Below are 72,089 nucleotides of genomic sequence, written 5' to 3' on the forward strand. Positions count from 1 at the left end.
TTCTTTGTGTGAACATTTAAGTGGCATTATGCAAATCTTCCCACATCGTGATGCAGATATCCGTTTTAGGAGGGTGTTGAAGAGTTTTAACTTTTATAAAGAATAACTCTTTAGGTTTGAGACTTTAGTCATTGCAACTTAAGGGGTCTTATCTGTTCACAAATAGGTTGTAGCACTGCACAGAGAAAGGAAATTGTATCATATTACCCCTTTAAAATACAAAATATGAGTTCCTGTATTTTATTTACAGTTACATTTCAAATGGGTGGTAATCAAATTACAGTATCAGAAAAGTAATTCAATTACTTAGAATTTTAATGTCATTTACTTTGTACTGTAAACTGTAAAAGGCAAATGATTGTAATTAATTGTAAGCAGCAGCTGGTTATTCTCCATATCCTAAGCTGCAGTTCTTCGTACCCCTTGCAGAATATGAATAATTGTAATAATATAAAAAAAAAATTATAGGGATAATAAAAATTGCATTTTTTTTTCAGTTAGTGCTGAATAAGCTATTTCAGATTACAGCTTTACAGTTTACATATACTCCACGTGACAAAATATCAGAATTCATAAAAACTGCCCCATTGAAAAATTTCCATACCCTTGAATCTTAACTCTGTTGTTACCTGAATGATCCACAATTGTTTTCATTTTTTGTGATAGTTGTTTTTGAGTATTTTATTTGTCCTGAAAAGTTAAACTGCCTGCTGTTCTTCAGGATAGAATCCTCAAGGTTCTACACATTCACAGGTTTTCCAGCACCATATGCATAATTAACATCTTTAAAAAAAAATGACTGTATGATTTTGATATCCATCTTTTCACATAAAGGACAAGTGAGGGACTCGTACACATTTCACAGAAAAGGTGAAAATATTTACTGATGCTCAAGTAACATCCTGGCTCTTAATGTATTGTGTTGCCAACATAAGTTACATTTATTTTACTATTATTTTTATTTATTATTTATTTTATTTTTCATGTTGTTGTTTTTTGTTTTGTTTTTGTTTTCCTTTCAGAAGTTTTGTGGAAAATGGATGTTATTAAAAATAATATGCAGATGAAAACCAAATCCTGTGTTTGGTGGATATCATGTTTCTCTATAAGACCCTTTGTGTTACATAACTTATTAGTATTCCACAATCCAAAGTATTCTAAAATATTTATATTAGGTTACAAAAGTTATGTAATTAACAAACTACATCACAAATTACTTTTTCAACCATGAATGTTGTAATCTGTAGTGAAATAAATTTTTTAAGTAACCTTTCTAAACACGGAAGCCAGTGCAGTGCAGTGATTAACAGAGGTGTACCTTCACAAGTGCACACCTTAGATTAGTTAAAGTGGGGAAGTCATGGCCTAATGGTTAGAAAGTTTAACTCCTAACCCTAAGGTTGTGGGTTTGAGTCTTGGGCTGGCAATACCACAAGTGTGTGTGTGTGCGCACGCGCGCGCATGCACTTTGGATGGGTTAAATGCAGAGCACAAATTCTGAGTATGGGTCACCATACTTGGCTGTATGTCACGTCACTTATACAGCAATACAGTTTTCCATTATAATTCCTGTGAGCTTTCATATGCATTAGTGTCTATTTAGATTGTATTGCTCTCTGACGAATGTTTGTATGTGATCAAACATGTTTGTCTTAGTTTTGAGCTTGAATATTTTACACTATTAAATCAAATTAAATCAGTTTAAATTATAAATAAATTTTTAAATGCTTTAAATTATTATAGTGTCTTATTGGAGAAGTGATGCTATTGGGGGTCTTATTTTAAATGCATTGTTAGTCTGTTGGGAGTGGTCAGTCCAGCAAAAAGATAAATGGAAACCAGGTGGGGCTTCAGTCTCAAAAACACAACTGGTCTCTTTGACAATCAAAACCACATCAGAATTACAAACTACTACAGTGATCAAGTCATGTACAAACTAGAGCAGAGGTCTTAGCAGGTTCAGAGACCCACTGTACTGCTTCAACATGCCTGCCTGTGATTTATAAGCAATGCTGAAGATCTTTGTTAGCTGCTTCAGGTGTTCGATTAGGGTTAGAGTTAAACTCTGCAGAACAATGGGTCTCCAAGTGCAGGGCTGAATACATCTGAATATATCATATTAACATATCATCAATGAAATATAATGTCCGATCTACTAAATTGACATTATGCAGTGTTAACCATTTCAAAGAAACAAAGTAAAGTAAACATTGTAGTACATTTAGGAAATTCAATAGGCCATCTCTAATCAGGTAAGCTCTAATATTTGGCACAGAGAGCATGTCAAAGCAGACCGTAAAAAGGAATGAAAAACTCCACAAGGTGTCAAAAAAAAAAAAAAAAAAAAAAAAAAAAAAACTTGGGAAGAACCATGAAGGGTTATGGTTCCTTAACAGCATGAAATGTTGGTTAGCTTAGTTTAGTACAAGTTCAGATTTATTTGATATATATGTGATTTCAGGTTTTTAAGATCTTTGCGAATGTATTAAAAAAATAAAATGATTTCTATGCAAAATAAATTTAGCTCAAGAGCATTCATTTTGCTTATATATGTTAGAGCTCCTGTAGAGCTCACTGAAGGGTCAAGTGAAAGTTTGAAACAAGCAGGACTCTTCCTAGCATTTTCAAGCATTTTGCAAACTTTGTGTCATCCACACTGAAACCTCAGAAAATGTTAAACTCGTGCATGAGTAAAGCCTCAAAAAATGCCACTACAAATGATACACACAGAACAGATATGATACATTTTTATGCAGTTCTTCTTACAGGATTATTTTATTTGTTAAAAGAACCCATCTTTCACTGATGCATCCATGTTTCACACACTCACGATTGTATATCTGTTACATATACATATTGTTACATGTAAGCCATTTCTTTTTTTCCCCTTGTCTCAAGAAATATCTGGGTCCACACAAAACTACTAAACTGACACAAAACAATGTAGTATACATCCCAGACCAGAATGTGGCACTGAAAATTCTGCCACAGAGATACACAAAAAATGGAGAAGATGACTTGGACTATGCAAATAAACCTTGCGCGCGGTATACATACAAACATGGAAGAATACATTTATTAATCTGTGTTATGTTAGTTAATAAAAAGACAATCGTTCAGTGTTTGTTCATGTTTTTGTTGCTTTATCCAACTGATGTCACTCTCCCAAAATGCTGAATCTGTGTGGACAAAATGCCATGATACAAATTTAATGCATATACAGCTTAACGCATCTCTGTGTTGGCAGATCCGAAATATCAACTTTTTCTGATGATTAGCATTCTGGAAAGATCATTCACCTCTTTATTAAGAGTTTAAAAGAGCAAAAGCACTGTTGACATGCCCATACGCGGCACTTTGCACTTCCACATACAGTAAATGACACAGTGTCAGGAACATAGCAACAAAAGTAAGAGTAAATAAGTTTGTATTCAAAGTTAAAAAGCAAGCACACTAAAAAAAACATTTTTTTTTTCAAATAAAAGGATCTCATGGATGTGTCGTAATAATTCTGCTGATGATTTGATCACTGCTAAAACATAAAACTTACAATTTCAGCTAACTAGAAAATATTTTTTTTACTGCTAAATAGTGATTGTGACTTTCTCTTCCAATTGACTTGTGTATATAAAGTATATTTAAGGTAGCAATGCAATACATAGCTATCATATTATTGATATTAATAAAATGACGATATCTGTAGTCAATATTGATTAAATGGGAGGGGGAAATCCGGCCCATACCCAGCTTGGAAAATAATGATAAAAGCACTGATGTTCATCTAATAAAGTGATATTCTGGAACTGTGAATGAATTGAAAAAAAAAAACAGCAAAATAATAATAAAAACAACAACATCTTCATCAAACAGAAAAGAGATTGCCTTAGATAAAGTTTGATTAACATGTAAATACAGTATTGCTCAAAACTTTGGACCTATTACTATTTTTTATGTCTTTTAAGAAGTTTTTGATTTGATCCAAAAAAAAACAAAACAAAACAAATATATATATATATATATATATATATATATATATATATATATATATATTTTTTTTTTTTTTTTTTTTTTTTTTTTATAATATAATTTATAATATTGGGGTCCATGTATCTTTTGGTCATTCGATTTTCAACTTAAAAATAAATAAAGAGAAATGAGAAACAGTTTGATTTTAATTTTTTCGTTATGTTTAAGAAACGAAAAATGAAAATTTAGCTGGATTTTTCGTACTTTTGTTCATGGGTACAAAAATGAGATTATGCTGAAATGCGCCTTTCATCCCTTCTGTACTGCACCGATAAGCGGCAACCGCAAGTTAATTTTCAACAGGAGAGAAGCAGCAGAATCCATGTATCATTCAATCATTCATTTTTTTATTTAATATTGAAAGTAGATTTTTATTTTTCAGGGATTTTTTTTTTTTTTTTTTTTTTCAAAAAACAAAAAACGAGAATTCAAGAAATTTTTGTTTTTCGTTCAGGGGTAGTAAAATGAATAAACAGCTTGAATATTTGCACGTGGGCAAGAATTAAACACCCCTTTCTGCTGATTGGTCATTTTAAGATCAAACCGTACAGTCAGTTCACAATCAGTTCTTCCTCAGTAAAACTCAGCAGGATAAAAGTCCCCCACTACTTAATGCATTTATTGCAACTACATTTTTTTTTTTTTCATCAAACAAACAGGCTAATGGCTCAACACAGCTGTCATCTAGACAGGGCTTTCTTCTGTGTAGATATAAATTCTATTCTTTTCATTAGATGTGTATTGCAGAGTATGATATGACAGCTGTTATAGCTTACCCGGCTCACCCAGTAAGTCTGTTCGTTTAATTAAGAAATGAATTAATTAATTAGTTTCAAAATAAATATTTTAAACACCAAGACAAAAGGAAAGAATAATAAATTGGCCTGGGTTTATATAGGCCTATAATGTTCATGAAAGAACTGTCATTCTGACTGACAACTGGAGAACAGCAGATATTAAATAGCCTACATTTAGAATTTTATAATGTGGTCTTGTGTTTTATAAAAAGTTATTATAATTGATATCTCAAAAGATATCACTCGCACACAGGACTCCCAGCCAGCATTTCAATATTGAATCAACGTCAGTACCATTGTTGAGTCAACATGGGATTGTTTTGATGTTGAAAATTGGATCAACGTTGATATATCAGCATGGGTGAATGTGAATAAAGGTTTTTCCGTAGATGCTGGATTAACATTGAATTTGGTTTTGATTTAGCAGATTGGATCAACTTTTATATTGTGACTTTGTTTCACCGTTGAAATCACGACTCTTTTTCACCATCATACCTTCATCTTGGGTGAATTATAGTCGTTCTATAGATGTTAGATTAACGTTGAATTAGGTTTTTTATTTTGCAAAGTGAATCAACTTTAAAAACGCGGATGGGGTATGAGGTTAAGAAGATTCCAAGGGCCCAGCATTAGTCCTTTCTGATGCCATCCCCTCCACTCTCTCCCACTTCTGCACTTTTCTGTACTGTCCTGTATAACAAATGCAAAATCACATACAATATTTTCGCTCTACAGTTAAATAACAGTGTGGTTGGAAACAAAGTGCACAATACCATTAATTTAACACTTATTTAATGTATTCAGCTGAAAGATTACAATATTAACAAATTATTCACAAGCAGTTTTTTCAGACCCCCAGTTACACTGTTTTAATCAGAATCCTAACTGTAAGCACATTAATTGTTTGTTATTTCTTATTGGTTTTTCACAGTCAATTGGGCACAGGTGCACAGCAAAATCCCCAGTGTTAATTTAACACTCTTGAGTGTGGACTCATATAAACACTAAAGCAGTGTTAAAAATAACACTGAAGCAGAGTTGAAGTTAATGAGATAATTAAGAAGTTAATTGAGTTATGATTGACCATTATTGAAGACACCTGATGTAAACAAGCAGAATCACCAAACGAGAACATCACAATTTGTGTATCACCATTATAGTGGTCAATGTTTGCTTTAGTTGGGATCTTGACCCTTCAGTTATTATCTTTAGATTTTATGTGGCTGTGGTGACTGAATTATATCATAGAGACAGACCACAGCAAAGGCAATCGTGTGTGTCATTGATTGTGATTTGAGCTATTTGTTATAGAGTGACCTGAATGCCTGAGTTTAAGTTTCTTTACTGCATACATAAATTAAGTGAAAAAGAAAAGTAAGCAACCCAGAATTTCTGACATAGTATGACGTTTTTAATAGTTAGTTCTACGTAAAAAAGTAATCTTTTGTTTTGACACACAGACATCAGGAATCAGCGTGAGCATCACAACAACGGTGACCATCAAAAAAGCATGTTGTAGCCAATAAAAACTCATCCCAGCATGCATTGCGGCATGAATAAATTATGAGCTGAACTGTCTTTTTAACATTTTGTATCTAGTTTTGTGATGTTCAGAGTTGGTCTGTTTATCTGAATATGTTGTTTGTCACCATTGTTGAGATTCATACGTTGATTCTTGTTATCTGTGTGTGCCTAAAATTAGAATTCTTTAATAAAAAAAAATCAGAATCATTTGCAAGAGATACCTACAAAATGTATAGAAAATACAGATTTTTTCATTGTGGAATCAAAGCTGTGACAATCAATAATGGAAGTTTTACTTTGAGAAAAGACTGTAAATGAGTTCAGTGATTCATGTCAAACAACGATTACATTAAAACATAATCATCAACACGCAATGATTTTTGCTCTTGGTTTGACAAACAAACTTTAAAAGTAAAAAGTTACAAGCCAAGATCCCAGCTAAAGCAAACACTGAACACTATAATGGTGATACACAAATTGTGATTTTTCTCGTTTGTGATTCTGCTTGTTAACATCAATAATGCTTAATCATAACTCAATTAACTTCTTAATTATCTCATTAACTTCAACTCTGCTTCAGTGTTACTTTTAACACTGCTTCAGTGTTTATATGAGTCCACACTCAGAGTGTTAAATTAACACTGGGGAGTGTTAAATTAACACTGGGGATTTTGCTGTGTGATCACTTCGATTTTCTTTATTTTTTCCTTTGCCAGATTGTTTGTTTTGTTCGGAAAAGGGCTGAGGAGGGTGAGCCAACTTTCAGTTGACCGTATTGCATAGGTCTAATGTTTCATGTGGTTAAATAAAAATAGAAAGCAAGTTAAGGTTAAGTGTTCCTCTGACTCAGTGGTAGAGCATTGTATTTACAGTTAAAAAGGTTGATTTGATTACCAGAAAACACACATACTGGTAAAAAAAAAAATGCACTGTATGAATGCACAGCTTGAATGCATGTAAATTGCTTTGGATTAAAGTGTCTGATAAATGTAAAATTATCTCTCTTTGATGAGATAATGACTGTACTTGTAATGAACTTGTAACGAGCCCACTACCTAACCTCTGTGTGGCGATTTGATGCCGCTAATACTAACTATACAGTGTATTTAGTAATACAAGTGTTCAAAGTGTACCAAATAAAATCAAAAGGTCAATTGCCGCTTTTTCACTGTTGGGCCAGTGCTTTAAACTAATAAAAAAATAAGTCACTGGAACTAGCATGATCACAAAATGAACATGATAAAGCGGCCATTTGTTTGCATTCTTTGTTAAAGATTTAAATCCAAAAGCATCAATGTTTTACAATAAGTGATACACTGATCATAATGAATTAATTGATCAGGTTTAAAAATGTGTCACACAGAAGTAAGATGGTATGAACATGGCCTACCTAGCCTACTTTTTAAGTTTGTAACTTTACAGATCTTCTTTATGCACCAAGAGCTTGTTACACTCTAAAGAGAAAGGAAAATGACCATATGATCATATGACCACTTTAAGTATATTCCACTTAATTATTTTAAGATAATATGTATATAGCTTGTATTTCTTTAATGACAATTAGACACCATGTTCTTTTATTTGTTAAGATGATAAAAAAAATCTTCCTTTCCCCATTTGTATAACAGGGATCCCAATAATAATAATATCATATCTATTTTGTAACTATGGTCATGTAAGTTCTGTAATACATCTGAACTGTTTTTGAAGTCAACAATATTTTGTTTTCATTGCTGTCATGGAAGCTGGTATTTTCTCAGTCATCCTTCAAAAATATTTGTCCTGGTGAACAAAGACAATTCCTGAACCTCTGAACACTCTCACTCGTTAAATCAGTTGGAACTGAAATAGATTAATAATGTTTCGAAAAGCCTTTGCATTATTCATCTATTAGACAGATCACATATGTCTGACAGACAGACTCTGAACTCACACATGGCACATAATATTTGTTTGCAGCTTGATTTTATGTTTGCATAGAATACAGGTCACTGTGATTTTGCAAAGACATTTTCCTGGATCAACATCTTTTGATGATCCTGGATCAACATTATTATCCAAAAGTATAGAATTAACCCAATCCCTACCCCTACCAGTATTTTATTCCTAAAATTAGTGTGAAATGATTAACAAGGGTGTATGATTAACAAGGGTGCAGAAGCACCTAACCCTGATTGTAAGCCTAAAACAGATATTTCCTGAAAAGTTATACATCAATTATATGTAGTGTTCCTGTAGCTCAAGTGGTAGAGCATTGCGTTATGAAGCCTGAATACACTCTTTGTTTAAAAGCATCTGCTAAATGAATACATTTTAATTTAATATATATAAGTTATATATAACAGAAGTACCACTTCTGTTCTGTGAGGCCAGGGATGAAACCTATGACCTCCTGTACTAACACTGCGATGCTGCTCAACAAGGCACCAGTGGCTCTGAAGTTTATGTTCACATGTGGAACCACAGACTTCAGCGCTGGGAGCAAAAATTAATCTGGAACTTCTCTGGACACCAGTGTGTGGACCTTAGCGGAACGCCTCAAGAGTTCAACGTGGCGGTGTGCATCACTCCACTTAAATCTGCTACTGGATCAAGGGAACTACGTAGACTGCAGAGAAGGTTGAGCAGCAGTTTTGCATTCACTTCATTAGCACGTAGATATACTATTATTTCACACAGGAAAGCTGAACAGTGCAACAATACACAAGAACGTTGAAGAATCAATAACTAATATAACTACTTGGCTTAGGAATACTTTTAACATTTTTTAAGCCATACAATACATATTGTACAAAAAAAAACGTGTTTTGCCAAATCATCTTAAGCAAGGTCAGGGTTAAATAATTTTTCTCCATTTACAGCCAAACATAAATTACATTTCAGTGTCCGTTTTTTTATTTTATCTCAAAGGCTTTTAAGAAATATTTTCCATCTGCTGCCTTTGATATCACAGTTCGGGACAGTCACTAGTGAAGAGCTTGAGACTGACGAACAGAAGACAGATTTTTCTGTACACAGCCCTGATGCAACTGGCACAATATCTGTAAAGTGTTTGCTTTCTCTAGTGTGGACTGCAACCTGTTGAATAAAGGTGCTTGGTTATGTGGAAATGTCATGTATTGCTGTGTGAGAGAACAATACCGCTTTTACAGGCATTTGTTTCCCTCTAGTGGTCATAGACAGTTCTACAGATATCCATACACACACACATACTGTAAGTCAAAGACATTTTGCACTTTTGCCATTTATTCATTCATTGACAGGAATCATTTTGAAAATGTTAATGCCCACTGTTATGAACAACATATTAAAAGCTTTATCAAAAAATAAAAGCACCAGTCATGAATAAGAAATTGCCGTAGCAACTGCTCAGATTAGACAATGCACATAACATACAATTACTTATTTATAAAAGGCATGTGGCTTGTCGAGAACATTTAGCTCATATTTCACCCGAACATCATAAGAAAATAGAGCTTATTTTAAGGCTTTTGGAACTTTCACATGTAGCACACCTCAAAATGACTAAATATGAAAAACAAAAATACTGTCATAATGTAAATAAAATCTTAATGGTTTAAATTTTCTTGAAAATGTCTTATTTTTATCTTGGTGTGAGATATGACCCAGATATTTCTTGACAGTTTTCGTGAAAACGATGATCCACCAACAGATCTGGGAAAAATTGGCACTGTTTTTGTCTTTTATTCCAGTTTATGACATCTGTACTTGAAATAAAGCAGTTTTGTAAAATACTGCAAACCTGACAGACAAACAACTAGCCACGCCCACTCCAATGGCTCACAGCCCTTTGGGATTTGGCACAGAGTTGACAAAGTATATAAGGATGCTAATCGGTGAAGCTTTCAAAATAGATCCTGTCAGTGTGGTTTTTCTACAAATTTTGATTGAAACAAAGTGGACACAAAGAAACTATAAACAGATAATACTCATAAAACACAGTAACAGTGGAAGTGATCAAACAGCACTCAGTGAACTGGACTTTCCGGTCCTTCATCATGATCAGTTCTCTTTCCAGTTCTTTTTCTTTGGCTGAATTTAGATTTAATGTGAGATACGGGCTACAAAAGGATGTGACAGTGTGGAGCAAGGTAAAGCCCGTCTTCTTGTGGTGTGTAACAGTATACAAAATAAAATATTTTATTAAATAGATACAAACGTTGCACAGAAATAGACTATCAAAAGCAACAGAATTTCCCAGTCTCTTCCTGAAATATTGTTTCAGGGATCTGGTTTTATCTCCTTGCTCGGTTTCACTATGACTTAATGCCCAGACCGCTGCTGCCGAGTGGGAATGAATACGCCTTACCCAGCACTATACGGTCCCGTAGCAGCTTGAACAGCACGTAATAGTTGCAGAAGAGAATAAGGCCCAGAGACAGGGTGTGGTTCCAGCGCTCAGAGCGCAGCAGGGAGTAAAGCTGATACAGTATCACGCTTGACTCAATTCCGATGAGAAGGTTCAAGATCCGCAGTGGCTTATGGAACAGAAACTAAACAGAAGAAAACAACATCAGCACCAGTCACATGGGAAGCGAATATCACAGTATGATCAGCAGAGCTCTGCTTGGGGAACTTAAGATCAGTAAATATTGACAGTGCCGATGGCTAACACAACACATGATCAAAACACATGAACAATTAATATCAGTTCAACATCTAAAACCAGTGGTTCCTGACCACATTTCTGGAGCCCCACTGCACATTACACATGTATCCTTCATCCAACACACCTGATTCAGCTCATTAGGTCATTAAGAGACTCCAAGATCTGAAATGCATGTCACACAAAAAAGACATGCAAGGTTGGAACATGGTTGGGAAAGTGAAAGTGAAGTGACATGTGGGCAAGTACAGTGACCCATACTCGGAATTAGTGCTCTGCATTTAAGCCATCCAAAGTGCACACACACAAACACGCACACAGAGCAGTGGGCAGCCATTTTTTGCTGCAGCGAGGGTTCGGTGCCCTGCTCAAGGGCACTTCAGTCATGGTATTGAAGGTAGGAGAGAGCGCTGTATATTCACTCCCCCCACCTACAAGCCCTGCTGGTCTGAGACTCGAACCCACAACATTTGGGTTACAAGTCAGACTCTCTGACCATTAGGCAATGACTTACCCCAAACAAGCGATGTAAACCAGCGTTCCTCAAATCCAGCCCTGCAGAGTTTAGCTCCAAACCTAATCAAACACCCCTAGATTAAGATAATCAATCTCTTTCAGAGTTACTAGAAAATTACACATATTTGAATTTGTAATCATGTTTTGAGCTTAACTTTGCAGAACCAGATCGGAGGAATCCTGATCTAATGACAGCAGAGTAACAGACAAACTCTTTTCTATTTATTAATGCAGATGTTTATCTCATTATTTATTGCCTGATAAACCACCTGCATGATCTGTGTGCAAAGAAAAGGACTTTATTCAATAAGCAAAGTATTCTCGTAGCTTTGTAAAATTACAGGTGTACCAGTGATGTCACATGAACCGTTTTGGCAGTTTCCTTACTACATTTGTGCCTTGACCGTGGTAGGACCACGGTTTTCAACAAATTTTCAGGAGAAGTTGCTAAAGGGAGGTAAAATTGTTAATAAAAGTTGTGTTAAATTACTTTGTGATGTCATTGCATGATGACATTACTGCATAATAGGGCTTGCATAGATTAGTCGAGTGATCGACTACTTCAACCACTAGTCTGCGCTGTTGGAAACAATCAACTACTCGAGCATGCATTAACCATGATGCGTACAAAGAGTTTGCAAGTACAACATGAATTTTAGGATTACAATATTGCATGTACAGGTGCTGGTCATATAATTAGAATATCATCAAAAAGTTTTTTTATTTCACTTCAAGTGAAAACTTGTATATTAATTAATTACACACAGACTGATATTTTTCAAATGTTTATTTCTTTTAATTTTGATGTTTATAACTGACAACTAAGGAAAATCCCAAATTCAGCATCTCAGAAAATTAGAATATTGTGAAAAGGATCGATATTGGTGCCACACTCTAATCAGTTAATTAACTCAAAACACCTGAAAAGCCTTTAAATTGTCTCTCAGTCTGTAGGCTGCACAATCATGGGGAAGACTGCTGACTTGACAGTTGTCCAAAAGACGACCATTGACACCTTGCACAAGGAGGGCAAGACACAAAAGGTCATTGCAAAAGAGGCTAGCTGTTCACAGAGCTCTGTGTCCAAGCACATTAATAGAGAGGCGAAGGGAAGGAAAAGATGTGGTAGAAAAAAAAAAAAATTGTATAAGCAATATGGATAACTGCACCCTGGAGAGGTTTGTGAAACAATACCATTCAAAAATGTGGGGGAGATTCACAGAGTGGACTGCAGCTGGAGTCAAGACATATGCAAGACATGGGTTTCAGCTGTCGGATTCCTTGTGTCAAGCCACTCTTGAACAACAGACAGCATCAGAAGTGTCTCGCTTCAAAAAGGATGGACTGCTGCTGAGTAGTCCAAAGTTATGTGCTCTGATGAAAGTAAATTTAGTATTAGTATTGAGTGCTGTACATGCTCATACTTTTCATTTTTATACTTTTTAGTTGGCCAAGATTTCTAAAAATCCTACCTTTGTATTGGTCTTAATTTATATTCTAATTTTCTGAGATACTGCATTTGGGATTTTCCTTAGTTGTCAGTTATAATTATCAAAATTAAAAGAAATAAACATTTGAAATATATCAGTCTGTGTGTAATGAATTAATATAATATACAAGTTTCACTTTTTGAATGGAATTAATGAAATAAATCAACTTTTTGATGATATTCTAAATTATATGACCAGCACCTGTAGCTGTTACGTTCTATGACCTTATCTATGTTGCATGTAAAATAAAAATTTGTAAATAGGGGTGTGACTGAAGCCGAATACCTTATTCCGAATGGCACAGATAATGGCTTCAAAAATGAAAAACAGACAAGGAATAATTCTGCCAGAACACACAGCTGAAGCTGGCACATGCCGGAGTTTGCTAGATAACAGGTGAGCCAGGGGTCTTATCAAGTACTGTACGACATTGTATGCGAATGCAGATATGAAAAATGTTGTGATTGTAACAGACACAAATACACGTACTGGCTGTTACATGAAAATGTAAATATGTAATGTCATAATAGTTTTGAAAATGTATATATGTAATTGTTGCATAAGGCTATGAATTAATAAACGTGTATCGATAAATAAAATTAAAAAAACACATTTAATGTCTTTTCATTTACAGTAGCATAAACCACGAGTAGTTGAGTAACTAGAGTATTTTTTAAATAAAAAAAATTTACTAGTAGAAATCAGTAGTCGTACAACCCCTACTGCGTAATCACAATGCTTAATTGAGTTACCACTTTAATCTTGGTAAAAAAATATGTTTATATGTTAATTTACATATGTTTGTAGAATAATATAAATGCTTAATATTAAATGTTAAAATATAAATAACGTTCTTATATACACAACATTGAATTATTTAACACTTTAGACATTACACAGCGATTATACGTTTTTTTTTATTAGCTAGTAAACTAGCTACACTACACATTCTGAACAATTATAGTTTTAAGCAGTGTATTATTAGTCAGTATGAAACACTAAGAAAATAATTCACAGATTTTTACTCTTTTTTTTTTTTTTTTACAAAGGGTTTACAAAGGATAATAGATAATTTCCAGGAAAACTACTAGTAGCCTACCTTTTTCCTTTTTCTAGATAATTTCCTTACAGTATATTAACTGATCAACAATCACAACAAGGGTTTATCATTTCCTCTTTTTGTGGAATTTAGATGGAAAATGTGTCCCTTTTTATTTTTTGAATCACTTATCAAAAGTTGCTATAAAAGTAGGCAAATTAAATAAAAAAATGGCTTAATTTGTTGCTAGGTGCTTTTGGAAGAAAGTTACTAGGGTACTATGAAAGATTGCTAAATTTAGAAACAAAATTGCTAAGTTGGCAACACTGGGTAAATTTAGCAACAAAATTGCTTAGTTGGCAACACTGGGTAGGACCCTTGCTGTCTATGGAGTGCCAGAAAACTGTGTGTTTAGTGTTCGAAGATGAACAAAGGTCTTACGGGTTTGGAACAACATGAGGAAGGGAAATGAATGACAATTTAAATTTTTGGGTATTTGTGGGTAAATATTAATTTGCATTCATGTCATCATATTAAGTTAAAGGACGAGAAATAACAGATACTCACATAAAACCTGGCATGCGAGACGTCGGAGGGCAAGGCCACATTATACGGCCCAACAGCCTTATAAAGACAGCGGCTGTGACGCACCAGGACTCCCTGAGGCCAGATGGTGCTCTCAGACCAGCTGAACACATACCAAAGAGAACAACAATTATAAATACCCATAACACTGCTGATATTTTGTTTGTGAAGTGTTCTGGAAGCGTTTTTATAAGAACTTGACTTTGAAACTATGTCTAAACAGCTACATAGTTGAGAGCTGAATCTCCAATGAATCGATCAAAAGGAACGTTCATTAATTTCTTATTCACTGAAGGTGTTTGTGAATTGATGTGATGGAGGTAAACTCACATGTGCTGTGGCGTATTGCTGTAGGATCCATGTTCTAGCTTCTGCCAGCGGCCCAAATGTGCAGCGGAGCGATGCAGCAGGTCACAGTAACTGGGTGGCAGAAGCTGACTCATCAACATCACAAACGCATTGATCCACACCATGATCAGGTGCTCACATGACCAGCGCATGTCGTAGTACTGCGTGCTCTGGAAAACATTGAACATAAAGGGTAAAACCACAAGCTCCAATCTGACTGGCTGTTATGCACTTCTACACAAAATTGTATCATTAACCTGATAGATTCTTTTAAAATGTTAATAGCAACAGCTGCACCTCCCAGTTCATTCTATTCAAAGCACCACTGCTTACAAAGTACTCTCTCACTAATCTATCTGATTGAGTAGTTGGCTGTTTGGTTGAGTAGGAATAGGATGCTGCTCTGGCTGGACTGCTGATTTGATTATATTTCACTACATTTTTCCATCCCTGTCTATTACTGTGCATCAATGATGATTGCTTTCAGATAAACACGGATCCAAATACCACATAAACATGAAGTAGAATTAAGAAATTAAATACATAAATAAATAAAAAATTCTGTCACCAATGACATCATGCTGATCCAACAGTGAACTACACCTCTAAAAAAATGGGCTGGTAACTACATGTACATAAATCACAATTCTGTCATTCTGATCAAGCTGCAGAGTGACTGAACAGTCCATTCAGTGACTACTGTCAGAGGATGGCTCACCCTGACGAAGCACAGGGGTAGGAAGGCCACATAATAAGCACTGAAGAGTGAATTGAAGAGAACTTCCTTGATGCGGCGGTTAAAGTCGGTCTTGAGCTCCTCCACTTCACTGCGGATGAGCTCAGGTGAAGGCGGGCAGGTGTGTGTGGGGATGTGTGTGGGGCTGGAGAACTGCTCACGCAGACTTTCACGCAGCAGTGTGAGGAAGTCTCTGGGCCGCAGCAGAGGCCTGTCATATCCATCCTGCTCAGAGAAGCTGCATTCGGTTGGAGTGGATTGAGCTCGACCCTCCTGATGGAAGCAGCAGAGTGGCACATAAACACCGAATCTGAATCAGAGACAAAGACACAGAATATGTAGATTAAAACAACAGCAAATTAAACGAATACAGTGCAAGCAGAAACAAGAACATGAACACCAGTGGCAGAACCGTCAGCATCCCATGGCCTATCCCTTATGATTTTTCCAACCATTTGTGACTAGTGGATAAGGATTTTCATTTATTTAATATTTAATAATAGCAATTCCGATCACAAAGGTTAGCTTGTTACAAATAAAATCTTTCCGTCCCAATCATAACTTAAATGAACATGGTATTCAATAGGTTTTCCCTGAACACTGACTGACAAATTCAGCGGATTTGTCTATATTTTCTGAAAGGGTGTTCAAAGGCTATGAAGAGATCAGATCTTACGTCTGGCCAGTAAGTTCCACTGTCACCAAACATGCGTGGACACAGAGATAATCATACATGCAGTTTCATAAAGAAAACTGGAGACTTACGGATATCCCAGGAAGAGCAGGTTGAGTACGGAGTAATTGTCGAAGAGGTTGATGACAGTCCAGCACAGAACCCATCCACACAATGTCAGCAGGATCAAGCGGGTTGCAATCAGAGCCACATACCAGACAAGAGACGATGGACACACCAGAGAGGCCTGAAACATGACACACAATATCTTTATTAGAAGGAAACAGTGGAAAAACTCATCCTGAGGGACTTTCAGCTCACAGTGAATGATAATCATCATTGAGAAGGTCACATTGATGAGGTGACAAATAGACCACAGAAACCCTGGTTCAAACTTCCTCCTGCGCACACATGCACACACACCCACTGAGGGAAGGCCACATGCAAATACATTACAAACAAACTTTCCCTCTGAGCTACAAACAGTGTCAATGCTGTTAGACTGTATATCAACACTCATGGAGGACTACTCAACCAAATAGATTCAAGGGCCACAACTAATTGTTGCATAATCAAATTTTTATGCTTGCCAATATAAAGGGAACATGGTTAAACAATCATTTGAAAAGCTTTACTTGATCATTAAAAACAGATTCAGAAGCACCTCTGAGATGATGGTCCACACGAGTCTTCTGGCCAACATCACGGTTATGAAGACAGCCAGGTGATAGTCCATCAGATGGAAGTTCTTAACACAGAAAATAAATAAATACATATATTTTTTTTTTATTACATACTGCTTCATATTGAAAGGGGATTTTTGTCATGTTCACTGCTACCATTATTAATGTGTGCAAATGTGAAATGACAGCATGACTTCAAATTGTTTCTTCCTTTACTCACCCTCTCATGTTACATTAAACTATATGACTGACTTTCCTCAGTGGAACACTAAAGGAGATGTTTAGCATGATGTTCACACTACCCTGAATAATACAATGAAAGCAAAAGGTGATCAGCCCGTCAAGCTCCTATGAAGCATTATGAACATGGTCCATTTGAGCTGTGGTGCGCTATATTTCAAGTCTTCTTAAATCATATGATTAACTTGTGTCTGTTTAGTCATTATACACTGAAAATAAATTCAGAGTAATACAGTAAAATGATGCCAAATGATACTGATTCGTGTATGTTGCATGCCCAACTGTGGCACAACAAATTCAACCAAACAGAAGATTTTTCAGAGATTATTGTGTGGTTTACAAAAAGGGTATCATGAACATCCTGCCAAACATCTCATTTTGTGTTCTACTAGGAAACTAGCAAAAAGGCAGAGTACATTACTAATATCAATAATATATTAGTAGTAATATCAATGTATTCTCTCATTTGATTGTACCATTGAAGTAGAGGCTGTTGGGTGGTTGTATGAAGACCACCAAACTGTCCTATAAATGTTTATGTACTGAACGAAGAGAGCCACCAGCAGGTAGAGGAAGAGCAGTGACTCAAACAGCATGTTACTGTCCAGAGGAAGGTCGGGAATGCAGGAATGACGGACAGGTTCAGGAGTGATGAGAGCTGTGAGGGGTGGAGCCGACAGACCCACTGCACCGCTGTTCCTGCAACATGCACACACATGAACAAGCTTGTTTGACTATATTGGTGAGGACATTGCATAGACTTCCATTGACTCATTGGTTAATTATATTTTCTATCCTGTTAACACACAACACTCTACCCCAAAACCTACCCCTCAAAGAAATGTATAAAATTTGAAGCATGCACATTGTTATGGAGGTGTACGTGGTGCATTGATAATGCAGTTGCGTGGTGTATGTGCAGCATTTTTGCAGTTTTGCTGCTGTGGGCACGTCGTCATTTAAGAGTGACGTGAATGTGCATAGTGACCCGTGTATTGGTGGATTACTTTTACTGATCCATGTAGGGAAATTTACTCTGCATTTAACCAACCCTTATTTAGCCCACTGCTGAAATTGTTGATCAGCTGTCACTGTCGTCGAGAGCCTGTGTGTGGCTTAATAGGCAAATTATATGCATATGGCTGCGTTAGCTCTAACAGAGATGTATAAGATAGATATGTAAGGGTATTTAGCTTACAGTTGCTTACTGAAGGCCGTCTGAAACTCCACGGTACGCTGTTGCATTTATATAAATGTATTTGGGCCTTAATGTCCTCACTGGTAGGTTGTCATATTTTACTGTAGAAATTAGGACATTTGGCCCTCATAAGTTAAACACACACACACACACACACACACACAGGACCACTTTACATACAACTACAGTCAGCAGTGAATGATTAAGACACATCAAGCCAAAACACTAAATCTCTCTTCAGTAAACCTCTAACTCCATCATGAAGCAGATTTCATTCTGATATTTAAAACAGTGATAACACCAGCTCATGTTAGATCTTCTATATCCTGTGAGGGGTAGGAAGTAGCAGGATAAAAAAAAAATGTGTAAAAAAAAAAATAAACGGTTTACTGGAGATTATATAAAACAATGTTAGTTCACAAAACACGCATAAAATATTTCCAGCATAATTAAAAACAAGCCAGATGTGAACCAGCAGTTGCTGTAAGAAACATGGTGACAGAATGCAAATCTGCCAAGCCAATTCTGAGCTTTATTAACAATTGAGTAAAAGAGGAAAAAAAAAAAAAGTGAGCGCAAACAAACAATACCTAAATTATACGGTGTGAAATCTACTCCACTAGTACTGGCTTCATCTTATCAGGTTATTATGAACAGGAAAACATCAGACACAGGTTTCAAACTAAAACCACCACAAAGTCTTGAGACACATTTTACACAAGTGCATTTCATTTTTAAACACATAACTTTTACTACGGTTAGGACTGTCCTTTACACTACCCTGGCATTTTCGACCCTCAAAAATGGAGACTTTCGAAAATGCTGCAGACCCTGTTTAAGTTTAAAAACCACGGGTTGTGTTTCATTGTAAACAGACCAAAACAGAGGGAAAAAAAAGCGTGGCTGCCCGCTTTCACTTTGTTTTACCTGCATGAATGATCATGTGATATGCATTTTCTATTGTGTAGTGTGGACCAAAAATTATTCTGAAATGCAGTTAAAACGCAAGTGTAGATGAGGAAATTTTTCATTTTAAAATGCTGTTTTAAAACGAAAATGCACTAGTGTAAATAGGCCTTTAGCTACTCACCTCACCCTGAAACATCGGACTTTAACAGTATCAACATACTGCATGATATAAGATGAACCTGATGGTGAGCATCTTATTATTTGGCTTTAAACTGCCCAAAGAAGGCTATTAGACTATATTAAACATTGTGCACTGATGTGTAAGCAGACAGCGATAATCCCATGGTATAACTGACATAAAATTGATCATTATAGTTATGCAGCAATTGACATACATGTGTCTGTCTATAAAGACAATGGTGTTCAAGGTTTTCGCATTAATAAATTCACACATGGATCATTAGATAAAAACGGAAAACAAACCTTATATCTGAATAATTTGTAATTAGGTGAAAGCAGTATCATTTGGCATGCTGCTCTTCATGTGTTTATTTCCTATTTGAAATTAGTAACAGCATAATTGTGTATGTATTCCTGAGTTTTTATTTACGGTTTAAAATGGAAGAGGGACTCCAGAATCCACCAGATGAATTTCTTAATAAAGCAAGTGACGATGAGTGAATACTGCTCAGTTAAGTTCACCTGCACCTGAGCCCCGTTCCATTGCTGAGGCCACCTCCCACCAGTGTCTGCAGTGACGGCAGTGCAGAGCGGCTCAGCTGCTGTCTACTTGGACCCCTGCGGCCCCCGGGCATCTCTGTCTGCGGCTCCCAGCGGCCACGTCCTCACGTCTTGGCCCAATGCAGCCTGGACACTGTGGGAGAAACATTAAATATTCTGTCTGTTTACTGACTGCTAACTCAGTTACAGTGTTATTAACCTGGTAACAAATGTAGCAAACAGTGAAAGAAGAAAACCCTTAAACATGATGTGAAATTACATGGCAAAGAAGAAAACTACGGTCAAGTCATTCAAGAGAATCAATTCAATCAACTCTCATCTTAGCAGTCAGGTCAGAGATGAGTTGGTACTAGTCTGATAAACGAGTGTTTCACCATCTGGCACAAAGCCGCAGTTGAAACTGCTGCACTAAAAGAGGAACTTCGAGAGTAAAGAAGCTGAACTGTGAAGGGAAAAAATTGTATAAACTGCATTTCCCCGTGATGATGAACACGGACTCATCCACACACACACACTGCTGCTGCTGATGGGACTCATCCAATGATGCTCAGAAATGCCGCAAGATTAGACCAGACTTACAGCTAATCTACCACTACAACCAGACAAACACATCAACTATACACATAACCAGACTAACGACTGAACTACCACCACTAACTATCGGCTGAACCCCAGACTAACACATCGGCTAACAAACACACACTTCAAACACGAACAGGAAATAAACTTACTAACTGGTTTGTCGCAGGTAACTGAACTAACCCTAACAGAACCACCTCAACTATATTTATATTAATGATCTGATTCATTAGATCAAATAGTGACTGAATGCATAATTAACACTTAAAAATTAATAATTAAACCAACACTTACCGCACATCAATCATGAGCGCAGACATCAGTCACCTAAATTCTGTAACAACCTCATTTGTATCTCTCTCTGTAGTAATGAGACTGTGGGGTTTCTGATGGGACCGTGTGGAGATTTTGTTTCGCGTGTTGTTGCAGTCGCGTGCTGCTCCTTATTAACGGCCTTAAAATGCAAAACAAACTTGCAGAAGTTCCTCGCGTTGCAGTTACAGACCGACGTGGCAAACCGATGGCTGCGTCACATGACGCCATCAGAGATGCGACGTATGTGATGCGCAGGCGCTGGACAGGACACAGAAGAAAAACGTGTTCGAGTAGAGGCTATTGTCATTCTTTTGGCTGATTGGCATTATCGTTCTGCTTGTAAACAAACAAACAAACAAAAAATGCGTTTAAGTTTGTATTACCAGGGTAGGCACAGAAACTGCAAAATGAAATTCCAGAACTTTTTGGTTTTCAAGGACTAAAATCGGAGATCACAAAATCGTTATGTAAAATGGTACAAATACAATTCAGCACATTAAAGGCATACAATTACTGTGGCAACTTTAACATTTGAAAGGATATTATGGCAAAGTTATCAATTTCCTTATTCATATTTTTTTTCCCCCATGAACATGATTAACCTGAAGGTGAAAGCCTCAGCACACTTGGAAACATTCTGAGCCAGATCACGTTTATGGACACTAGGGTGTGACAATTCATTTAGCTCATGAGATGAGACAAAATACAGATACTTACAGTTTACTAGAACGAGACAGTGTTTTAAATACAATTTTAAAGAAATTTTCAATGACAAAATATTTTTCTTTAAATCACAAAAAGATGCTAAGCTGCACAAAACAATGTAGATGGTTTTAGAAATATTTTAACTTATCTAGAGCCGTAACTTAACAATTATTTTGGTAATCAAATGATCTTATTATTTTGACAAAATTTTTTTGTTAATAAGACCTAAGTGAAAATGGTCATATGATGTTTCTAAATAAATAACATTATTTTGTGTATTTGGTGTAATGAAATGTGTTTATGCAGTTTAAGGTTAAAGGTCCCATGACATGAAAAATTTCACTTTCTGAGGTTTTTTAACATTAATATGAGTTCCCCTAGCCTGTATATGCTCCCCAGGTTTCTAGAAATTTGAATCGGTGTAAATTGAGATTTTTCTATCTTTCTCTGCCTTTGAGAAAATGGAAGCTCAAACGGGCTGATCTTGAATCTCCTCGTTATGACGTTGTAACGAGAATTGTTACCTCCCCTTTCTCTGCTTTGCCCGCCCAAATATTTACATATAATTCAGTCGTAATGTCAGCACAGGCGTTTCAAAAAGACTTTTATGATATGGATTCGACAGCACCGGCGCAAACAGTGAGTAACAGTGTTCATTAATGCCTGATCTGTGATCAGTGATTTCTGATGTGTAGCTAATCATTCAAGTTCACACAGACTTTCTTTCTAAATCGTTTAATACTGTTTATGCATCAGTGAATCAAGCCAGTGACTAAACGATCAACTTCACGTTGTTTCTCTTAGTAGCATGAAACAAATCTGTTATTTAAATTGTGATTTAACTACAGAGAGCGATCAAAGAACGCTCGCTTTTTTCCGGAGCTGTTACACATCGGGAGTATATCTGCACACTTGCCCAAACTGCCGTTACAATGAATGACGCTGTTATTCTGCAAAACGGAGCTCTTACTGTATTCATGTGTTTGCTGTTAACTGTGGTGAAAGCATTGAGAGAAAACGTGTTGCAATAATGACGAGATTACTGCATACACGCGATAAACAGACTGTCTACTCAATGCTCATCACTGCAGCCTTTCATGTGATGGGGAAAAGATCGAAAAAATAATTATACAATCAACACTTCCACAATTCGTTAATCTCGACAGCTGTAATAGTAATATATATATATACAGAGCATTCAAGCCAGAGGGCTAATGTCAGGATATAAAAATGCTTTTTATTTCTAAATTTTAAATGTAAAAATCATACTAACAATAAAAATACACCTAAGGAAACATTAAAAAGCATTTAAAGAAAAGGAAATAATCCATGTCATGGGACCTTTAAAAAAACATTATTTTCCATATACTGTACATTTTTTGTTTCTCCTCTATACCCCGCCTTTCTGAAGGTGTATGCTGATTGGCCAGCTATCCAGTGCATTGTAATCAGCCAAATAGAGCATCACAGTCCAGCCCACAGGCGGTGCAGGAAGTAAAAATTTAAAAACGTAACCATACATGGTAGACTTTAAACCAGCTACGGCTGTACTAAACGATAGTATATGCTCATATAAATGCCAAAAGTTCATGGGGCACTAACCTTGTTTTGAGATAAATGCCTTTTATTTGCGATGTCTTGTATAAGTACTTCATTACCCACAATCCTGAACAATCCAACAGTGATGCATCTGATTGGTGGAACTCATGTAACTGTCTTGTTAAACCCTGCAAAGGTCCGTGAAGACTGAAGATCATTAATAAAAAAATAAAATAAAAACCTCAAGTTTGCCACATTCTGTGTGACAGAAATGTTACGCCCCTTTACTATACTGCGATGCATGTCCCAGTCAGAACACAGCACGAGAAGACAAAAACAATAAAACCCATTACAAGCAAGGCATTTGTTGTATCCAGTCGGACGTAATTATTGATTATATTGGCTTACTGTCTTTTTACGTGTGGCATTACATGGCGCCACATAAACATAAAACCATGTCTGCATTTGTGATCTGAGAAAAGACAAACAAGCGCAACTCTACACAGCTCAAAACTCACGTTTGATTCATCAGTGGCAAATCCTTTACATATGAAAACATACTTCCAGACTGTGAGTCAGAAGTGCTGGCATAACGTTCTCTCCCAGGTTCAGGAAACAATCCTCCATAAACTGACTGCTGCACACATCTGAATATTTGGGTTGAACTGTTCTGGGACAGTGTTGTATACAACTTAACCAATTATTTTATAGTTTTGTCCACTTTTGGAAGGCCAAACAAAGTAGTTTCGCTTTCACAATGAAAGCTGCAAATCTTCCCATATAGTGACATAGACATGTGCGTGTTTAAACAAATCTAAATGTTCTTTTAGAATATCTCTTTGGGTTAGAGACCTTAGTCTTTGCAACTTTAGGGATCTTGTCTATTCACGAACAGCTTGTAACACTCCAAAGTGAAAGGAAAACTAAGTTTAAATCCATATAATTGTAATATTTGGTCACATGCAAACTCAGAGCTTAAACTTTTATTTTGAAATCGCGCATATATATGTTTATGCATTCTCCTGTGCTGGCATGGGTTTCTAAAATATATACTTTTTAAATCCAGTGAGATAACGCACACTGTTTTCCCAGACAAACGTTTAGCATCCCAAACGCACAGTATACGCAGACGAAGAGCTCAAGAGCTGCTGAGATGGAGACGTGCTCCAAGCTCAACAGCACATGCAATAAAAGACTGAACAATATACAGGTGCTGGTCATATATTTAGAATATCATCAAAAAGTTTATTTATTTCACTAATTCCTTTCAAAAAGTGAAACTTGTATATTATATTCATTCATTGCACACAGACTGATATATTTCAAATGTTTATTTCTTTTAATTTTTATAATTATAACTGACAACTAAGGAAAATCAAAAATTCAGTATCTCAGAATATTAGAATATAAATTAAGACCAATACAAAGAAAGGATTTTTAGAAATCTTGGCCAACTGAAAAGTATGAACATGAAAAGTATGAGCATGTACAGCACTCAATACTTAGTTGGGGCTCTTTTTGCCTGATTTACTGCAGCAATGTGGCGTGGCATGGAGTCGATCAGTCTGTGGCATTGCTCAGGTGTTATGAGAGCCCAGGTTGCTCTGATAGTTGCCTTCAGCTCTTCTGCATTGTTGGGTCTGGCATATCGCATCTTCCTCTTCACAATACCCCATCGATTTTCTATGGGGTTAAGGTCAGGTGAGTTTGCCGGACAATTAAGAACTGGGATACCATGGTCCTTAAACCAGGTACGGGTAGCTTTGGCACCGTGTGCAAGTAACAAGTCCTGTTGGGAAATTAAATCTCCATTAAGTTGGTCAGCAGCAGGAAGCATGAAATGCTCTAAAACTTCCTGGTATACGGCTACGTTGACCTTGGACCTCAGGAAACACAAACACCAGCAGATGACATGGCACCGCAAACCATCACTGACTGTGGAAACTTTACACTGGACCACAAGCAATGTGGACTGTGTGCCTCTTCTCTCTTCCTCCAGACTCTGGGACCCTGATTTCCAAAGGAAATACAAAATTTACTTTCATCAGAGAAAATAACTTTGGACCACTCAGCAACAGTCAAATTCTTTTTGTCTTTAGCCCAGGCGAGGCGCTTCTAATGCTGTCTTTTGTTCAAGAGTGGCTTGACACATGTCTTGCATACATCTGTGCGTAGTGGTTCTTGAAGCACTGACTCCAGCTGCAGTCCACTCTTTGTGAAACTTCCCCACATTTTTGAATGGGTTTTGTTTCACAATCCTTTCCAGGGTACGGTTATCCCTATTGCTTGTACACTTTTTTCCTACCACATCTTTTCCTTCCCTTCACCTCTATGGAATTACATTTGTTTCAATAATAATGAACAGAACTTTTTTAAACTGAACGTAACTTTTTCAGACACTATCAAAAATATGCCATTACAAAAGAAGAAAAACACTGGAAAGAAAAAAAAATGAACTCAGTCGCACAAATTTTACAGGCTCTTCAAATATACTTCTTTCTTTGTTAATGTTTTTTCAAAGATTTGTTTTCGCTAATCGTGGATTCTAAATTCATTGCCACAGATTTCGCTTACATTTAGCAGTTTTTCGTTTGGTGTTTTGACACAAACCTCTCATGGGGGTGGCGTTAACAGTGATCTACTCTGATTGGATAGTGGGCTTTTGATGGACAGGTGCTCTCTGACCGGCAAGTACAGATACAACCCAGTGGCGCGTATATTGGAAGCTCTCGCGGTGATTAAATCTGGTCTCTACCGCAAAAAATTCTTTTTCACAGACAAAGTGAAAGACATTTATTTTAAGCTCATACACCGGTCCTACCCTGTAAAGAAGCGTATACAAAGATTTAAATCTGACATTGATTTTTTTTGTTCGAGTTCTGAAGAAACCGTACACTTATTTTGGTCATGTCACTACACTCAGAAACTTTGGGATGATATTGGTGTGTTTGTCAACTGTAAGATTTTGCCAGGCTTCTCAGTACATAATGAAAAACATTATATTTGGGTATTATGACTCTGACCCCACAAACGAAAATAACAGTTTTGTTATTAATTAAAAAAAAAAAAATCTTCTCTGTTTTCCTAAAAGAAATGGAAAACTAATTCAATGTAATCTCAGTGTCTAATAAGAAAAGATATTATGTGATGTATGTTTATACCTTTTGTATGTTTTTGTTCTTTGCATTAATAAAAATAGAAAAAGAAGAAAAAAAGCTCTCACAGTGATTTGTATGCAATAAAACGTTCCGTGTGTTACTAAATATATAAATAATATCTGACCTTTGATCGTCTCAGTAAAGATAAGCTTTCAGGAGACAGAGAAACAGAGCACGGCGTCATCTTCCTCCTCCGCTTGTACTTCAAGGCAGCTTGATGTAAGCTTGTGTTACTGAAGTAACCAATAACATCGGTACAAGTTTTTAATGTTACAGTGTGCTACAGTTTGTTGCTGGTTATTATTGTCATTCAGTAACACAAGCTTACTACAGGCTGCCTTGAAGGACAAGAGCTCATCTTTACAGACTGAGACGATCGAAGGTCAAATATTATTTACATATTTAGTAAGTAGTACAAATCACAATCACGAGAGCTTTCCAATATTTGTGCCACTGAGTGGCGTCTGTACTTCCCGGTCAGAGAGCACCTGTCCATCAAAAGCTCACTATCCAATCAGAGTAGATCACAGTTATCCCCGCCCGCATGAGAGGTTTGTGTCAAAACACCAAACGAAAAACTCTGAAACATAAACCAAATCTGTGGCAATGAATTCAGAATCCACAATTAGCGAAAACGAATCTTTGAAAAACATTAATAAAGAATGAAGCATATTTGAAGAGCCTGTTAAATTTGTGCGACTGAGTTCATTTTTTTCGTTTTCATTGTTTTTTTCTTCTTTTTTTGTAATGGCATATTTTAGATAGTTTCTGAAAAAGTTACGTTCAGTTTTTTAAAGTTTCGTTCATTATTATTGAAGCAAATGTAATTCCATACACCTCTCTATTAATGTGCTTGGACACAGAGCTCTGTGAACAGCCAGGCTCTTTTGCATTGACCTTTTGTGTCTTGCCCTCCTTATGCAAGGTGTGTCAATGGTTGTCTTTTGGACAATTGTCTAGTCAGCAGTCTTCCCCATGATTGTGTATCTTACAGAACTAGACTGAGAGCATTTAAAGGCCTTTGCAGGCGTTTTGAGTTAATTAGCTGATTAGAGTGTGGCACCAGGTGTCTTCAATATTGAACTTTTTCACAATATTCTGATACTGAATTTGGGATTTTCCTTGGTTGTCAGTTATAATCATCAAAATTAAAGAAAATAAATAAACATTTGAAATATATAAGTTTGTGAGTAATGAATGAATATAATATACAAGTTCCACTTTTTGAATGGAATTAGTGACAAACGTTTAGATGATATTCTAATTATATGACCAGCACCTGTATACAAAAATGTTGATTGGCCGAAAATTTATCAGAAACGTGATACTGATTATCTCTTGGCTAACTAGGGGTTGGTCAAAGTAGTTTTTAAGACATAGTCTTAACATAGTGGCTACTGGCCCCTGCTGAAACAGAGCAGAGCAAACATTCTTTGGCATTAAGAGACTGCATGAAATGAGAAGCTCTGGTCCTTCTGATGAGGCTCTCATATTTGATTTGAACTACAGCAACATTCATTTTAATCAAATTCAGCATTGTGTCAATCACAGTCCTTAACCTTGAACTCAGAGAAATCGTAAATTTTTCTCAAGGCTAAAAACATGAATGTATTGTTCCGAGGACAGATCCTATCAGCTGATGCTGGCTTGAGAAGATCGCACTGATGAACTTGCACATGCAAATGTGTGAGCTTTTCGTACAGACCTCAGGATTTATTTTTGCAGATAGAAAAGGAAGGATTGCACCAAATTGCTTGCAGGAGACATGCATATGATACATAAACATATTGACAGATTGTCTATCATATTTGCAAATTAAAAAAACATGCCCCACCAAAAAAAACTTTACAGAGGCAGTTCACGTGCTTTAGTGCAGCAACAGTGATTAACATATACACATAGTTGAAGTTAATATAAAAACGCAAGGCTGAATTTCAATGCAAACAAGAGAGTCATACCAATTTCTTGTAATATATCCATATGCTGTAAATGCTGTGGCTATATTACAAAAAAAGCTTTATAAATATATTGACACAAATTTAGTTTACACAGATAAATCATAAAACCCAAGCAACCTATAAAATTATTTTATAGTTAAAATACAGCTTCTTCTAATGCCATTAATAGAAGATGATATTCACATTATTTAAACTGCTCTGCACAATAATATGATGTACAGTGTAACATCCTTCAAGCATGTTCAGTAAAACAAATGTACTTGGTTTTGTGCACATTAACACAAAAGCTTCAATGAAGTTGGTCTACAGGCACTGTGGATCAGATGCAGATGTCAGATGACTATACTGGTCCCACTTCGAGAATTTTTATCCTGCAGGACAGAAGAAGTGTAGTTATACATCAACATTAACACACCCACAAGATCAACAACACCCACTGAACAGAAGACAGGTGTGTGTGTGTGTGTGTGTGTGTCTGCACCAGTGTTGGGCAAATTACTCTGAAAATGTAATCAAATTACTGATTACTTCTTTTAAAAGTAAGCACGTTACTGTTCTGGTTACTTTATTTCAAAAGTAAATAGTTACATTACTAGTTATGTTACTTTTTTCTCCATGAAATTTATGAAATCCCAGCATACGCTCCCAACAAATATTTATTGAAGCATCAACATTCACATAACAGTTATTTTTAACTAAAGCAAGTGACTGCTGCGTGAATAGTTTAACATGGCAGAATGCCAGTAAAGAGCGCTCCATTTATAATCTCTAAAAGACATCTCAGTTTATCACAATCTCACAAACCTCTGTTAGACCATTCTAAATATATGCATAATAAATCTTCCATAATATCTACAATTTGTGTTATGATGAGAGGATTTTTAAGCACTGCATTGCTCAAGGCAGCAAACACAAGTTATAGTCTAAATAGAAACTGCATTCACTTGCAACTGTTAATTGTTTATATCAGGTTATATTGCTTTTATGGAATAGATGAATAATTTATTTGTTTTAGATATTTAATGTTTAGATATTTCTATTTTGTGAAAGTCCCATGAATACTTTTATCCTCCTGCATCCCGCACACACACAAGTCTCTGCACTTGCCCATCAAGTCTTCTCCAGCACTTGTGCTGCACTCTGTTGATTTGTGACATTCATGAGCACCAGACCAAACTCAGGGCAGCAGAAAGAAAATGGTGCAAATCAAAAGACCATGGTATCCGCCAGACCTGAGGATGTATCGGTCTTCGCTTTCATCTTTCTCTGCTGAAGTCCATACTGCAAAATCTTCATACTTCCACAACAAGATCAACAGCACTCCAGACACACATAATCTCATCAAAGCATTCAGTTCTCTCCTCTATCCCCCTCCAAAATGTTTTCAACAGATGTCATTTCTTTCACGGAACAACAAAACTGGATGCTAACCAGTCAGGTTTCAGGAGTGGCCATTCAATGGAGACTGCACTAGTCTCAATCATGGAAGCCCTACAAATTGCAAAAGCTGATTCCAAATCATCAGTTCTTATTCTGCTGGATCTATCTGCTGCTTTGGACACGGTCAATTATCAGATCCTTCTGTCTGCCCTCTCATCACTGGGCATCACTTTGCTGGTTTGAATCCTATCTTACTGATAGGTTGTTCAGGGTGGCTTGGAAAAGGGAGGTATCTAAAGCACATCAACTTGTCACTGGGGTTCCTCAGGGATCAGTTCTTGGACCCCTCCTCTTCTACATATACATGACATCACTGGGTCCCATCATACAGGCACATGGATTCTCCTACTATTGCTATGCTGATGACACACAGCCCTATCATTCATTTCAACCAGATGATTCAACGGTAGCTGCACAGATCTCAGGCTACCTGGCAGACATCTCGGCATGGGTGAAAGAATATTGCTGACAGGTCAACCTGGCAAAGACTGAGTTTCTGGTTTTCCCTGCCACTCCAATTCTTATGATTCGCATAATTTCTCCATCCAGCTAGGCTCTTCTACAATTTCCCCATCAACTTGGGGAAGAAATATTGGTGTAACCTGTGATGATCAGCTGACTTTCAAAGACAACATTGCAAAGACTGCCCAATCTCGCAGGTTTGCATAGCACAACATCAGAAAGATCAGGTCCTTTCTAACGGAGCATGCTTCACAACTTCTTGTCCAGGCCCTTGTCATTTCTAGGCTGGACTATTGCAATGCTCTTCTGGCTAGACTTCCATCAAACACAATCAAACCTCTACAAATGATTCAGAATGCAGTAGCATGTCTGATCTTCAACAAACCCAAAAGAGCCCATGTTACACCTCACTTTATCTCCATGAACTGGCTACTGGTTGTGGTACACATCAAATTCAAGATATTGATGCCTCTCATATGGACAGCCACATGCTAAGCCCCTGCATACTTCCACTCACTATTACTAATCTACTTTCCCTCCAGAAGTCAGAGATCTGCTAGTGAGCGAAGCCTTGTGGTACCACCATAGAGAGACTCAAAATCTTCATCGTAAAAACAAAAACAACAACAAAAAAACTCTTTATTTATTCTTTCTTTTACTAGCTTGTACTTATTTACTTTGGATAAAATCACATTTTGCAGATAAAATCAGCAAAATTACTAAATGTAAATGCTGTGTCTGGTCTCGCAGGAGCAGATCTCTAATCCACTGGCACTTGACTTGAGTGTGCATGTGCTACATCCTTTTTACAATCTCTAGATTTTAAAACACTGCATTCTGTCAGCAATGTAAAATGGCAGTAATACATAGAGACCTCAGCTTGTAACTATACATATTCTGATTACTATTTTGAAAATTATAAAACGCATTAAATTACCCTGTTACTAAAAAAGTAAACAAATTACAGTAACGCCTTGCTAAGTAATTTGTTACTGCCTAACACTGGTCTGCACACAGATGTAGATCTCAGTGATTATGAACTGTTGTTCATAGGGGTCCAAACATCAGAGACGCTACCTTGTTGCATTCTTTTTTTATCAGAATACAGAAAACGTCTCCGGTTACTATCGTAACCTCGGTTCCCTGAGAGGCGGGAACGAGACATTACGTCAGCTAAGACGTATATGGGAACTCTTCCCTTCTCCACTTTCACTGAAATCTTATTGGCTAACGCCAGCTGGGGACAGCTGGCCAATTGACGCAAAGCATGCAAATACTGACAGGTCAGCGGGCAGTATAAAATGCATGGGCACGAAAATTACGTCAGAATCACGACTGAACGCTAGCACAGCTGATCAAACAGCGACCACGGCGGCTAATGTAATGTCTCGTTCCCGCCTCTCAGGGAACCGAGGTTACGATAGTAACCGGAAACGTTCCCTCTCGAGGCGGTTATTGTGCCGAACTGGAAGCACTGGCGGGAGGGCGGGTTGCGTCGCGTAATTGTTTGACAGTCTTGCGCCATTGAGAGGCTATTATAATCATGGGTTGTGGCTCTGCGCTGTTTGAGACAGGGCGAGTGACACAATGTTGGGTGCAAGAATTTGGATACATGCTTCTATAATACAATTTTTACTCACACAAACATCTTTTAAAACACATAGCAATCGTCGCCCGAAGAAACATGGGGGACATGATGCATCTGAACATGGAGGGTGACACCGTGTTTATGTGGTGTTGGCACTTTCGCGCCCTCGCGAGGCAAGGAACATGGCGCTTGGGGACGGGGCCTCCCGCGCACTCACTCTTTCACCGTCTGGGAGACGGCTCGATGGCGTGCTGGCTCTCTCGCTGCGCGGGGTCCTCAGCTGACCCTGACGCTTCCTCCCAGGCTCTTACCGCTGCTGGAAGACCATGAGCCCCATGAAACGGCTGAGCAGAGCGCTAGTAGCCATCAGCGTGAGATCAGTTAGCGCGTGCAGATCCCTGATGACGTCAGCGCTACTGTGCCGCCGTCTGCCTGAAACACCTTGAGTATTGCCCTGGCATGAAGAGCAGAAGCTTCCTTCCCTCAGAAGTATAGGCTTTGTCCGTCTAAGGGCCGTGAACTGCACGGCTTGGAAGGCAGGCTGTGGTCCGAGTCAAATGCAGAGGGAGACGGGCACAGGTGTGCGGTTAGAGTCTCCTCGACGGGGGGAGGGTTTCCGCCCCGTCCTTGTGCGTGAACATGGCCTGCGTAGCAGAGTGGGTGCGCGCCGTTTGGGGTGCAGCCCACGACTTCACCACAAGCTCTTGCATGCCTCAATGCCGTCTGGTAGCAGCTCGACTGGAGGAGCCGCGAGTCCAGTTACCTTTCACAGGCTCGTCAGGTGCGAGTAAGTGAGACCCAGCTCCGTGACGGCCTTTCCGAAGACCCTGACGAGCTCCTCCTGGAGGTCTGCAGGGCCCTCTTGGTCGGGGCGGTCTTTTTCCAAACCTTTTCTGACGTCGAAAGTGACATGGAGTCGCTTTCCTCGCCAGCTCCGAAGAGGACGAAGTTCGCGGAGCGGAAGCTATCATCCACCACTTCGACGTAAAACTCGTCTTCGGGCGGGGGAGGGCCCACCAGCGGCTCGCTGGCGGCAGTGGGCCTCATTCCCGCTGTTTTCCGAGCCATTCTGGCTCTGAGGGTGCGCACTGGCAGCTCGGCACAGTAGGCGCACGTGTGGTCCGTGTGAGAAACCCAGGCAGGTCACACAGAACTGGTGAAGGTCCGAATCTAGCATTAGCAGCCATCGGATGCGGTGAGGAAAAACAGGGTGAGTAGTCCTCTATTGCAACTTCCACGATGACTTAAATAAGACTTCTAGCGTGAAGAAAGAGATTCTGACGTAATTTTCGTGCCCATGCATTTTATACTGCCCGCTGACCTGTCAGTATTTGCATGCTTCGCATCAATTGGCTGCCGTTAGGCAATAAGATTTCAGTGAAAGTGGAGAAGGGAAGAGTTCCCATATACGTTTTGGCGAGTGGGGCGGGGCCGAGAGGCGTGGGAACGAGGAGTGATGCCAGGTGTAGTGATTGGAGATGAGCTACACCTGCGCCCCACCGCCAGTATCGAGTCCCACATAGGAGATGGAAGGATATAAAACTGGAGCGACTGTAATATAAAAACTCCATAATCGTCGGGAAGGAGGAGGCGGGAACCGGCGCACAATCAAAAATCACTTTAATAATCAAAATAAATACAAAACAGCGCACCAGCCCCTCACGGATGACTGGTGCGCATAAATAAAAAGCAAAACATAACATAATGTCCCAGGCCTGGTCCTCTCTCGTCCTTCACTATAGTCGCTCCAGTTTTATATCCTTCCATCTCCTACGTGGGACTCGATACTGGCGGTAGGGCGCAGGTGTAGCTCATCTCCAATCACTACACCTGGCCTCACTCCTCGTTCCCACGCCTCTCTGCCCCACCCCACTCGCCACATACGTCTTAGCTGACGTAATGTTGAGTTACCGCCTCGAGAGGGAACAGTTAAACTTAGAATGTTGGATTCATAAATATCAATATTTGTATTGTATATTTGTAATTGCACTAGAACTACATGAACTAACCCTGATGATCATGTTCTCCATCGGGATCTGAGATGATCCAAAGATTTTGACTGGAAGAAGAACATCTGACCTTATCCTGTGACTTAAATGATCAATTACTTTCTGACATATTCATTTAATTTCATTACAGCTCTGTATTCTCATAATTTATCATTGTTCCTTCCAGTTTCAAAATGGTTTCTTTTTTAGTTTAAAATGGTGTGATCAGATGAGATTACCAACGTTAAAAAGGCAAACAATTTTGTTAGTGTTAGCACATTCAGACAGACAGCTTTCAATGCTTAAATAAACAACTAAACAGCAACTCTTACAGAGAAACGTTCAGGCCGCTTGATCGGCTTCTTTCCGGGCTCATACTCGGTGTAACTGGATGGATGATTGGACCAGCTGCCTCCCCGACCTCCTCGAGCACCTCCGCGTCTGCTGTCCTCATCATTAGCTGAGCCCCATGAACCGCGGCGGGGCAAAGGAGAATAATGGTCTCGTCTGGATGGGCCCCGGCGGTCATCGGCAAGCAGATCATCCCTGGAACGTGAGCGAGGACGGTGTTCTCCAGACTGGCTCCGTGTGTCCAGGACATCTTCCTGACTGTAGCTGCGTGGAATTGCCTGACGATAGATGTGGCGGTCATTGCGGTGGGAGGCGCCGTAAGTGGATGAGCCACTGGAGTAGGCTTGTGGGCGTCCTCCTCGTGAGCCGGGCAGTACCCTTCGTGTGTTGGGACCATCGTCCAGGCCGGAGAGCATGCTAGGAGGGCCAGCAGAGAAGGGCACATGATGCGGCATGTGTTGGGGAGGAGGAGGCATGTGCTGCAGTGGGATGGCAGGCTGTGGCTGTAACAGTGGGCCGGTGACGTCCATGCCACGCATCTGACTCTCCAGATAGTCCAGCATTTGGTTGGTCCCATGAGCACTGCCATTACCATGAATGCTGGAAGGAGGCATGTTACTGTGCATGGATACCATCTGGGGAGGAGGCAGTGGGACAGGTGTCATCGCACCTTTGCCTGATGCTGAGCCTGATATGGGAAAACAGAGAGCTTATAAGCAAATCTAAATTTCACTGCATTGGTAACAAATTGTGAAACCAACTGGCATCTGTCCTCAAATGGCTTTTTAATGTATATTTAATTATAAAAACACACACTTAAGTTACAATTGTTGTTAAAAACATTAAACCCATAACGCTACTGAACATATCTGATAGATGATTTTCTCCTCCAAGGCCTCCAAATTATCAAAACTTTGATTAAATTAAATAGTGCTTTATAAATAAAATGTTCCATTTAAAAATATATATTCCAGATTATTATGTTAAGGTTTACAGGGTTAAATTCTAGATACACCAACCATTCAATTTCTCATTTATTACTCTTGTGAAATACATCACATTTTCTGACCTGCGTACAGCATGGGATTCATCTGGTAAGCGGAGCTGTGGTTGCTCATGGGCGCGTAGATTGGCTGTCCATTAAGCCACGGCGTCATGGCCTTCTGCGCCTCCTTCATCAGCCTGTGCTGCATCACCGCTAAACAGACACAATAGAGCATTATGGCAAGTGCCTTTATCTATGTGTTCAATGAAAGAAGCTGATAGTTTTTGTGTTTGAACCTTTCTCGGGGCAGCAGCAGGTTTGAGGGCAGCATGGGCAGCGCACATAACAGCAGCACTTCTGTGGGCAGCACTGACAGCAACAGATACAGAAGAGGATGATGAGTGCCAGCACACCGAGGATGATGAGGAGAACAGTCAACCAGTCTAAAAGAACAAAACACAACAAACATTCAGACAAGCCCTGATGATTAGACATATTCACTGATGAATATGTTTATCGGTTCAAGATGATATGGCTCCATTCATCTACACAAATCAATCCAGGATTTTCACTGAAGTCCTATAATCGTGTGTTCATGTGTGGGGATTTATAAGCATCTATATCTGTATATGTAATTGAGTATGAGTTTGCTTCTATTTTGAATGCAATTAAAGTTTTAACATTTATGATTTTTTTGTCGTTGCGTTAAAGGTTTTTTGTTCTGTGGAGTTAAATGAACACACTCATGTTAGTAATCAGTTAATTGACTTACGGTACACTATAAGTTTCATCTCTTGGTCTGAATCTCCAACTGTATCTCCAGGTGCTTCCACAGAGCAGAAATACATTCCGTTATCCCACCACATTACCTCGTTGATGACCAGATCAGCCTCTGATTGAACACATACAGTCAGCAGAATAATAAAAAAAAAACAATAACACACGCAGACAATACTTTTACCACATCATCAAAGTGTTTTTACAAGTTTTAGCCAAGAACACAAGTCTGTCAATGATTTCTGGTTTAAGAGATTCTCTGTGGCATGACACCATGTTCTCACTGGCACTAAAAACTCTTTCAAACTAGTTGCTGGAACACATTATAACTAGTTTGAAGGAGGAGTGAAACTGCCTACTGGTACCATTCTTTTGTATATTAATTTTAAACAATTTTCAATTCATGATATCCTTTAATTTGAGATTCAATTAACAATGCCTCTAATATTTTATATATTGCCCAGCTCTAGTGTGAAGTGACATTCAGCCAAGTAAGGTGACCCATACTCAGAATTTGTGCTCTGCATTTAACCCATCCGAAGTGAACACACACACACACACACACTGTGAACACACAACCGGAACATTGGGCAGCCATTTATGCTGCGGCGCCTGGGGAGCAGTTGGGGGTTCGATGCCTTGCTCAAGGGCACCTAAGTCATGGTATTGAAGGTGTAGAGAGAACCGTACATGCACTCCCCCCACCCACAATTCCTGCCGGCCCGGGACTCGAACTCACAACCCTTTGATTGGAAGTCCAACCCTCTAACCATTAGGCCACGACTTCCCACTAGTTTACTCTACTTTACAGTAGTGTAAAAAAAATCTAAATTAGCAGCAGGCACTTTTCATTCATAATTATATTGAAAACTGTGAGTCTGGGGCATCTCACACAAGGATTGTGTTAATGCTAGTTTTCTATTGCTCAAGTTTTATTCTAACTCACTTAAGTTCATTATCACTCAGTTTTGACTAGTTCAATATCAGTCAGGTTTGATTCTGGTTCACAATTGCCCAGGGTTGATTCTAGTTTACTATAGTTCACATTCACGTTTTTTTAAAGTTCAGTTTTTCATGGTTTGGATAATATTATGGTTTTTGAGTCACAAGATCAGATCATTTTTCAGATCGGCAATAAAAATATATTTCAATTTAACTATGCTTTCAATTTATTAAAGCTAAGCACTTTTTTGATATCACAGCAAAAACTACAAATCTAACTAAGAAAGTCAAACATGAATAAAGACACAGCCAGTAAAAAAAAAAAAAAAAAAGCAAAAGTAAAAGCATAGAACAAAGTAATAAATAAAATAAGGTTGGTAGTATTCAGGTACAGAAATGCAATAATTAATGGAAAAATAACACTGCATAGTGTGCACTGTAGTGATGCTTCTCGGGTTGGGGCAGGTTAAGAAATTGGCACTTTATTGCAGGGCGGGTCACTAAAAACAAAAATGTAAAAAAAATTATGGTGCGTGGATTTAGTGGTGGAAAATTGTTATTACTTAAAGGGATTCGTTGATTTTCAGTTCGTTCACCAAAATGATTCGTTCAGATTCGCTCACTGTGTTCAGTGACCATTTCTTCATATTATACACAAATACGCCAAAGCAGGTCACGAAAAAGAGTGTCTTATGTGTTATGGCTTAAGTAGACAAACGTATTTACTTGTGACAAAAACTGATTTGGCTTTGTTAAAGTGTGTGCATGTTTGCATTAAATAAATAGTCTAAATTTGTTCAGATGAACAAAGCGCAAGGTTTTCTTGCATAATTAAACATTTTAATTGTTTGGTCAGACTGTTCATATATAATGTTCAAATATAACCATCACTATTACAATTCCCTATAGCCTATATTAAATATTTGGAATATTTTCATTTTATTTGGTTCTTTGATAAGGTTACAATACGAATGTCTAAGTAGCAATGTAACTTCCGTGATGTCCCCGATGCCAGGGCGGGTCAAATGTTTTTACTTTATTTGCAGGGCGGGCCAAATAATTTCAGAAAAGAAATAAAAAAAGAAATTGGAAAAAAATTGGAAAAAAAGCCAACCCGTGCATCACTAGTGCACTGTATAAATGTAATATAGATTAATCTTTGTCAAAGCTGTGATTTGTTGTTTGATTAGCATTACAGCAACAGGTATCTAATCTAATGATACACATCCGATTTCGTTCTCAGAAGTTTCCATTATTAAGACTTAAGACATAACCGATTGCATTTATCAGACTGATTGTCAAGATGGGTATTTTGTCAATTTTATGTGTCTATTCAAATGGAAGGAGATGCGAAAGAAGGGCACCTCAGCCAATGAGGGCAGAGGTGCAGTGAACCCCCCCCCCCACACTAAACGTGATCAAGTGATTAAAATAAATATAATATACACATATACATTGCACACACACACACCCATACATATATACAGATATATATATATATATATATATATATATATATATATATATATATATATATATATGGCTGAGCAATAACTGCCCTACCCCCAGTGATTTCAGCCACTCTCCGTTCAACCCTTACAGGTTTGACTAGTCTGCTATCGCACTGATTTGATTCTAGTTCTTATTGCTCAGGATTGCATACATTTAAATCTGTCTGTTAAGGTCAGATGCTCGACTATTAGTCCAGCACCATTCTTCATACAAAAATGAATAATAATACAGTAATACAAAAAGGTACAGTGTAATTTTTTGCATGTCATCAACTCACTGTTCTGAATGAAGATTTTGCGATCTCTGTACTCAACACCCAGCACTGCCTCATTAGATCCCAGCTTCTGAGCCACTGTTCGGACGGTGCGTTGCGAGTCCACACAGTCATTGGCAGGGTCTCGACCAAGCTGAAGGGAAGACTGATATGCTACAGAACAACAACAACAACATGCCCATTAGCACTGGATGGGTTGTGTTGATGTGATGGCAATGACAACAATGCCACAACTCACAACATAAAAGATAAAACATAAACATGTGGTTGTAATACAGGAGTGAGTAGTTCAATCCAACACATTTTTTTATTTGTACTCTAGCCACAGATCTGGATTGTGAATCTGCACACATCAATCTATTTCTGTTTTCCTCACCACTTTATGAAAAAGCTCATGACAGTGATGCATCTAATAAAAAGAAGCATCTCCAGCATCACCATCACAGAGCATCCTATTCAGATACACCAAGGTCTGCGAAACATACAGGAAACACTTTCACACAGACATAATAAATGACAATGTTATGTTGAAGTGCTACCTGTGGAGTAATAGTCCAGAACAGGATCTTTGCAGAAGGATTTGTATTTCCAAGTGACCAAAATATTCTGCGGCAGAGCTGAGGTGGAGTAATCACAGCGCAAGGTGATAGATGCAAAAAGAGTTGTACGTTTCTCTGTTTCAGAGAGGGTGACCTGGATAGACAGAATCCCTAAAAGAATGGAAGTGAAAGTGTGTGCGTGTGTGTGCGTGTGAGTGAGTGTTTGTGTGAGAGAGAGAGAGAGAGAGAGAGAGAGAGAGAGAGAGTTGATAACACATAAACTCAGGCTGCCAAACCTGTAAAACTGGATATGAGACAAAGAGCAGGAAATTTTTTACTGGTTCCAGACAAATTCAGTATCAGTGTCCAACAAGTTTGTAAAGAATATTGTAAAGAAAGAATTAAAAATGCATTATTGTTTATTGCTTTTTAAAACATCTTATTCTTTAAATATTTGTACATGTTTTCAAACGGATTTTCTTGGATTTTGGTCAATAATCATTGGTCATGTGACCGAAACGGAAGCGTTCAGGTGACACTTTTACAGGTTTCTATTGATCTACCTTCACAATGTTATTGTATTACTGGCTATCGCCTGTGTGTATGAGATGTTCTGTTTGAAGATCAGGCTCACCTGAGGTCAGTAGAATCAGAAGCAGCGCAAACACGATCATCCCTCTCATGGTGATCTAATGAAACTCCAGAAACCTTGAAACGAAACCAGCGCGAGAGTAACTATGATGAAAGTGACTGATGAGCAGCTCAGTCAAAACTGCGTTTATCTAAGAAGTTTTAACGTTTTAAAAGTTGTGTCTTTTCCAGTGGCCGGTTTGTGTTTAATTTGCTCTACTCTTCCTCCCCACTCTTCATCAAACTCCGAAGTTCGTGAGATGCTCCGCCTTCGCAGGATTTCCTAGTGTGCACCTTGTGTTTCCGATTACCGCTCTGCACAATCCTGTCAGGAGAGGTGGAGCCAGGCACGTGCACACATAGACATCAAAGGGGGCTTGAGCACCTGCCCTTTTTATTCCTGGAGAGAAAGTGCCCTTTTTTCTGGGGTGTTTTTTTTTTTTTTTTTTTTTAAATAATATATATTCCTGTTTGCGAACAGCTTCCCTGTCAAACAAATATATTTATTGAAGAATAGTACATCTAAATATCAGGTCAGGAGTTCTCAAGCGCTCATTGAGAACCGTTTCTGTCAGACGCGTCTGATTCGTCGAGAACCGAGGAGCTGATGATACTGCGCATGTGTGATGCAGTGTGAAGCAGACTGACTCACAGCTCGTCTGAACCGAACTGATTCTTTTGGTGATTGATTCTGAACTGATTCTGTGCTTATGTTATAAGCGCGGGTAAACTGAAGGCTTGAATTAAGGGCAGTCATCGCTAATGACATTACATCGAGCGCAAAAGAACCGGTGAACCGTTTTTTTTCAAATGGTTTATTTGATCGAATTGTCCGAAAGAACCGGTTCACTTGAGCACCTGCTCCTTTGCCCCAAAAGTGCCCTTTTGTCAAAGCAAAGTTTCCTCGAATTTCTTTTTGTAATAACATACCCTTTTGTGAATGCCTGCCAACGCCCAATCATAATATTATTACAATTTATTAATAATAATTTAGTCGTAAATAAATGACCAATATGATGACCTTTCACCTGACCGGGAAATTTCTTCAGGCCGCACGCGCATTTTTAATTGTATTTTCAGAACCGTGGCAGCTGGTAAGTGGTGTTTCATTCTCAGCTAAGTGTATTCGATGTTTATTTACTTATTATTATTTTACAAGAACGATATGATGTGAGAACATGCAGATAAGTTGCTGTGTGTAGCCTGTAGTAGTAACACTAGCGTGCTGTTTGAGGGAGAAAGGTTTCACAGGCATCGAGGGGTCTGGTCTTTTTTTATGTTATTTGACTAAACTTTTATTATATTACAGTACTTATTTATTTTTTAACACGTTGAGTGCCTTAAAAATAATTATCACAACATTGGTAAGGATTATTCAGATTTTCTCATTCTCTGAATTATCATTATAAAAATTCAGGAATTAATTATATAATTATATTTTAAATGTGACGCAAATATTTTTTTTTTCTACAATAGCAACAGTGTTTACAACAGCAAGACCACTTTAGCCTTTAAACTCAATAATATCTCTCTGGAAATAAATGTAAAAATATCAATGTCAATAAAATAATGCATGATATACCTGACATCAAAGTGCAGTGTGAAGGATATGAATAACAAATGTAGCCTGTCATTTGTTTACGTTGCAAAGGTGTTCAATTTTAGACAATAACAACTACAACAGTAATAATAATATTAATCACTATATTCCAGTGGATCAGTTTTTTATGTTTTGTATCAATATTTAAGGTGGACTTATTGAGTAGGTGCAAGAGTAGTAGTGATGGTTAAAATAATAGATTAATGCTGAAACAGAGAAGAAAAAGCCATCAGGTTGGGACAATTTAAGACATTTCAGTTTCTAATCCCAGAGCTGTTATTATTTTAAACTTAAAATTGTCTTCTCTATTGTTTCTTTGCTTCAAAGCATTTCAGAATCAGAATCAGAATCAGAATGAGCTTTATTGCCAGGTATGTTTACACATACGAGGAATTTGTTTTCGTGACAGAAGCTCCGCAGTACAACAGAATGACAGCGACAGAACATAAAACACATAATAAAAGAATAAAAAATACAAATATGTAGACAGTGAATGACAATATACAAATGACAATTGTAGGCAGGTATGTTACAAAGTGAAGTTATGTATGTACATATATATTGTGTGCAAAAATTTAAGTGTATACTAAGTATGTGTGTTAGATAAATAAAGTGTGTGTGTATATAAATATAAAGTGTAGTGTGTTCGCCATTATTGTCAGCTGTTCATAAGATGGATTGCCTGAGGGAAGAAACTGGTCCTGTGTCTGGTCGTTCTAGTGCTCAGTGCTCTGTAGCGTCGACCAGATGGCAACAGTTCAAAGAGGGAGTGTGCTGGATGTGAGGGGTCCAGAGTGATTTTGACAGACCTTTTTCTCACTCTGGATAAGTACAGTTCTTGAATAGATGGGAGAGTTGAACCGATGATTCGCTCAGCAGTCCGGACTACCCTCTGTAGTCTTCTGAGGTCAGATTTAGAAGCTGAGCTGAACCAGACAGTTACTGAAGTGCAGAGGATGGATTCAATGATGGTGGAGTAGAACTGTTTCAGCAGTTTTGCTGCTGTATCAATACATAACCATCCATATCGATACGTGAATCCGCAAGGAATGCATCACAATATATAGCTGTATTGATATTTTGAACAGCGCCATTTAAAACCTTGTTCCATGTGCCCCTTTTATACTTTGAGCACCTGCCCCTCCAAAGGTCTCTGCACGGCCCTGGGTGGAGCCATAACTGCTCGTTTTTGTTTTTATGTTTATGTTTTACGTCAAAGTGGAGAAGGTGATGTATCTCAGGCTTAGCCAAGAGCGAGGCCAGGTAAATTACACTGGTTTGCTGTGTGTTTGTCGGATTACAACTTTAAATGCAGGTACTGCTTCGGAGCTTATCTGTATGATGCGCCGTGTAGGATTTAAATCAAACTTCGCTTATCAATACATACATTAAACACGTGCATATTAGGGTGACCAGACCTCCCGAAAAATTCGGGACAGTCCCGAAATCTAAACTGTTGTCCCGAATCTGGCCCTAATAGTCCCGAAAATTATACTAAAGCAAAATCTTGAGAGTAGTTATTGTCTGATAAACATAAACTGTCTGCGGAGGTTGAGCTCACTGCAACCAGCCTCCGCCGGCTGCTCATTGGCTGTGTTCTAAAAAAAAAATACTTAGTCGTCTAGGCACGAATTTAGATATCCAGTTATCTAATTAATCTATATGCACAAAGACAATACGACCTTTTTGTCCCCTTTTTGTTTTAAAGCTTGATATTGAGAGCACAAGTTGTTGCAACTGCGAGGAGGACAGTAATGCACGCGTACAGGAGTGATTGACAGTTCGCGGCACTGTGTACAAAAAATACTCCGCTACGCAATTATTTCGTTATTTTCGTTTAAGCTTATTATCGTTAGCGTTACAGAAAGGTCTGATTTAAAGCACTGTTACAACATTGTTTTTTTTTTTCTTTTACAATGACATTTGAGTTCATGATTTTAATGTTGTTGTTTTTTTTGTGGCAGACTAATGACAGACTGTTAATCTTTGAATAAAAATGTGTTTAGTTAAGGTTTGAAATTCATAATCTTTTATTATAGGCTACGAAGTCTAATATCATAAGGCCGGTGTCCTGACATTTTATTTTATCCTACCCTGTCAGATTTTCCTACCCGGGTTTACTGCGCACGCGCACATCAAAATCGCGTCCTTTTGTCTCATGCTAAACAACGTATCTGCATTAATGTAAGGGTACGTTTAGGGTTGGGGTAGGTGTAGACTTTAATAAAAACGCAATCTAATTGGTAGAAAATAATATTTATTGTTGGTTTCCTGCTGTAGCTGTATCCCTTCTGTAGCTACTGTAAGGGTATGATTAGGGTTATGGTAGGTGTAGACGTTAATAAACCATAACTTTACAGTAGCATTTTTCGTTGTGGAATTGTAATACCCACTGTTTTAGTGGGAGGTAGGAAAATCTGACAGCGTAGGACAAATCGACAGAACACCGGTAACACACTGGATGTGTGGCGTGAGCGTGGCGGCTGCGTCGTGTTTTCTGTGCCTGACGCTGCGCTGGCGCGCTGCTGCTGCTGTAGGTGACAGAGGGAGGCCGCCGACAGACCAGGCTCTTGTCTTCATGACAACAATATCAACTTTTTTTTACACACCTACACCTACGCCTACTGATAAAGGACACCGTCAACAGTATTGATGGCAAAATAGACTATGTTTGACAGGTGCAATATTTGAAAATCGATAATAATTTTTTTTTTTTAATTACATGTATATCGGAATGTATGTCAATCTATAGACTTTCAAACATCAACATGTCATGATTTAATATGTATTTATGTACAAAATGACATATAAACATATGTTCCTATTATATTTTGCGTGGAAACGCTTCCAAAACGCTTGCGTGTGAAAAATAGGCGTCGATTCTATTTCTAGCATGCACGCGTTTTCCGCGCCGCTCGAGCCTTATATGTTGCAAATCAGCAGAGTTTGATACTTGCACTTCTGCCTGTTATTTTTTTTTCCTAGTTTGCAGAAGCTCTTCTAATGGGGGAGAATTAAATTTTCTCAAGTTCTATTATGAGCCACTATTGCACACACAAAGCCAAGGGTAAACATTCTCAAAATTAAAACTTGTATAGCCTACTATTTGATACAAATGTTGTATTATTAACCAGTTCTAAAGTTTTACATTTTGTTCCTGAAATCCACACTTTTGAAATCAGGATAATCAAGGTAATCAAATTAAGCACAACCTAATAAATAATGTTTCGTGGATAAAGGGTTTTGTAAAAAAAGATCATGTTGGTGGATTTTCTGGTGATAGCATGGTCCGTGGATAATTAATCTCAAAGTGCACCACAATGCATATATGATTAAAGACAAAAACAAAGTGTATGAAGACATTTTACAACCTTTTTATAACTATATAGTACATTTTATCTACTAAATAATAATAAAAATAATAAAAAATAAAAATAAATGAAAAAAAAAATAGAGAGAGATTAAGAATCTTTATATTCCAGTTCAGTTGTGTGTGTGTGTGTGTGTGTGTGTGTGTGTGTGTATATATATATATATATATATATATATATATATATACAGTCAGGTCCATAAATATTGGGACATCGACACAATTCTAATCTTTTTGGCTCTATACACCACCACAATGGATTTGAAATGAAACGAACAAGATGTGCTTTAACTGCAGACTTTCAGCTTTAATTTGAGGGTATTTACATCTAAATCAGGTGAACGGTGTAGGAATTACAACAGTTTGTATATGTACATCCCACTTTTTAAGGGACCAAAAGTAATGGGACAGATTAACAATCATAAATCAAACTTTCATTTTTTAATACTTGGTTGCAAATCCTTTGCAGTCAATTACAGCCTGAAGTCTGGAGATCAATTAGACATCAGCGTACGCTGGGTTTCATCCCTGGTGATGCTCTGCCAGGCCTCTACTGCAACTGTCTTCAGTTCCTGCTTGTTCTTGGGGCATTTTCCCTTCAGTTTTGTCTTCAGCAAGTGAAATGCATGCTCAATCGGATTTAGGTCAGGTGATTGACTTGGCCATTGCATAACATTCCACTTCTTTCCCTTAAAAATCTCTTTGGTTGCTTTCGCAGTATGCTTCGGGTCATTGTCCATCTGCACTGTGAAGCGCTGACCAATGATTTCTGAAGCATTTGGCTGAATATGAGCAGATAATATTGCCCGAAACACTTCAGAATTCATCCTAATGCTTTTGTCAGAGGCCACATCATCAATAAATACAAGAGAACCAGTTCCATTGGCAGCCATACATGCCCACGCCATGACACTACCACCACCATGCTTCACTGATGAGGTGGTATGCTTTGGATCATGAGCAGTTCCTTTCCTTCTCCATGCTCTTCTCTTTCCATCACTCTGGTACAAGTTGATCTTTGTCTCATCTGCCCATAGGATGTTGTTCCAGAACTGTGAAGGCTTATTTAGATGTTGTTTGGCAAACTCTAATCTGGCCTTCCTGTTTTAGAGACTCACCAATGGTTTACATCTTGTGGTGAACCCTCTGTATTCACATGGTGAAGTCTTCTCTTGATTGTTGACTTTGACACACACATACACCTACCTCTTGGAGAGTGTTCTTGATCTGGCCAACTGTTGTGAAGGGTTTCTTCACCAGGGAAAGAATTCTTCGATCATCCACCACAGTTGTTTTCCATGGTCTTCCGGGTAGTTTGGTGTTTGGAAAGCAACCAAAGAGATTTTTAAGGGAAAGAAGTGGAATGTTATGCAATGGCCAAGTCAATCACCTGACCTAAATCCGATTGAGCATGCATTTCACTTGCTGAAGACAAAACTGAAGGGAAAATGCCCCAAGAACAAGCAGGAACTGAAGACAGTTGCAGTAGAGGCCTGGCAGAGCATCACCAGGGATGAAACCCAGCGTACGCTGATGTCTAATTGATCTCCAGACTTCAGGCTGTAATTGACTGCAAAGGATTTGCAACCAAGTATTAAAAAATGAAAGTTTGATTTATGATTGTTAATCTGTCCCATTACTTTTGGTCCCTTAAAAAGTGGGATGCACATATACAAACTGTTGTATTTCCTACACCGTTCACCTGATTTAGATGTAAATACCCTCAAATTAAAGCTGAAAGTCTGCAGTTAAAGCACATCTTGTTCGTTTCATTTCAAATCCATTGTGGTGGTGTATAGAGCCAAAAAGATTAGAATTGTGTCGATGTCCCAATATTTATGGACCTGACTGTATATATATATATATGTGTGTGTGTGTGTGTGTGTGTGTGTGTGTGTGTGTGTGTGTGTATATGTATTGTGTATATTGTGTATATTGTGTGTGTGTGTGTGTGTATATATATATATATATATATATATATATATATATATATATATATATATATATATATATATATATATATATAGGGGGAGACCGGGGATGGTTGTAACACGGGGAGAGTTGTAACACTACCAATTCCATGAATCGGGGACAAGATAGGAGTCATGTGACAATTTCAGTTTCATCAGGCTTCCTTTACAATCCCTCATGGAGGTTTTCCAGTCTGTGTTGCTATCTCTCCTGAAGCTACAGCAGAAAGTCTAATTCTGAGGTAAGAAAGTAAAAAAAAAAAAAAAAAGATAATATTTTGTTTAGTACTTCTACCGTTGTAGATAATGTTGTATGAGTTATATCAGGTCAAACTGTAGTTTCTCTAGTAAAGAATGGTGTATCACCCTTCTGCCAATTTCAAAGCACCATGCTAATACAGCTATCTAAACAATGGGTGACAGTGAAGGGGTAGGTTGTAACACGTATTTTGAAAGAACATTTTTGTGATTTTAACAATACTACAGAATGCCTAGAACTTGGTTGGGAAAAACAGATATTGGAGTCGATGCTAGTCTTTTAAAAAGAGCAGCAGAGAAAGTTAGGAAAGGAAAGTCTGTTAGGGCAGTGGCAAAATCCCACTGAATCTGCCATGTAAACTTAAACAGATATTGGCAGAAATATAAAGAACTGAAAGACCAGGGATTGAGGGGCCTTCCTCGTGTAGGATACTACAGTCCTCACCAGGTCTTCACCAGGCAGCAGGAGGAGTCTTTTGTCATAAGCCAGAGAAGAAAATGAGAAGAAAATGGCAGGGCCTGATTGGCTTGGCTCGTTTATGAAGCAGAACCCCAGACTTTCAGTGAATTTTTTTTTTTTGTTTTTTTTTTTTGTTCTTGTCACCATTGTGACTGGTAAAGAATGCATTTCATTTGTTCATTCTCTGGAGTGGTGTTAAACATACGTCTGTTAATTTGCTCACACAGACACACACACACACACACACTTTTTGTGAAAAGTGGGGACATCCCATAGGTGTAATGGTTTTTATACTGTACAAACTGTATATTCTATGGCCCTTCACCAACCCTACACCTAACCCTAACCCTCACAGGAAACTTTGTGCATTTTTACTTTCTCAAAAAAATATAAGCGTTTTGAAAAATGGGGACATGGGTTATGTCCTCATAAGTCACCCTCTCCTTGTAATACCTGTGTCATACCCATGTCACAGAGTTGTGTCCTTATATGTCACAAAAACAAGAGCACACACTCACACACAAACACACCCATATGAATGTTCACGTACAAACATACACACACACAAAGGCACACATGCACAAAAACACACAATATGCTCATACACTCCCCATATTCACACATATTTATTGTTGCAGCCATTCATTTAAAATAAAACTGTTGTTGTTGCATATCACTTGGAGTACCCTTAGTTTTTGTATATTTTGTCTACCTGTTACAACTTAGCCCAGTATGTGTTAAAACCTACCCCAGTAGTGGGGTAGGTTGTAACAAAGGACCAGCCTTGTATTTGTCATCATCTCACAAAGTCTGTGATATAGTTGAATAAATTTAAATTGTTTCCATTTGTAGTATAAACATGTGGGTACTTTGCCTAGAAGTTTTAGACATTTAGCCAAAAAAATAAGTTAATTTTAGGCGCTGAAGAAAAAAGTGTTACAACCATACCCGGTCTCCCCTATATATATATATATATATATGTATATGTGTTTGTATGTTTTTCTAATCTGAACAGTATACGTTAGTAAATGATATTTTTGTATGAATGCGCGCATGGAGTTTATATGTATGTGCGAGTGTTTAATAGGTGTATATGCACGGATCAAGTTTATATGTATGTGCGAGGAGGTATATGCACGCCTTGAGTTCATACGCAAGTTATTCACAAGTGTGTATGCATACGATGCTAATATTACATGTATTGGTATCGATTTCATATTAGTGTTCACGTTTATTTTATATATGTATTTTTGAACATCCAGTAGTTGTAACGACAGATAAAAGAGGAGGAAGCAATTGCAGGCGATCAGATGTAGTTTATTGAGAAAGAGAGTCCAGGATGTTGGCAATGGCAAGGAAGGTCTACGGTGGCGTGAGATGAGCTGGGTGGTGAAGTCGGCGGTGCAGGTGAAGGTGGTCAATGGTTGAAACCAGGAACAGACCGGAACACTGACACGAGGACGACAACACTTAATCCACTCCAGCACACGAACACGGAAGACGGTAATCCAACTAGGACACGAAGACATGAGAGAGGATCTGACAACAGAGAGAGAGCGAGGTGAGTATAAGTAGCTGAGGTGTGATGAAGGTCAGCTGGAGCGAGACAATCAACACCCAGGTGATGACAATCAACTAAACGAGCACATGGAGACAACGTAAGTACAAAAACAATCACAAAACATGACACGGAGGAAACACTGGATTTCCTACCGTGACAGTACCCTCTCCCCTAGGACGTCACCTGACGTTCCCAGCCTGCTTTACCTGTAGATTGTAATCATCTATAAGGTGGTGATCCAATATGTCCCGAGCAGGAACCCAGCTTCTCTCCTCCGGACCGTAACCTTCCCAATCCACCAAGTACTGAAAACCGCGTCCCCTCCGTCTAGAGTCCAGAATACGATTAACCGAATAGGTGGTCTCCCCATTAACGAGACGAGGCGGGGGGGGAACCGGAGCAGGCGGATTAAGACGGGAAGAAATCACCGATTTAATTTTGGACACGTGGAACACGGGATGAATCCTCCTGTACGCCGGAGGAAGGCTAAGACGCACGGTTACCGGATTAATAATCTTGGTAATAGAAAACGGGCCAATAAATTTGGGAGCAAGTTTGTTAGAAACGGAACGCATAGGAATATTCTGGGTAGAAAGCCACACTCTTTGACCGACGACGTAACGGGGAGGCTTCGACCGGTGGCGATCGGCCTTAGCCTTGGTGCGCGACCTAGCCTGGAGCAGAGCTCTGCGAGCTCTGGTCCAGGTTCGGTGACACCTCTGGACTAGTGCGTGTGCGGAGGGGACCGAAACCTCGGATTCCGTACTGACAAAATTAGGTGGTTGGTACCCTAAACTACACTTAAATGGAGACATGCCCGTAGATGACACTGGCAAAGAATTGTGTGCGTACTCCACAACTGAGAGTTGCTGACACCAGGACGAAGGATTATTGGAAACCAAACATCGCAAAACCCTCTCGACATCCTGATTGGCTCGTTCGGTTTGACCATTGCTCTGGGGATGGAACCCGGAAGAAAGACTAACAGTCGCTCCTAACAATTTACAAAATTCTCGCCAAAATTTGGACACAAATTGGGGACCCCTGTCAGAAACCACGTCTGTCGGGAGGCCATGTATGCGGAAGACGTGGTCAATGACAGCTACCGCTGTTTCCTTGGCTGAAGGTAATTTGGGCAAGGGAATAAAATGAGTCGCCTTCGAGAACCGGTCCACTACGGTTAAAATCACCGTATTGCCTCTAGAGGGCGGGAGGGCGGTGATAAAATCTAGCGAAATGTGGGACCAGGGTCTTGAAGGGACAGATAGCGGTAAGAGTAACCCATCTGGAGGTCGATTGGAAGTCTTACCAATAGCGCAAACTGAACAAGCCAAGACGAAATCGTGGACGTCACGAGCCATACCAGGCCACCAAAATCGTTGCTTGACTAGAAATCTAGTTCTACTAACCCCTGGGTGACAAGCAACACTGGAACAATGACCCCACTGGAGAACGTCTGACCGTAACCCCTCCGGCACAAACAATCGGTTCGGTGGGCAACGAGCCGGGGGCGTTACCCCTTCTAAGGCGGTCAACACCTTCGATTCGACCTCCCATCTGAGCGCGGAGATAATGATGGTCCCCGGTAAAATGGGCTCGGGAGTAGCAGTACGATCGGAACGCTCAAAAAGACGGGATAAAGCATCGGGTTTGATGTTTTTGGAACCCGGCCGGTAAGAAAGTGTAAAATCGAAACGACCGAAAAACAATGCCCACCGAGCCTGCCTGGAGTTAAGTCTTTTGGCGGTTCTAATGTATTCGAGATTCTTATGGTCCGTCCATACAATGAAAGGTACACCCGACCCCTCAAGCCAGTGACGCCATTCTTCCAGTGCAAGTTTGACTGCCAACAACTCTCGATTGCCAATGTCATAATTAACTTCTGCAGGAGATAAACGGTGAGAATAATACGCGCACGGATGCACCTTTCCGTCTGAGGATGCGCGTTGGGATAACACTGCTCCTACCCCCACCTCTGACGCGTCGACCTCCACTATGAATTGACGTGAGCGATCAGGGGTGACGAGAATGGGAGCTGAAACAAAGCAGCTTTTCAGTTTGGCAAACGCAGCCTCAGCTGCGTCTGACCACCTGAACGTCAAACTAGGGGAGGTCAAGGCGGTCAGAGGAGCGGCTAGTTGGCTGAAATTGCGAATGAAACGCCGGTAAAAATTGGCGAACCCCAGAAATCTCTGCAGGGCCTTGCGAGACTCTGGGGATGGCCAATTTACCACAGCCTTAACTTTCTCAGGATCCATGCGAACACCCTCAGTCGAAATGATGTGTCCTAGAAAAGAAACAGACTGTGCATGAAAAACGCATTTCTCCGCCTTGACAAACAATCCATTCTCTAGCAACCGCAGAAGCACTCGTCGTACGTGTTGCACGTGTTCCTGGAGAGACGAAGAAAAAATCAATATGTCATCCAGGTAAACATATATGAACAGATCGACCATGTCTCGCAACACGTCATTAACGAGTGCTTGAAAGACTGCCGGCGAGTTGGTTAGCCCGAACGGCATAACGCAGTACTCAAAATGGCCTCTAGGGGTGTTAAAGGCAGTCTTCCACTCATCCCCCTCCCTGATGCGGACCAAATGATAAGCATTACGTAAGTCCAATTTAGTGAAAACGGACGCTCCCTGCAACCTCTCAAAAGCTGAAGACATAAGCGGTAAAGGATAGGTATTCTTTACCGTTATGTTGTTCAGCCCTCGGTAGTCAATGCAAGGTCGCAAGGATCCGTCCTTCTTTCCCACAAAAAAGAACCCCGCCCCCGCTGGAGAAGAAGAAGGGCGGATAAACCCCGTTGCTAGAGAACTGGATATATATTTCTCCATGGCCGCCGTCTCTGGAATAGACAAAGAATATAACTTGCCCTTAGGCGGAGAAGTACCTGGCAATAACTCTATCGCACAGTCATAGGGACGATGAGGAGGAAGAGAATCAGCACGAGACTTACTGAACACCTCCTTCAGGTCGTGGTACTCCGCGGGCACGCTAGCCAAATCCACTGCTTCCCCCTGAAACACAGACTCAGAAACATTAACACCAGCAGACAAAAGACAAGACAAATGACATTCCTCGCTCCAGCTAACCACAGATCCAAGGCGCCAATTGATCCTGGGGTTGTGTTTCTGAAGCCAGGTGTGACCGAGAACGATGGGGGATTGAGGTGAGTCCGTGATGTAAAATGATATCTCCTCAGTATGGTTGCCAGATGTTGTGAGGGAAACAGGTAAGGTGGTCTGAGTGATGTCTGGTAGTCTGTGTCCGTTGAGAGCAAAGGGTGCAATGGGGTGTTTGAGGGAGGTGAGAGGAATGTTAAGCTTACAAGCGAACTTGAAGTCCATGAAGTTACCCTCTGCCCCAGAATCCAACAAGGCGTGATGCTCGAGTGCGTGGGTGGACCACCGTAGACTCACCGGAAGGAGTGTCGATGTAGATGAGGTCTTCCTGGCAGAGATCCCACCCGATAGTAGCCTCCGTTTTACTATCGGGCTTGGTCTTTTACCGGACAACGCTGGATGTGATGTTCTTGACTGCCGCAGTATAAACATAGTCCCAGGGATCTCCGCCTGATCCTCTCCTCCCGGGAGAGCCGAGCTCGCCCCACCTGCATGGGTTCATGATCTCCCGGTGGGCTGACCGCAACATCTGAGCGCTGATACTGAGCCTCCGGTCTGTTCGCGAGAACTGTTCTCCCCCTCCGTCTGGTGGCTTGATCGAGTCGATTGTCAACTCTGATGGTGAGGTCAATCAGACTATTGAGAGAAGTGGGGAGCTCGACGGCGCGGATCTCCTGTTGGATGCGGTCAGCCAACCCATGCAGGAAGTGATCCCACTGCGCCTCTTCGTTCCACTTACACTCCGCCGCCAGGGTGCGGAACTCAATCGAGTAATCGGAGACGGACCTTTCCCCCTGACGTAGGTCCGTGAGAAGGCGAGCCGCTTCCCTCCCGGCGACGGAGCGGTCGAAGACCCGTCTCATCTCTTCCGAAAGGGCGTGGAACGAGGCACAGCAGCTGTCTTGGTTTTCCCACACCGCCGTCCCCCAGAGGGCAGCCCTTCCCGTAAGTAGTGATAAGACGAATGCCACCTTCATTTCCTCGGTGTAGAACGTGCGGGGCTGCATGGCGAAGTGCAGAGAACAATGAGACAGAAATGATCGACAGAACTCTGGCTCACCCGCATATTTCTCCGGGATGGGGAGGCGTGGTTCGGGCTGGGAAATCCCCCCGGAGACGATCGGCGGTGTGGGTGGCGTGGGAGGCGCAGCGGGTGACGGTTGTTGTTGGTGTTGCGTCTGGAGAGCGAGCTCGGACACCTTCGTCACCATTGCTTGGAAGGCTCGACCCATCTCATCTATCGCCTTGTCTTGGCGATCCATACGACCCACAGCTCGTTGCAGAAATTCTTCCAGATGAGATGGGGAGCGGTCGCCTGCTGCTTCCATGATGGTCAGATCCTTCTGTAACGACAGATAAAAGAGGAGGAAGCAATTGCAGGCGATCAGATGTAGTTTATTGAGAAAGAGAGTCCAGGATGTTGGCAATGGCAAGGAAGGTCTACGGTGGCGTGAGATGAGCTGGGTGGTGAAGTCGGCGGTGCAGGTGAAGGTGGTCAATGGTTGAAACCAGGAACAGACCGGAACACTGACACGAGGACGACAACACTTAATCCACTCCAGCACACGAACACGGAAGACGGTAATCCAACTAGGACACGAAGACATGAGAGAGGATCTGACAACAGAGAGAGAGCGAGGTGAGTATAAGTAGCTGAGGTGTGATGAAGGTCAGCTGGAGCGAGACAATCAACACCCAGGTGATGACAATCAACTAAACGAGCACATGGAGACAACGTAAGTACAAAAACAATCACAAAACATGACACGGAGGAAACACTGGATTTCCTACCGTGACAGTAGTATGCATATATATGTGAGTAATTTATGTGTGTGACGTTATATGCACGTGTTTTATGTATGTATTGATAATCTAAGTTTGATTTAAATCCTACAAGGCACCTCATATAGGCCTACTTGAATAATGTAATGATAAGCTACCTATGAAAAACTACAAAATACACACACACATAGCAGTTAAAATGCTGACTGATAGCCTATCTTACAAAGGTGCGATTTAATGTAGTTTATTGTCTTGACCATGGTGATCATATGTAGACAGGTTTGCAAACCGTATTTTTAAGGCAGTTAACCATTAAAATAAAACGGAATAAACTGATACTCGTACAAATATAAAGTACTAATGTTTTTTTTTTTTTCTCAGGACAACAGCACTACAAAATGTAGTATTTTACAACATGATGCATTGTTGTAGAATAAACTACCCAACAGTTTTACTCTCAATACCTCAAGTATATTAGAGTATGCAAGATAATACTTTTACTTAAAGGACAGTTCAGCCAAAAATAAAAATTCTGTAATCATTTACTCACCCTTAATTTGTTTCAGGTTTGGAATTTTTATTTTTGGGTGAACTGTCCCTTAAGCAAAGGTTTTAAATATGACAACTAGCAGTTTTTCCCCAATATGGTATATAGTTTACTAAAGTATCTCAGTGTTTCTTATACTTATTACATTGTCATAGCTCTAAACAATTTCTCTTTTCCTTCCTTCTCTAAATCAGACTTGACCCCTGTACTGCAAGATAAAGATGAATGTGGCAGCGCTGTGTTTAATGGTTTTGTTCTGTTCAGTGAGGCCCTGAGAGTGCTGCTGGATCTTCTGAGGAGTGCCACAATCCAGACCCTGATTTTTGTCTTCTGCTAGTGATAAATCATAAAGATGGTCTCCAGAGTGTATGACATGTGCCTTGTTCCACTGTCCACCACACTCTCCTCTGAGTCTCTGAGGAGAGAGATTGACCTCCTGAAGACCCCAGAACACAACGATGCACCGCGCTCAAACTGATGTTATTTTTCTGATGTTAAACCAAAGCTATGCTGTAAATGGTTGTAAAAAGTACTTTCAGTTATGTATAGAACAATTTGTTTTAATGTATAAACAAAAATATTTACAGGACAAAAAAAAGAAACAGATAAAAAAAATATAAGCTGCATTATTTATGAATAAATTACACACTAAAAAAGAAAAATGTATACAACTTATGCATTTTATTTTTAATTTGCATTACAAAAAATAAACTAGAGAAATTGGGGTTTTCCATTGACAATATGAAATTTTTAAAAAAGATATTGAAAACCTGTAATATACACACTTTTTCCTACTGTTATATCTTGGCTAATGAAGAATATATTTGTTATGCATTCTCTTAAGAAGAGAAAACATGTCCACCCTCAGAAGCTTCCACTCACCCCCTCAACTGTCCCAGGACACTTAGCAAATAAACCATACCTGTTAACAACAACAGCACAATGAATTTCAGCAAAACTGTCTATTGAAATCTATCCCACCAGGCTCACTCGCTCCAGAACAGTAATAAAACAAGAGAAAATTGAAACACTTATGAAACATATAAAGCAGGGCCGTGCACAGACCTTTTGAGGGGCATGTGCTGAAACTGAAAAAGGGCACCCCCCTCCCTTTTTTATATCAAGATTATTTAGTAAGCCTGCATTAAAAGGAAGAAATGGTCACATCTTCATGACAAATTCAATAACACAAAATAATAGTCTCAAAAGCTTTAGATTTATTCACGATTAATAACAACCATAATAATAATATTAGATAATTAGATAATATAGATAAACAGGGTTTTAAGGGCTTCTTTAACCCTAATTACAACATCAACCTTCTGTGAGCCATGTACCTGGCAAAATTTGACACTGTGGTGGACCAGGGATGTTGGTCTCTTGAAGGTCTCTTATTCACTACACTTTCCCTAAAATAAGCCAGCAATAAAAAAATAAATAAAAAGTGTGAAAACTACAGTTGCAGTGAAAAGCATTTCTGAAGGATCACGTGACACTGAAGAGTACTGAACTGGAGTAATCATGCTGAAAATTCAGCTTTGATCACAAAAATAAAATCACATTTTAAAATATATTCAAATAGAAAACAGTTATTTAAAATTGTAAAAATATTACACAATATTACTGATTTTGCTGTATTTTGGATCAAATAAATGAACCCTTGGAATGAATCATGAATTACATTCTGCATGATAAAATATAACGATTTCACAGTGATCTTCTGTAATTTTTTTTGTTTTGTTACTAACTTACTACATTACTGTAGTAAAACCATGTTTTACAACATTTTATACATGTGAGGACGAGCGGAGAGTATACCATCACGTGATTAGCCTAAATGTTAATAAATTAAGTGTATCAGCAATCATAAATCATAGAAGAAATTTCTTAGAAATATAGTTATGTAGGTGACGAGGATCACTCGTCGCTTTGTGTAAGTTCCAGTACGAAACAGCGCGGGGGCGCACCTGTTATGATTTTCCGATGGTAAAAACAACTTTTTTTTTTTTTTTTTTTTGTCCGTCATTAAAACGGCGACGGCGCCTGGCCCTGCCGGTGTCCTGACATTTTATCCTACCCTGTCAGATTTTCCTAGGCGGGTTTACTGCGCACGCGCACATCAATATCGCGTCCTTTGTCTCATGCTAAACAACGATATTTATCTGCATTACTGTAAGGGTAGTTTTAGGGCTGGGGTAGTTGTAGACGTTAATAAAAACGCAATCTAATTGGTAGAAAATAATATTTATTGTTGGTTTCCTGTAACTGTATCCCTTTTAGCTACAACCGCGAATATAACACATAATTACTGTATTTGCAGTACTGTAAGGGTATGATTAAGGTTGTGGTAGGTGTAGACGTTAATAAACCATAACTTTACAGTAGAATTTTCGTTGTGGAATTGTACTACCCACTGTTTTGGTGGGAGGTAGGAAAATCTGACAGCGTAGGACAAATCGACAGAACACCGGCATCACATTACATTTTCATCTAACGTTACAGGTTACAAACTAGTTTTTGTAGCTATATAGACGGAGCCCTCAGTTTTTCCTGTGGTAAAATGCATTTGGCCAAAATAGCATTTTATAAAAGATGAAATGCAACTGTATGCACAGGCTATTTAAGTGTTGGCTATGACTAGATGGCAAATGCTAGCCCTCTCTCTCAGGCGACGTCCCACATGTCTCAGTCAGTGAGTCAGTCAGACATCAAATAAATAAAATATGAGCCTTTATAGATATAGTTGTAGCGCCCCCTACCTCTCTTGTTGATTAAATAGGGCAGCGCACCAAATTCATTAACTATGTGCCTACAGATGTTGAAGTTAGGCCCCTCTGGTGTCACAAATTAATTACTTCTCCTTCAGAAGTTATTAATAATTATGTACTATACTCAAATAACATATATATAATATATTATCTATATACTATAATAAGTAGTCACACACAAACTCTTAGATAAGTAACAAAATATAAAGAATTTAATTAGAACAGAAACAGAAAGTCAAAGATAGAATTTGAATGCTGTGATGTATTCACACAATCACATAGACTTTAGATCTGACCAAATTAAACCCCCAAAAGCTATATCTCAGGGGACAGGAGTACAAGAATGGTCTCTGTAACAAAACACTAAAAATTAAAAGAACGAGTGACTTCACTTGAAATGAAATGTACAAACTTATTCACTCCGGATGTCAGAAATCACTTAGAATATTCACAGTTAATAAGCATGCTGAATAAACACAATATGAAAGAAAATTAAACTTTGTGGGCCCACATAAACAAACCTAAACATCCACACACACACACACCGTTGCAGGCCTGGGTCGTAGCTTGTGTTCGTGGTGGCCGGGAAACTGACAAATAGCCCCTTCACTCTCCTGAGCAAAAACAAATCAACACTGGTACCTCAATTTGATGTGTGAAGCAAACCGCGATCCTGGATTCCTGTATTAGGCCTCCCGCAGCTCCTCGGGCTTGCTCTCTCTCGCCCGCCGAGGAAACGCTCCTCCCACGCAGCCAGAGGAACCCCAAATATCGCGGGTATTTGGGGCGCTATCTGGTCCTCAATTTCCCGCGTCGTGCCGGAAACAACACTCCTTCACGGGGTCAATCGGTTCTGTTTAAATGTTCCGCTAATTTAACCGTCTGGTTCAGATGAATGACGTGTACAGGATATTAACGAACAGTCCGTGCGCATGACTGACGATTAAAGATACCGGAATGCCGTATAAACACTCACAGCGAACTCACAATAACACAAAATAAATATAAATCAGTTCTTTCACACGGGATCAGTATTACAGTTCAAGATCTTAAACTGGTAAAAAAAACACAGATCATTCACCTCTCTGTTTTTCGGATACTGCGCGTCTCTCTCTTGTCAATCACACCCCTCAACAACCACTCAAAAACCAGAAGACATAGGCGGGGCAGGACTTAACTCTCTTGAACCAATAAAATAAAGAAAGACCTAACTTGTAGGTTAAAACTACGTGTGTAAAACAATCTAACTTGATATATGCTCGTGTTTTTAAAAGCATACACATTTATATCAATATATATAAAGCAGTAAACTCATTACCTGTAGAATATTATTCTACTGGGTTACATGCTCCCCCTACTAAATATCTCATGTCCCCATGAGATTATTATTATTATTTTTTTTACATTTTAAAAGTGACTTTAGGCTCAGTATAAGCATTTACTTGAGCACAATATTTACACTGTGCCATAGGGTGACACCACAGGGTGTTACAGGGTTTCCTTTCTGACTCTTTTCCACCCTCTACATTTATCACCATACCTCTATGGACCAGTGTCAAAGGTCGGTTAGTGGGCCGGCCTAGGCTATCATAGCTCAGTCTGACAACTGGTCTTATGTTTCTCTTGGGGCGGCAATGAACGGTCTCTAATGCTTCTTTAGCATTAGCTATACCAGGCTCTCCCCATTCTAAACCAGGATCTCCCATTTCCTCAAGAATCTGATCTGAGGGATTTTCAGGGCTTTCTTCAGTGAACATTGGCTCTGCCATTTCTGCAAGAGATCTATCCAGTTCACCTCCAGGGCAAGCAGTTTCCTCCTCCCCTGCATTTTCTTCCAGTGCAACATGCGGTGTCTCAACCCTGTCCGGACAGTAATACCACAGGTTATCCTCTTCACTTTCAGAGTCAGAGTCATTCCTCACAGCTGCATTTCTTTCTCTTAATCCTCTTCTCTGTTTTCTTTCCACAGATCTTTTCCTTGTCTCCGGTGGTGCAGAAACTTTGTTTGGTTCCCCAGTATCAGCCAACCTCACATTGTCTCCAACAGGTAAGAGATGGTCTCGGTGTAATGTTCTTGCACATCCCATGCCGGATTCAGGTTTCAGGCGATACACAGGTAAGTTCTTTAGTTGTTCCACCACCAGGTAAGGAACAGAATTCCACTTGTCGCAGAGTTTGTTCTTTCCAGTCAAGGCCAGATTTCTTATCAGCACACGATCTCCTACTGCCAAGGTCCGATGTTTCACTCGTTTGTCGTACAATCGTTTGTTTCTCTGCTGACTTTTCTGGGCAGTTTCAGTGGCTAACTGGTAAGCTCTCTGTAAGTCTGACTTCATTCTCTCCACATACTGTCGATGGCTTCCAACTCCCTTTCCATCAGGTGAAGTCCCGAAACACACATCCACCGGCAGACGAGCCTCTCTTCCGAACAGAAGATAATATGGTGAGTACCCAGTCGCCTCATTCTTAGTACAGTTGTAAGCATGTACCAGTCTGTTAATATGTTGACTCCATCTGTTTTTCTCTGAAGGATTTAGGGTACCAAGCATGGAAAGCAGTGTTCTGTTGAACCTTTCCGGCTGGGGGTCTCCTTGTGGATGGTAGGGAGACGTTCTGGATTTTCTGATTCCCAGCATACTCAGTAACTCTTTTATGATCCCACTCTCAAAATCTCGCCCCTGATCGGAGTGGATACGGGAAGGTAAGCCATAGTGCACAAAGAATTTGTCACACAGTATCTTGGCCACAGTCAACGCTTTCTGGTCCTTGGTGGTGAACGCTTGGGCGTAGCGTGTGAAATGGTCAGTTACGATGAGAACATTGCCAATACCTTTTGAATCAGGCTCGATTGAGAGGAAGTCGATGCACACCAAGTCAAACGGCCCACTGCTGGTCATGTGATTCAGGGGTGCAACTTTTTTAGGCAGTGTCTTTCTCGTTACACAACGGCCACAGTTCTTAACATACTGCTCTATGTATGCAGACATTTTAGGCCAATAGAAGCGATCTTTCAGGAGTTCAGTGGTTTTCTCTACTCCTAAATGGCCTGAGTCATCATGCAAGGAGCACAGTACTTCAGACCAGTACCTCTCTGGTAAGACGAGTTGTCTTTTCTCTATACCACAGGAATTTTTGGTGACTCTGTAAAGAAGTTGACTCATGATCTTTAACTTGGGTCCCTGCCACCGTAACAGAGCAATGGTTGCATTGGAACTCTTAGCAAGGGTAAGTATTCTCCCTGACTCCACTTCTCGCTTCACTGCACCAACTACAGGGTCCTCCTCTTGTGCTTTTCTCAAATCTGCATTAGTCAGCTGTTCCAGTTGACCCAGCCCCAAGGCTGTGGGACAAGAGAATGCCTCAGGTATACTCTGAGGTAAAACACCTAAGTGATCCACCAGTCTGGATGATGACTCTTCACTTTCAGTAGTCACAGCTAAGCTGACAGATGGCTCTTACTCCTGACTTGGGTATTTCCTTCCACTCAGAGCAAGCTGTGGATTCACAGGGGTAGCGAGACAACACATCTGCATCGATGTTATGACTTCCTGGCTTGTATTGTAAGCTAAAATTATAGTGTGGCGAGTGGGGCGGGGCCGAGAGGCGTGGGAACGAGGAGTGAGGCCAGGTGTAGTGATTGGAGATGAGCTACACCTGAGCCCCACCGCTAGTATCGAGTCCCACGTAGGAGATGGAAGGATATAAAACTGGAGCGACGACCGTGAAGGACGAGAGAGGTCCAGGCCTGGGATATTATTTTATGTTTTGGTTTTTATTTGCGCGCACCAGTCGTCCGCGAGGGGCTGGTGCGCCGTTGTGTATTTACTTTTGAGTATTAAAATGCTTTTTGATTGTGCGCCGGTTCCCGCCTCCTTCTTCCCGATGAATATGAAGATTTGTTTGTTACAGTGGTGCCGAAGCCCGGGAGAAGGAGGGACGCGCTGCTGAAGATCCCTCGCTGCTGTGGTGAATCCGCGGTGCCCTCGAGCTGGCGAGGTACGTGCCGCCATTGACGCTCGAGGCGGTGGGCTGGAGCGAGTTGCCGGGGACGGGCGAGCTCGCTGCCGACCGCCCACGACAAGGAGGGGCGGCTGCCGTCCGTGAGGGAGCGGAGGAGTCGGCGCCGTTCGCCAGGGGGCCGGAGCCTGCCACCTCCGTGACGGAATCCGGAGGGGCAGGGAACGGGGGACTCCTGTCGCTGCCCAAAATCGGAGGAGCCGTCGCCGTCCACCGGGCGGCGGAGGAGTGTCGTGCCGTCCGCCGAGGGCCGTCCAGTGCCACCGCCGGGCACCGCGGAGGAGATCACCCAGCCGGTGGAGGGCCGAGCAGCAGTGCGTCTGGGAACCGGATATTTTTTTTTTTTTTTTTTTTTCCTCTCTCCCCTCTCTCGTCCCTGTCGCTCCTCCTTCCATCTCCTTTTCTCTCGCCTCGTCTGTCCTACCCCCAGGTTCCCGCAGGTCCCCGTGAGCGGTCTCCCCCGGAGGGAAGGGGGGGGGGGGGGGAGTAGAGCGCAGTCTCGGGAGTACCCCCCGGCCTGCGAGGGGCGATGGGGGTATGTGGCGAGTGGGGCGGGGCCGAGAGGCGTGGGAACGAGGAGTGAGGCCAGGTGTAGTGATTGGAGATGAGCTACACCTGAGCCCCACCGCTAGTATCGAGTCCCACGTAGGAGATGGAAGGATATAAAACTGGAGCGACGACCGTGAAGGACGAGAGAGGTCCAGGCCTGGGATATTATTTTATGTTTTGGTTTTTATTTGCGCGCACCAGTCGTCCGCGAGGGGCTGGTGCGCCGTTGTGTATTTACTTTTGAGTATTAAAATGCTTTTTGATTGTGCGCCGGTTCCCGCCTCCTTCTTCCCGATGAATATGGAGATTTGTTTGTTACATATAGGTTGCTAATGCAGCTAACCACCGATGACCTGTCGCACTCAGCTTAGCACTTGACAACACATAGGTAAGTGGATTGTTGTCTGTCTTCACCACAAACTGGGCACCATACAGATAGTCGTGGAACTTGTCCACAACCGCCCATTTCAGCGCCAAGAACTCCAGCTGATGAATGGGGTAACGTTGCTCGGAAGGACTTAGTTTTCTGCTTGCGTAGGCCACAGGCCTAAGTCCACCAGGATGCTCCTGATTCAGAACGGCACCCAGTCCACTGAGACTGGCGTCAACATGCAGTACATAGGGTTTGTTTGTATCTGCAAAAGCAAGTACTGGGGCATGTGTGAGACAGTAAATGATCTTATGGAAAGCTGCCGTACAGTCGTCATCCCAACGCTCTCCAAATGGCTCAGATGCTTTGAAATATTTCTTGCCATCTATCATCTTTTGGTTTTGCCCAGATGTTGGTGGGTAACCTTTAGTGAGCTCAGTCAAAGGCCTCACAATGGCAGAGTAATCCTTTATGAAACGCCGGTAAAATCCACAAAATCCCAGGAACGACCTCAATGACTTTAGGTCGGTGGGCATTTTCCAGCGTGTTACGGCTTCAATCTTGGCTGGGTCTGGTGATACGCCAGCAGCTGACACAATGTGACCCACATAACGGACTTGTGACTGACAAAACTGACACTTGTCAATCGAGACTTTCAAGCCACACTCACGCAGACGGTCTAGGACTTTTAATAGTCTCTCTTCGTGTTCTTCAAGTGTGCGTCCAAAGACAATGATGTCATCGAGGTAGACTATTACTTGGAGGAGGTGCATGTCTCCCACGGCTTTCTCCATTAGCCGTTGAAATGTGGCTGGAGCTCCAGTAATTCCTTGAGGCATCCGTTCAAACTGGAAGAATCCAAGGGGGCAGATAAACGCTGTCTTCTCTTTATCTTCCTCCGCCATGGCTATTTGATAATATCCACTACGGAGGTCCAGTACGGAAAACCATTTACTACCAGCCAAACAGTCCAGGGCATCATCGATCCTGGGAGTGGTGTACTGATCTGGGATGGTACGAGCATTTAGAGTTCGGTAGTCGATGCACATCCTTATTGCCCCACTCTTCTTCCGTGCTATTACTATGGGCGATGCGTATGGACTCCTTGACTCTTTGATAATTCCAGCCACTAACAGATCTTTGATGTGACGTCGTACATCCTCAATGTCTGCCGGCGCGATGCGTCTGGAGCGCTCTCTGAACGGTTTAGAGTCTTTCAATCTGATGTGATGCTCAACTCCTTCAGCTAATCCCACATCCCACTCACTGGTAGAAAAAACATTACCTCTGGTAGACAACTTTTGACGCAATCTCCTTTCCCAGGCCTCAGGAATGGAAGACTCACCAAAGTTAAACAAGCTTGGGTCTACTGTTTGGGAGCTCTGTTCTCCAGAACTTACGGTGATCGTGTCTGTGGGATACACGTTGGCCATTACTGTTCCAGCAGGAATGGAGATATCTTTGGACGTCTCATTATGGATCAGGACTTGAATATTTCGTCCTCCCATTGCTGAAGAGGGAAGTACCACTGGAGTTATGAACGTTCCAGCTGGAAGACTATTCTCTTCAGGGGTGTCTACCACAAAGATCTCCTTTCTTAAAGGCTTGTCAGTCTCCACTTTACATACAGCACATACTTCTCCCCTTGGTGGAACTACGCAATCACCAGGTCCTATCCATCTGACTTTTCCATCAGATCTGTCGGGAACGGTTTCAGTCTCTTGTTTTGCCAGCTGGATTGCAGGGTGTTGAGTCTGGATTCTCAAAGCATGTGTAACACTGGATCCTTCAGCATCATGGCTAAGAGCAGCAAGGCGTTTGAAGAAACTGGCGTTCGTACCAATAATGACTGGCACTTGGGAGGGACCCTGGGGCTCAGGACATACGAGCGCCAAGATGGACAATGGCTCCTCCACCCCAGTGACAGAGGCAGGGAAGGTGACATCCACCACAATATACCCCTTGTATGGGTAACTGGACGAACTGAGACCCCATATGGACAATCCAGTCAGAGGGTGAATGGGCACATCAGGTAGGTTCCTTGAGTACCAGCTGTCAAACACTATCGTCACTTGTGATCCGCTGTCTAATAGTGCTTGACACCCACAGCCATTAAGCTTCACTTCTACAGTGGATGCTGGCCCTACTAGACCTTTGGGAAGGCGGCTGGAGTTGTAGATGTCTGTCTGGCTCTTTTTGGAGAAACAGGCCTGGTTTGATGCAGTTCTATCTTCACCCATCTCGTTCTTCCCACTCTTTGCCTGCCGCAAGGAACGAATCAGTTTTTGAATCACTTGATCAGAATTTGGTGGAGCTTGACACTTTGTTGCAATATGACCGTCGTCTCCACACCTGTAGCAGAAGTAGTCATCTCTTGTCCTGGCTGTCTTGTATCTTAAGGACGTGGAGGCAGACTGGGATGGTGTTGGCCGCTGTTCTGGAACATGAGGTGAGTATTGGGTAGAACTGACACTCAGAACTGCCAACTGCTGCTGTAAGTGTTGAACCTGTTTCTTTAACTCTTGGACTTCTGAATCATCCGTTTTTTCAGTCTTCTTGGTTGTTTTTTCATTTGTTTTAATCACTAATGATGAAGTAGACAAGGTTTTTGGTTCACCTCCACTTATTTGGCTTCTCAATTCTTCAATTTCGGCCTTAAGTTCTTGGATGACAGAGGTGCTGGCTCTTTCATCTTCATGGAATTGTATAGCTTTGGCTTTTGCAGACATTCTATGGCGAGCAGCTTCACTCTCTTCTGCCTCACGTATTTCCTTTAACAGACTTAGAAAAGAAGGTGGGTTATTTTTCCACTCTCTCAGCCTCAATTGGAGCAACATCATGTCAGAATTAACAGCCCCTCTAATCAGTTGTTCTACTCGTACTTTGTCCACCAGTCTGAGGGACAGTCCCTCTCTTTCCACTACTTTGCTAAGAGTCTTCTCCATTCTTCTCAGAAATTCAGACAGAGCCTCCCCGGTGCCCTGGCGCATAAGACGAAACTTGAAGTATAAATCCTCACCAGATTCAGATGATCCAAATGTGCTCTCCAATGCTTCCAAATACTGCAAAGCACTTGCTTCAGGATCTGAAAATCGAACAGCTCTTATGATGTCCAATGCAGGTCCCTTGAGACTTTCCACAATTCTTCGTCTTTTTTCTTTTTCAGAGCAGTCACACTCAGTTATCATCAGCCTGGCTTGGTCCATCCAAGTTTCCATATTCTCCTCTCCCACAGGGGTTGGAACAGCGGCTGACAAGGTGCGCAGGCGACGATAAGCGTTGCTGTCACTTGGGAGCTTTACTGTTTTTGCAAAGACCTCACCCATGGCGCGTATAATCGACTCAGGGGAACTGTCTGGGGCACTGTGAGGAGAAATCAAAGCTTGTATATCACTGAGAGACTTTCCTTCTTCCATCAAGAACTTTGCAAGCTTTTCAGTAAATCCTCCAGTAGCTGCGTCAGATGCAGATTCCTGTGTCTGAATTACTATGACTGACCATGGCTCATTCTTTTCTCCCCAGGACACGTCAGTAGGTATGCGCTTAGGGTCAATGGCTTGTTTGCACTCACACAATACAAGCAGAGAACGTGAGGTAGGTCCTTCTCTCGTGTCTCTTACACGAACTCTTCCTAACGCTTTTACTGCTTCCATCGCCTCTTCAATTTCAGCCACTTCGGTGTGAACAGGTACATTTAAAAGCATTAAAGCATGAGTCTCATCAATGCCAGCATCTTTACACCATTTGGCCAACTCTGCTTGGAGGAATGGGTCTTTTGTTAGAGCCATGACAACCTGTATGCAGTTCTCAGTCTCTTAAAATGCAACAACAGGGTATGCTTTAGATTAACTTCACTTTTTTTTCTTTCCTCCTTTCAGGAACGCAGTTGTGACTTGCCAGAGGGAGATCCCGGACGAGCCCCCACTTTGTGTAGCGCCCCCTACCTCTCTTGTTGATTAAATAGGGCAGCGCACCAGATTCATTAACTATGTGCCTACAGATGTTGAAGTTAGGCCCCTCTGGTGTCACAAATTAATTACTTCTCCTTCAGAAGTTATTAATAATTATGTACTATACTCAAATAATATATATATAATATATTATCTATATACTATAATAAGTAGTCACACACAAACTCTTAGATAAGTAACAAAATATAAAGAATTTAATTAGAACAGAAACAGAAAGTCAAAGATAGAATTTGAATGCTGTGATGTATTCACACAATCACATAGACTTTAGATCTGACCAAATTAAACCCCCAAAAGCTATATCTCAGGGGACAGGAGTACAAGAATGGTCTCTGTAACAAAACACTCAAAATTAAAAGAACGAGTGACTTCACTTGAAATGAAATGTACAAACTTATTCACTCCGGATGTCAGAAATCACTTAGAATATTCACAGTTAATAAGCATGCTGAATAAACACAATATGAAAGAAAATTAAACTTTGTGGGCCCACATAAACAAACCTAAACATCCACACACACACACACCATTGCAGGCCTGGGTCGTAGCTTGTGTTCGTGGTGGCCGGGAAACTGACAAATAGCCCCTTCACTCTCCTGAGCAAAAACAAATCAACACTGGTACCTCAATTTGATGTGTGAAGCAAACCGCGATCCTGGATTCCTGTATTAGGCCTCCCGCAGCTCCTCGGGCTTGCTCTCTCTCGCCCGCCGAGGAAACGCTCCTCCCACGCAGCCAGAGGAACCCCAAATATCGCGGGTATTTGGGGCGCTATCTGGTCCTCTGGTTTAACCGTCTGGTTCAGATGAATGACGTGTACAGGATATTAACGAACAGTCCGTGTGCGTGACTGACGATTAAAGATACCGGAATGCCGTATAAACACTCACAGCGAACTCACAATAACACAAAATAAATATAAATCAGGTCTTTCACACAGGATCAGTATTACAGTTCAAGATCTTAAACTGGTAAAAAAAACACAGATCATTCACCTCTCTGTTTTTCGGATACTGCGCGTCTCTCTCTTGTCAATCACACCCCTCAACAACCACTCAAAAACCAGAAGACATAGGCGGGGCAGGACTTAACTCTCTTGAACCAATAAAATAAAGAAAGACCTAACTTGTAGGTTAAAACTACGTGTGTAAAACAATCTAACTTGATATATGCTCGTGTTTTTAAAAGCATACACATTTATATCAATATATATAAAGCAGTAAACTCATTACCTGTAGAATATTATTCTACTGGGTTACATAGTGTTTAGTAGTACTTATTAAAACAACAAGATATGTATTTACCCTTCGCAAAACTTTGTTCAGCTCAGCTGTTGTCTACTGTGCGGCTGCTGTGGAACTTCAGTTGATTTAATGAATATAGAGGGGGCGGAGTTATCAGCTTACTGACAGCTTGAGGATCGAATAAGATTTACACAAGCTCGTTTTAAGAACTTTCATTTGCTAAATATTTGTAAAACAGACAGACAGACGTAAAGGGTGACCAGTAGCATTGATAATAAAAATAAAATAAAAAAACACCACCAAAAAAAAGGGCACTTCGGAGTGTAAGGGCAAAAAGGGCAGGTCAGGTTGAGCCCTACCTGTGCACGTGCCTGATATAAAGACAGGTTTGTAATCTTAACAATAGAAATATGATACAGCAGGCCATGCATACAAAATACTGCAGTGCTAAAGTTTGGTTAAACCATTTGTAGATCTCTTGCATGACAGCCATTCAAAAACACAACAAAAGTGTGCATTTGAAGTCACTTTCGAAATTCGTCAGCCTTCGTCGCGCCGCGGTGACGCATTCGCACTTTAAAATGCGCCCTTTGGAGTGCGCATTCTGACTTTGGGACAGCTTACGCTGTGACGCTGTGACACATTCGCACTTCAAATGCGCACTTCGGAGTCCATGCACTTAGGTAACATTCTTCTTAGGGTTTTAACCATAGACAGCAAAAGAAACAGACACAGCAACCCCATTGGATTCAACGGAGGCAAGTGAAGTCAATGGCTGCGTCCGAAATCGCATACTTAACGAGTAGGTACTAAATTTCAATAAGTACTTACTTAACGAGCGCTAAAAGAGTACGTACTCTACAGCCAAATCTCGTTGAGTATGAATGAATTCCGCCATGTTTACGTTATCATGTGACCTATGACGTTATAACAACTTCAAATATATGACTGACTGCTACAGGTTTACTATTTACTACCTAAATATTTTGATGTTGATGCAATTTGCTCCTTTTGTGGTCGGTCTTGTTGAATACACAAATGCCCTTTTATTGTTATTGTAGTTTAACCAGTGTATTTGTGTTGTTTTTATGTTTTAACTCTATTGAAATGACCCACAGTTTAATCCTTGAAGATTAAACCCTTCATAGCATCAGTAACTCCACAATCCTACCTCGTACGGTTTTCCTCAGCTTTTGCAGTATTTGTAATATCTGCACAAATAAGACGTTTATCAGGTGCTTGAAGATCTCGGCTTTGGAGAAGAATGTTGATTTTACACTTGAAAAATGTAAGTATTACTACTTAGAAATTAAGATTACCTCAGAAAGCATTTCTAGCCCACCCCAACACTTATCAACAATAATAATGATAAATGGTGACTAATAATTATATTTTTTTTTTGTAAAACAAATTGTAATTCGTTTTTTTTTCATATCTATGCATAACTTCACACTAGACAAATGCAGCTAAGATTAATACATCTAAATATTCAGTCAAGTAATGAATTAATGTATGTGTTAATGAAACAATTAGGCTATATTTTATTTACTGACAACAACAGGAGACATGAATAAACAAGTAAAATAATAAATAAAAGTAACCGTCACAATAAATAAAATACAAGTCAACAACACATGAAACAAAACTTTATTCAGAAATTGTTCTGTATTTGAATGTTTACAGACAGTGAACCCACATCCGTCCATCAGGTCCCTCACTGCTGCAGTCAGACTGAATCTGATCATGATGAGAGAGGGACATCGAGTCCTTGTCTGAGTGCAGAGAGGATGAGGAAGACCATGATGAAGACCCTGAACCACACAACCCTGAACAAGAGCAGGAGAACATGTGCGGGACGATCTGAATCTGATCATGATGAGAGAGGGACATCGAGTCCTGTCTGAGTGCAGAGAGGATGAGGAAGACCATGATGAAGACCCTGAACCACACAACCCTGCACAAGAGCAGGAGAACATGTGCGGGACGATCTGACTGCTGCGGTGTTTGCTCCAAACATCTGTGTCTGCTCACCATGAGCACAACGACCTGGAAAACACTTACACAGAGTAAAACACTTTGTCATGTTGTCAGCATTCTATTTATTGCTGAATTAAATTTTATATTTTTACAATTGCATGTTAATTTGATAAAGCTTCATTATTTCTGTGATTTAGAACTGAACTGGTGAGCAGAAGGTATCTGGATCAATCTCCACTGGTGTGTCTTTACTACAGGTGACTACAGAGGGATTGAGAATGAGATCCTGTAATAACAGCACTGTAAGTCACTTCAGATAAAAGTGTCTGGCAAATTAATACATGTAAATGTGCATTTTGTGAATGCTTTTTTTGTGTCTTGGGCAGAAAAATGTTTAATTAAGCTGCTTATTTCTTAAAGCTTCTTTTCTTCAATGTTCTACTATAATATTAATGCATGCATACATTTAATACAGTTTCTATTTGGGGTTTTAAAGGGTCAGGTCATCTAAACATATAAATTCAGTCATTAATGACTTGCCTCCATTCTGTTCAATCCTTTGCCTGAACATAAAAGGTGATGTTGGTCAGGTTTCTCCTGCTGGTTTGTGTCCATACAGTATCAGTCAATGGACCCTGACTTTCAGATTCTTCGTGACATTATTTGATGATACTTTAGAAACTTCTGAAACTCAGGCTTTATTGACTGATGTTGTATGAACAGAACCCAGCAGAACAAACTTGACCAAAATCACATCCTCAGTGTCTTTTGGTCTTTCTCTAGATGTTCTCGCTGGCTCTGGGGTCACTGAAGATGAAGAGACCACAGCCGCATCTGGTCCTGATGAGGAAACAAGAGGAGATGCAGTGCTGGAGCATTTCACCCATGACACTCCATCTTCTCCATCCTCAGTGCACACAGCAGTCTGCAGACATTTCAGATCCTATAAAGATGCACAAACCCAAAACAAAAGCAGTCATTTTAACAGCACAGTGTCACTTCATTTCTGTATTACAAGTAACAGAATGATCTTACTTTGGATTTTTCTTTCAGGTTTTTTCCACAGATGCTGCTGTCACCTGCTCCACCACAAAATATCTGCATCAAATGTACAGCAAACAAGAATCAGAAAAGTGCTGTAATAACTGTTTATTAATAAACTACAACTTAAAATTTAAAATATGTTTTGATGACTGTAGTGTCCTCTCACTGAGAGTCTTTGATGGCAGCATTTCTTCATCAGTCTCTCTGCAGCAGATAAACACACGTGTGTCTCATCTGTCCCTGTAACATCCAGACAAGAGTCAGTCTCTGTGATTTATCTGTGATATACTGCATTTACATGTTGAGATAGATGCTGATGTGTTCACTCACTTTATCCAACACAAGAGCTCCACAATTTATCAACAACACTAATTTTCAAATGAAACAGATAACTTATGTTTACTTAATATAGATTTATTTATTTACATTACTTACATTCATCTAAAGCAATGTAGACAGTTGATTCTACATAACACACACATCTCTCACTCAAATGTCTGTTCATGTGATTTGCTCTTTTGCAGTTCTTTTAGAACATTTCTCTGTCTCATATTAAACAGACAATGAATCGTCTTTAAGATGTAGGCTATATGGTTCATGCAAATCCACTTTGGAGACGTACATATGCTTACTGGAGATCCGCTGTTCGCTTTACATAAAACATGTTTTGATGTTGTTTTTCATCACAAATATACTATGATGTTACTGGCTAGCGTCTTTACACCTTAACAAATCAACAGTTTACTCTACAGAAGCTCAACAAATACGATTTTATCACATGGGAACCGTGTTTTGTTTTATAATACTCACATTTGTAAACACCCTCTACGCTGCTCTCCTTCACGTTCGATGACTATTTATCACTTTCGCGTGGCATTCTGGGATTGAAAAGTATCCCTCGATGAACCCTTCAGAATCTTTGCTGAAGCAGTAGGACATCCGGGGATTACTCGCATACTGTTTTATGGTTTAAGGTTTCGAACGTACTTCTTTCTTCACATACTCTTTTTCCCTACTATATAGTAGGTGAGTAGTCATATTAGAACGCAAATTAAGTATACGCACAACTGAATCTCGCGAGAGTTATTGCAATTCTCGCCTACTCTTTTATGAACGCAAAAGATTCAAACATACTAATTTGTCGCATACTGCTTTTTCCATACTATATAGTAGAGAAGTATTTGGTTTTGGACGCAGCCAATTAGAAGCACGCACTTCCTGGGGGTCGAGCGTACTGCGCAAACTCAAACTGAACTTGATGATGTAAATGTCACGTGAGCAACCTGTAAGTCTTCTTACCGCTGTGCCAACAGAAATCTGAATAACCCACCGAATCTTGCAGACGTTGTTGAACAATTTTGTCCCGCTACTTTTATGGACTCTCTCTGTGCTTCTCCTTTGACTTCATGACTCCACATCCTCCCCGATAGCCTCATAGACAGTAAAAGATTGCCTGCGAGCTTCTCCTCCTGTCCATATGGTAATTTCTCTACTGTGCGACAGAGAGTCGCAGGTTATGATGCAATCGTTAGCCTATTTTTTTACAAAAACTGCTTCTATAGGGCCACAACGTAAGATACAAGGTAATGGGGCCTTTTA

The 72,089-nt window shown here is 40.0% G+C and overlaps 2 protein-coding genes across 4 annotated transcripts; both read right to left on the reverse strand.

The window, feature by feature from the left end:
• Positions 1–9,566: 9,566 nt before the first annotated feature.
• Positions 9,567–21,270, reverse strand: LOC128015018 (transmembrane protein 39A). Of its 2 annotated transcripts, none has more exons than XM_052598777.1 (9): positions 21,006–21,270; positions 20,094–20,265; positions 17,761–17,983; positions 17,026–17,109; positions 16,454–16,608; positions 15,671–15,998; positions 14,935–15,122; positions 14,587–14,707; positions 9,567–10,861 (listed from the first exon to the last, which is right to left on the reverse strand). In XM_052598777.1, the coding sequence occupies exons 2-9, from the start codon at positions 20,204–20,206 to the stop codon at positions 10,625–10,627; spliced, it is 1,449 nt and encodes a 482-aa protein (XP_052454737.1). In that variant the 5' UTR covers positions 20,207–20,265; positions 21,006–21,270; the 3' UTR covers positions 9,567–10,624. The 2 variants fall into 2 exon arrangements, with proteins under 2 accessions (XP_052454737.1, XP_052454738.1); XM_052598778.1 differs by having other exon boundaries at positions 20,100–20,265; positions 21,006–21,254.
• A 6,845-nt stretch (positions 21,271–28,115) lies between these two features.
• LOC128014982 (immunoglobulin-like domain-containing receptor 1) lies at positions 28,116–40,238 on the reverse strand. Of its 2 annotated transcripts, XM_052598756.1 has the most exons (9): positions 39,879–40,233; positions 39,245–39,415; positions 38,709–38,858; positions 35,973–36,092; positions 35,497–35,643; positions 35,285–35,413; positions 34,197–34,903; positions 33,886–33,967; positions 28,116–28,757 (listed from the first exon to the last, which is right to left on the reverse strand). In XM_052598756.1, the coding sequence occupies exons 1-9, from the start codon at positions 39,925–39,927 to the stop codon at positions 28,753–28,755; spliced, it is 1,560 nt and encodes a 519-aa protein (XP_052454716.1). In that variant the 5' UTR covers positions 39,928–40,233; the 3' UTR covers positions 28,116–28,752. The 2 variants fall into 2 exon arrangements, with proteins under 2 accessions (XP_052454716.1, XP_052454718.1); XM_052598758.1 differs by lacking the exon at positions 33,886–33,967 and having other exon boundaries at positions 39,879–40,238.
• Between the last annotated feature and the right edge of the window lie 31,851 nt (positions 40,239–72,089).

This window comes from Carassius gibelio, chromosome A1, assembly GCF_023724105.1.
Source record: "Carassius gibelio isolate Cgi1373 ecotype wild population from Czech Republic chromosome A1, carGib1.2-hapl.c, whole genome shotgun sequence".
NCBI classification, from domain to species: Eukaryota; Metazoa; Chordata; class Actinopteri; order Cypriniformes; family Cyprinidae; genus Carassius; species Carassius gibelio.

Bases quoted from the DNA above. Each gene is read 5' to 3' on its own strand.
- LOC128014982 (XM_052598756.1), bottom strand. From the start codon at position 39,927: ATGAGAGGGATGATCGTGTTTGCGCTGCTTCTGATTCTACTGACCTCA. The intron at 38,859-39,244 runs GTAGCACTTCAA...GTTGTTCTGTAG, and splicing joins TCTGGACTATTACTCCACAG to CATATCAGTCTTCCCTTCAG. The intron at 35,414-35,496 runs GTTCAAACACAA...GTGTCTGTTTAG, and splicing joins CTGCTGCTGCCCCGAGAAAG to CGGTGATGCAGCACAGGCTG.
- LOC128015018 (XM_052598777.1), bottom strand. From the start codon at position 20,206: ATGCCCGGGGGCCGCAGGGGTCCAAGTAGACAGCAGCTGAGCCGCTCT. The intron at 17,984-20,093 runs GTGAACTTAACT...TGCATGTTGCAG, and splicing joins GGAACGGGGCTCAGGTGCAG to GAACAGCGGTGCAGTGGGTC. The intron at 16,609-17,025 runs GTGCTTCTGAAT...GTCATGTTTCAG, and splicing joins TGTGGACCATCATCTCAGAG to GCCTCTCTGGTGTGTCCATC.